The sequence below is a fragment of the Medicago truncatula genome, chromosome 7 (genome assembly GCF_003473485.1).
Source record: "Medicago truncatula cultivar Jemalong A17 chromosome 7, MtrunA17r5.0-ANR, whole genome shotgun sequence".
NCBI lineage: Eukaryota > Viridiplantae > Streptophyta > Magnoliopsida > Fabales > Fabaceae > Medicago > Medicago truncatula.
In genome coordinates, this window is record NC_053048.1 from 30,055,575 (window position 1) to 30,127,663 (window position 72,089).

At 34.2% G+C, this 72,089-nt stretch overlaps 4 protein-coding genes across 4 annotated transcripts; 3 read left to right on the forward strand and 1 right to left on the reverse strand.

Moving 5' to 3' along the window:
- Positions 1 to 17,127: 17,127 nt before the first annotated feature.
- Positions 17,128 to 17,904, reverse strand: LOC112416649 (uncharacterized). The gene has a single exon (XM_024770941.1). The coding sequence runs from the start codon at positions 17,902 to 17,904 to the stop codon at positions 17,128 to 17,130; it is 777 nt and encodes a 258-aa protein (XP_024626709.1).
- Positions 17,905 to 21,635: 3,731 nt separating this feature from the next.
- On the forward strand, positions 21,636 to 24,334 carry LOC11406308 (protein NRT1/ PTR FAMILY 2.8). The gene is made up of 3 exons (XM_003623087.2): positions 21,636 to 21,747; positions 21,848 to 22,065; positions 22,842 to 24,334. The coding sequence occupies exons 1-3, from the start codon at positions 21,636 to 21,638 to the stop codon at positions 24,282 to 24,284; spliced, it is 1,773 nt and encodes a 590-aa protein (XP_003623135.1). The 3' UTR covers positions 24,285 to 24,334.
- A 3,771-nt stretch (positions 24,335 to 28,105) lies between these two features.
- LOC11406309 (protein NRT1/ PTR FAMILY 2.8) lies at positions 28,106 to 30,418 on the forward strand. Its single transcript, XM_003623089.2, has 3 exons — positions 28,106 to 28,217; positions 28,327 to 28,544; positions 28,964 to 30,418. The coding sequence occupies exons 1-3, from the start codon at positions 28,106 to 28,108 to the stop codon at positions 30,416 to 30,418; spliced, it is 1,785 nt and encodes a 594-aa protein (XP_003623137.2).
- Positions 30,419 to 31,789: 1,371 nt separating this feature from the next.
- Positions 31,790 to 32,953, forward strand: LOC11405815 (protein MIZU-KUSSEI 1). Its single transcript, XM_003623090.3, has one exon. The coding sequence runs from the start codon at positions 31,790 to 31,792 to the stop codon at positions 32,477 to 32,479; it is 690 nt and encodes a 229-aa protein (XP_003623138.1). The 3' UTR covers positions 32,480 to 32,953.
- The last annotated feature ends 39,136 nt before the right edge of the window (positions 32,954 to 72,089 follow it).

A 72,089-nucleotide genomic window follows, 5' to 3' on the forward strand; every position in this document is an offset into this window, starting at 1 on the left:
AATTACCTATATGAGTGGAGAGTCAATAATGCTAATTACTTGATTATTCTACCTAATTCGGACATTACTAATCCGGAGGTGGTAGAAAACTTTGTTTATGTTGGCACTAACCCACAGGTACACAATGATGGTGATGATGGTGGTGATGAAGAGGAGGTAGGTGCAAACTTGCACCATGAACAAAAAGCCGGTGGAAACTATAAGAAGAACGGTGGGCATGGATGCAAACCAAAGTTCAAAGAATATTCACCGAGCAACAATGACAAGGTGTTGAAATGATCGGGCTAAGAAATGATGTCCTAAGGGGCAATCAAATAAATGAATAACACAATCCAATGTTCCGATACATGATGCAACACCTTCACCTCTAAGGTCCACCTTCTAGACTTCAATAAAATTGTGAGCTTTCCTCTTCCTCTACTCTTACTCTACTTCTCTTCTTTCTTCATCATCTTCTTCTTTTTCTTCTTCTTCTTTTAAATCATTGAGGACAATGCTTCTCCTAAGTGTGGGGGGAGCCTAATAAAGTGTCATTAGTCGTAGTGTTTCCAAACTCCCTTGAACTTTATTCTTTTGTTTTGTTTTATTGTAAAAGACATGGTTAAGTAGCTAATTTTTATTGAAAATATCATGACACAAAATTTTCATTGTCTCCTCTTATTTGGTTGATTCTTGTACATGAAAGCAAACTCTTGTGTTTTAAGTCTTCTTGATATACCCACATCTTGTTTTAAAGTGAATACAATTCTCCAATGAGAAAAACAAAAAGTTGCTTCCCTTGAGTAAATGTATGAATAGGTATTTTAAGGAAACGCGTTTTAATCTTAGTGGTGCATTAACCTTTAAAGATTCTCAAAGTGCCAGTAGTATAAGTTAGTATAAGGGAGTTGATAAAAAGCCAAAAAGCCAAATAAATTCCAAGATCTCATCATTGAATCTAGATTGGGGAAGGACGTAGGCCCTCCGACTTCCTACGTGAAGATGATTGTTATCTTGAGGAAAAACTTTAAAATGCATCATTGAATCTAGATTGGGGAAGGGGGTAGGCCCTCCGACTTCCTACGTGAAGATGATGTTTTAAGGGATACCATTGAATCTAGATTGGGGAAGGGGGTAGGCCCTCCGACCTCCTACGTGAAGATGTTGTTCCTTAAATAAAGAACTTAAAATGTGCAAATGGCAAAGAACAAAGATTCTCAAATACTCCCATCTCTCTTATATGAATTATAGAAGGAATCTTTCTTGGTTGGTTTAGTGCTAGGATTAGACCATGTTTCCTCATAATGCCTATCTTATACAGGAGCAAGAAAAGGGTTGGACTTCACACACACACTCACTTGAAACTTGATCGTTGGGTTGAATAAAAATTACAAGAAATGCTTGAGTTTGTGATTAGTGTACATTTGGGATTTAAGCCCTTGAGGAGACATGTGCTTTAATTGAATTGTCATTTGATATAATTGTTTGTGCTACCATGTTTATGCCTTTTGCTTGAGGACAAGCAAAGATTCAAGTGTGGGGGAGTTTCATGAGTCATTTATTATCTATTTTAATATGTTATTTAGTTTAGTTTTATTTAGATTTAGGTTTATTTTATATTAATATTATTTCCTTTCTTGAACTATTTTACTACAATTGCATATTGTTATATTTTAGGAACGAATATTTGATTGATTGAGTCTTGGAGCAAAAGAAAGGGATTTGGAGTTGATTCGGTACGAAAATACGAAGATTTGGAGACAAAATATATCTCCCCCAAAAGTCAGAAGCTTCGCACGGCCCGTGCTAGGATTGGCACGGCCGTGCCACCCTCCAGAAGACCTTTTGCTGCTTTTGCTTGGACTCCAAGCTATTCTATTTTGGCGCACAATCTACCGAGGAATATTCTTGGAATATACTTGCTTAGATTTTAAGTCAATTGTGTACTATAAATAGAGTAGCTAGCCATCACAAATATTCATCTTTTCTTGGAATACAATATGTGATAATTGTCTTTCTAATAAAAGTTCATTTTACTTTCTTTGTTATTTACTTTTATGTTTTCTCTCTTCTTCTCCTTGTCTACAATGAACGTCAGTGAGTAGACTTCTCTTGTCTTGGGATTGTTGGATAAGTCTAATGACATAATACTAATCAAACCAAGCTTTAAACCTTAATCTTATGTAACCCTAATTCCTTATCTAAATTCACCGCTTTAACATGGATCAACCATTATCAAACTGTGGAAACGAAAGTGGAGGGTTTGATAATTGTTTATCCATCATCTCAAATATCAATTCATAAAACGAAAGTGGAGCTTTGATATTCGAACAAGTGAATTTAGACAAGGATTGCAAAGTCAGCGAAATAGGCTTTGCAATCTTTGAGACATATAGTTTCGATCTTCAAGGGAACTAATAACAATCAAGTCAGCGAAATAGGCTTGGTTGTTAGAGGAACCAAAATCTAATAGTAATCAAGTCAGCGAAATAGACTTGGTTGCTAGAGGAACAAAAGAGAAACTGTCTTGAGAAATTAGGTCTAACATAAAGTTATAAGTTTAATAGTTTGGTTTGTGAAGGACTTGTCATTAGGATGAATCAATAATTCCAAGGCTTTTATCTTTTATTTATTATTTACTTTTAATTGAAAAACCCAAAACATTTCTACCTTATAAAACCTTCATCTAATCATCATTAAAAGTTAATTGAATTCATAACTCCCTGTCGGAACGATACTCTTATTTTACTACTTCGGTAAGACCGTGCACTTGCGGTTTTATCTCATCAAGTTCGGCGTATCATCCACAGAAAGATGGTCAGTCGGAGAGGACAATTCAGTCACTAGAGCATTTGTTGAGGATTTGTGTTCTTGAGCAAGGAGGGACTTGGGATAGTCATCTTCCGTTGATCGAGTTCACTTATAATAATAGCTATCATTCTAGTATTGGAATGGCACCGTTCGAGGCTTTGTATGGTCGGAGATGCAGAACTCCGTTGTGCCGGTTTGAGTCAGGTGAAAGAGTGGTCTTAGGACAAGAGATTGTTCAGCAAACTACTGAGAAAGTTCAGATGATCCGAGAGAAAATGAAGGCATCGCAGAGTCGACAAAAGAGTTATCATGATAAGCGTAGAAAAGATCTTGAATTTCAGGAAGGAGACCACGTGTTTTTGAGAGTCACTCCTATGACTGGTGTAGGACGTGCTTTGAAGTCAAAGAAGTTGACCCCGAAGTTCATTGGTCCATATCAGATTTTGGAAAGAGTTGGAACGGTGGCTTACCGAGTGGGTTTACCGCCGCATCTTTCGAATTTGCACAATGTTTTCCATGTGTCGCAACTTCGGAAGTATATTCCGGATCCATCTCATGTAATTCAGAGTGACGATGTGCAAGTTAGAGACAACCTTACGGTAGAAACTTTACCGGTGAGGATTGATGATCGTAAAGTGAAGACGTTGAGAGGCAAGGAGATACCTCTCGTGAGAGTCGTTTGGACGGGAGCGACTGGTGAAAGCTTGACGTGGGAGCTTGAGAGTAAGATGCTGGAGTCTTATCCAGAGTTGTTTGCTTGAGGTAAATTTTCGAGGACGAAAATCTTTTAAGTGGGGGAGAGTTGTAACGCCCACTTCCGATTAATCGTTTATTTAATCGAGTTTAGGCAATTATATTATAATTATATAGTATATGCATGATCAGAATCACTGACCCATCTACACTCTCTCTGTCCTAGAACACTTTTTTCGTCTCTCTCCCTTGGCACTCTCTGCCCAAGAACCCTAAATTCTTCCAAATTCTCTCTTGCACAACATATTTGAAATTGAAATTGATATTGATATTTGGGGTTCAAGTATTTAGGTTGCTCACTCTTTTTCAAATTCGTTTGTACGGTTCTCGCTCCACCTCAAAATTGCAGTTCTACAAGCTAGAATCATCGATCAGGTTTGTGAGTTTCATTCTCCCCATTTTGATTTATGTGTGTTCTGGTTATGTGTCTAATATTGTGCTTACTTGGTTCTCAAGATGATTGATAAGGGTAAGCGAAGGTCATATGAGCACATTTAATCTCAAAAACAATTGTAAGGGAATTCACCAAGAAGAATTCACAAGAAGAAAAGTATAATAAGGATTCTAGGGTTAAGAATCGTCTATTAGGGTTTTTAGACTGACTATTGGATGCTTGAGAGTGTTCTCAAGGGTCGTATTTGTAACACCCCGTTACCAAAAAGTAATTAAATATCTGATTCAACTCAAACGGGCATGCTACAGTATCATCAAACAGTGATCCAACAATCCAGAATAATGCACAATTAAATATAACTATGCTCAAAACAACAACATCAATCACTACCATTCATATAAGTAAAACCAGCACACAAAATTGGGTAGCTCGCCTCGCGAGCTTATCGCAAAACAGGTTGCTCGCCATGGCGAGTACAAGGCGAACTCGAGGCAAGTGAAAATATGGGGCTCTCGGGAGTATTATTTAATTTCAAAATTTCTTAAATAGCATATGAAACTATTTAATTAAACAACTTTCAAAACATCGTTAAACTTGCAGCAGAATATTATCATCAAACATCAACAATAGTTTAAACCTCCAAAATATTATCTTGGCATAAAAGCCTCAACGACATAAATTCAACAGACAACCAAAGGGCTATAACATCAAGTTCCAAAAATTGATACATAGGAAAGAAAAACAATAATAATAACAATAATTTCCATCCCACGTATCAGAGCCCTAGACACAACACTTGAGCCACCACCAACTACTCATGATCACCTGCAAGTTACCCATAGGAAGGGCAACATTTTCAAGTAGAAGCGGTGAGATTCACAACAATAAAATATAGATATTAAAATCATCAATTGAATCTAACACCCTATAAACATCAATATATATCATCTTGCAAATATAAATATATATTTTACAAAACAACAATAACATCACCATCAAATCAATTCATCATAATATATGTATAAATATATACCCATCAAACAACATCATTGTAACGCCCACTTTCGTTTAATTGTTATTTAATCGAGTTTAGGCAATTATATTATAATTATATAGTATACGCATGATTTTGATATGTTTTGATGATTTGTGGTGATTTTGATGATTTGATTGATGACGTGATAAGTTATGAGTTTTGGAGGATTTGATAAGATTAGAGGATTTATTTTATTGTTAAATAAAATAAAGATTTGAAAAATATTTAGTTGAGGGCTGGTTTATTATTTTAGATAGTTTTGGGGGAGAAAGTGAAGTAAAATAAGTTATTAAGGAGAGATATAAAAGAATAGACCTAGGTTTAGAAAAAACACTTTGTACGTGAAAACTTTTGGAAAAGGGAGAAAAAGCTTAGAGAGGAGCAAGAGACCAAGAGGGCTGCGATTTCTTCATAACCAGGTAAGGGTGGGACTAATAACTCAGTAACATTAGTGAATGTAATTCTGATGATTAGTTAGCAAGAATTAGGATCAATTGGAGAAAACGAAAACTAGGTCAAATCCCTAAAATTTGAGAATAAACGGTGGAAATTGGTTAGATTGATGTAGAAAGTATTCCTGGACCTTAGATAATGTTTAGGACAAACTTTGGAATCAGTATCAGACCTAGAACCATGTTAATCGACGAATTTTTGTGATTTTAGGAAGCCTGGCCGTAGCGACATTCATCGCTCGCCACGGTGAGCTATGATCCTCGCCTCGCGAGTGATGAGCTATGATCCTCGCCTCGCGAGTGATGAGCTTCATCGTTCGCCACGCGAGCCTTTTCCCTTCGCCTCGCGAGTGACTTTGGTATCGCTCGCCACAGCGAGCAGTCTTACTCGCCATAGCGAGTTAAGGCAGAGAGCATGTTAGATTTTGTAGTTTCGACTTTTTAGTTGGACCTTGAGTGCCTTTAAGTGCCTTAACATACCTAGAGATGATTAGGAATGATTTTAGGACAGGATTGAACCCAAAACAACATTAGTTGGGAATCTGAGTGGTACTCGCCATGGCGAGTGAGGACTCTCGCCTCGCGAGCAAGTCCAGAATGTAGCTGTTTGAGTGGTTGTGCGATCTGTGTCGCACCTTTTGATCAAGAGTGAACCCCTAATTGGTAATGAAACCTAATGATAACGTTTAATGCAGTCTGTAAAGCTATTAAGATATGTTGATATTATTTGAGCATGATTAATGTATTGTGCAATATGTAAGATATAATTGAAATGATTATGATTCTATTGAATTGCTATTGATATATTGATATCTCCCTGCTGTTATGTGACTTGACTATACTGCTGCTGTTATTTAACTGAGTATGCAATGTTATATATGAATATAATGAAAATGATGACGTTTAGCTTCAAGTTATTGAATGCACATGATTACGATGATTACGATGTTTTGTTGTTAAGAGTCCATGCATAGCATATCATTGAGCTTAGTCCTCACCACGTTTTATTAGGATCTTTGTCCTCCGCACGATTATTAGGAGCTTTGTCCTCCGCACGATTAAAGTATATTTATACTTATGATGACGATTGGTACCACATGCATATACGGAGTCTAGGAGCATTGTCACATTGTCATGTCTATTATGCTATGTTGATGATGATTAATTATGTGATTACGTGATAACGTTATATTGTTGAAGATGATTAATGATGTGATTACGTGATAAATGCTTATTAAAGATACAATGATGATTATGTTTTAAATTGATTATGATCAAGACTGATTAGGATGTTAACTTATGATTCTTAATTGCATTGATTTATGTTATTCTGTTATGAAATCTCACCCCTTCTGTTTGAATGTTACCTCGACCGTGGGTAACGTGCAGGTGATCGAGCTTAGTGTGCTGTTTCCGTCGTGAGTGGCCTTGCCTTCACTGTGTCGTCTAGGTCGCTCTGATACGTAACGGGATGGGGCTTTATGATTATGCATGCTTCATTCTATTACGTGACTTTTATGTTGTTTATGATTATGAACTAATTTCTTTTAAGATTTATGATGAGGCCTGCGTGCCAAAACGTTTTATGATTATGACATAATTTCCGCTGCGATGTTTAAGATATTTGGTTAAATCATTATTTAACTGTTTTGGATTACGTTTTATGTGATATCCCGTTGTTTACGATGCTTACTCTGATAAATGTTCTAAGAAATTTTCATATTGGGAAAACGGGGTGTTACAATCATCAATATGACAATTACACCCAACAACAAGACTCATGCATGACATGACAACATCACTAAGACCCCTCAATAATGCAGATATGCATGTGGTACCAAATAGGACCGAAGCCCTCACCGCTTTTGAATGGTTAAAGCATTCATCAGGACCGAAGCCCTCACCGCTGTGAACAACTAGTGCTCCAGGACATGAGTCCTCCCGCTGTTTATGCATATGCAATGGACCCACTCGTGTATATCTACATACAACTTGACCATGCATACATTCTCCATATGACTCCAATTTATACAACATGTATGGTTCAATAAATATAGCATACATTACATCCATCAGCAGCATCATCAAACAGTGATCCAACAATCCAGAATAATGCACAATTAAATATAACTATGCTCAAAACAACAACATCAATCACTACCATTCATATAAGTAAAATCAGCACACAAAATTGGGTAGCTCGCCTCGCGAGCACATCTGCTCGCTATGGCGAGCTCGCAAAACAGGTTGCTCGCCATGGCGAGTTCAAGGCGAACTCGAGGCGAGTGAAAATATGGGGCTCTCGGGAGTTTTGACATTTTTCTCACTCAAACTTCAATTCTAAGCTCCCTATTCATCTTTTTAACCTAAAACTTTCTTTAGTCATCATTAAAATCATTTAGGCACATTAAACTATCCCAAAAACATCTTATAACAACAATTCAAAAATCAAGTTTTCAACTGGGTTGCTCGCCACGGCGAGTTGCTCTGCTCGAACGAGGCGAGCTATGAAGTTGTTCACTCGCCATGGTGAGCGATCAACTTCTGTACGGGCAGAAAACTGGTTTTTCCCCAAAATACCATTTTTCTCCAATTCACTCCACAAATCAGTTTACATATGTGAATTAACTTGCTGTATAAACTCAGAACCTATTTCTAACCTCAGAACAACAATTTCTACCCCAAAATCATCATTTCATCACTAAACCCATAATTCTCAATTTTCACCAAAACCTGTTAAACTCAAAATCAGAAATTAATAACTACACTATTGAAGTAAACCTCACCCTTACCTTTGAATTGCAGAAATAAAAGCAGAGCAATTTGGTTCCTGGGTTCTACTTGCTCTTCTCTCCCTTTTCTCCCAACTTGACAGTTTCTACGTACAATGCTTTCTAACTTCTCTTTTCTTAACTTCCCATTACTTAACTCCCTTTATTTTCATTTATCTCCCCATAAATTCTAATAACTTCTATTAATTCCCCAAACACCAAAATAATTAATATTTCACACCTAATTAAATTAATATCAAAACCAACCATATAATAAAATATATCACACCACATAAATCACCAATATTAATTAAAATCACATTTAAGACTCTAATTAAATCAAAATAAATAAATATATCGACTAGGGCGTTACAGTATTTATAGCCTTCTATGGGTTTGGGTTTCGGTTGCTTAGTCTCCAAGTAATAGGGGTATTTATGTATTTAGGGAGGTTTCTAGAAGATTCTAGAGATTATTAAGGCGACGTTATGGGTAATGCGCGCCTTGGGCCCTTGGGCTCTTTTTAAGGGTGCTAAGGCCTTCTTGAGGGGTCTAAGAAGCCCTTTTGGAGGTCTTTTGAGTCCTTAGGAATATTATGACGGTCCACAGCCCCCAAGCACAAGTCTTGGTACAAGGCGTGGTGCTTTTAAAGCTGAAGAATTCTTTATAATAGATTTATGCAAGTTCTGACGATCCAGGAAGGCGACGTCCTTTAGGAGAGCGCGCCTAAACCCAACAATCCTTTTTGGAGAACCTTTTAGGTCCTTACGAAGGGCGTTTAAGACCCTTCCGAGGGTCTCTAAGCTTTGAAGAATATAATAACGGTCCACAGCCCCCAAGCACAAGTCTTGGTACAAGGCGTGGTGCTTTAAATCTAATGTGGTTTTATGAACATTTGCTTTGGGCGAGAAGTTTTCTAATTATGATGCCTTTTTCATCTAACAGTTCACATTTTGCGACTTTTGTTATTCTGATGGCGTGTCATTATCTCGCTCGATCTCTCACACGTGCCTACGATCTACTGTATCTGCGCTTTTTCCGAGAAATCAAAGTTTCTTTTCCCTTTAAAAAGAGACGGAAACCTCTTCCCTTTCCATTTCATTTCGTCGATTCCGTTTCCTCATAGAGAAACTCCTTTTCCGCCTTTGACTGTTCGTTGCAAACTCAGGTAATTCTCTCGTTTTTTTCTCTTTTTTCATGTATATCCATGGTAGTAGTTAGGGAATGTGATGAGAGAGGGAGAGAACTACGTCCTTCGAATCCTTTAGATAGGCAAAAACTGAGATTACAATGTTTGAAGCATGCCACTCGAAAAAATGGTTTAATCGATTGGAAGGTGTACGATTCTAGTTACTTTAGTCATATGAATTTCTCCGATATATCTAGCGAGAGTGACTGTAGAAAATCTGATGATAGTGACTGTGTTTTATTATATTCAACCTCAGGAGATAGTTTTGGAAAAGAAATCGTCGATATCTCCTCTTCGAAAATGGTTCGTGGAAAGAGTATCCAGCTTGCATGTCAGGAATTCGATGCCGAATGTTTTTCAGACGACGTGCAATGGTATGAGTCTGCGTATAATGATCAGGCGAAGGTTAACTTTTTTAAGAGTAAGCTTTCGGTTTCGTCCACTAAAAGAGAGGAAGATATTTTCCTGGCGCCTTGCCCCGCTGGCGAGAAAGTGTGTACTATGCGCCCAAAGAGAGTAAAGGAGATTTTCCATATGTACGGCGCCGTGTTGGAGGAGTTTGGGGTAAAAATCCCTTTTACCCTGTTCGAAATGGATGTTCTACGCTTACTTAATGTCGCCCCTACTCAGATTCATCCTAACAGCTGGGCGTTCATTCATGGTTTCGAGATTCTTTGCGACGCTTAGATATGATTCCCTCCGTCGGAGTCTTTTTCCATTTTTATGGAACGAAAGGAGTGGATAAAGGTTCCTGCGTACCCATTAGTGCACATCCTGGGAAACAGCTTTTTCCTCCCTTTGCTTCTAAGTTTAAAAGGGATTGGAAAAAGAGCTTTTTAAGAGTCCAAGCGTCAAAAGATTCTTCAGTGAGTGTTGCTAGTGTTGCGGGTGAGGTGAGGTTTCCCTTAGGATGGACTGTTAATCCTTTGGCTGTCTCAGGCTATAATTATCAAAAAATGACTCCTTATGAACAAGGTGTAGTTGGCTTTTTAGATCGGATGCTTCACATAGACATCCGAAAACTTTTAAACAAAGAAGGGGATTCGGAGGACCTTGAATTATATCTTTGTGAGTTTCGACGATTTATGCTTCTTTCCCTTAATTTTTGTTTTTATATTTCTCTAACTAACATATTTTATCTTTCCTGTTGTACAGTGCCAATGCTGCCTTTATCTGGGAAAGAGAGGAGGAAATACCTCGAAAGCCCTTAAAGAAAAATATGCATCCGGAGAACACATAGCAAGCGACCCTACTGGCGTGATCCTCCGCAAAGGGACGAAGAAACGGGAACTTGTTGCTAATGCTGAATCCGCCGGAGGCGATGTGGATGGCGCTCATGAGAGGATTATTGAAGGTGAGGTAACGGGAGGCGAGGTGAATGATTTGACTCACTCTCCTCCCCCGAAGAAAACAAAAATAGGGAAGAAAGCAGGCGGGAAGACTTTGATGGTGGAGGCGGATGCTACTTTTGAAGCCTCATTCTGGCATCGAGACTTTAATTACTGCCATTATATGGAAAATCACGTTCCTTTTTCAGCAGTAGATAAAGATGATGCTTTCCATGGTAAATCTGATGAATTGGTGCAAGATGCGGGAACCAGCACTCTTCGAACCCTACTGTATATTCAATCCATGGAAAAGAAACACGAAGCTCTGGAAAAGAAGTATCAAGATTCTGTAAAGGACGTAGAGAAGTTTAAATATAAAGCTACAACTTTCGAAGAGAGGGTGGAAGGACTCCTGAAGGATAAAACCGCGCTTGAAAAGGCGGTTGCTGATGCAGAAAATCAAAAAACTGACTGGCAAGTGGGGAAAAGTAACCTTGAGACTCAAAATGCCAAATTGAAAGACGACCTGAACAATCTCAAGCTGAGGTTGAAGATGGTAAGATGGCTCTGGCCGGATTCTTTGAAGACAGTTTTCAAAGAGCGAAATCACAAGTGTCCCATTTCTATCCAGACCTGGATTTGTCAGGTCTTGATTCACTGAAGTTTGTCTAGGATGGCGAGCTAGTGGAAGAGCCTTGAATATATTTGGCGGTGTTTTAATTTTTCTTGGTCGCCTATTTATCTTTGTTTTTGGCGTTTTTTGTGGGCGCTTTGTAATGCCTGTTTCTGTAGGCAAAAACTTATCTATTCTGATGAATCAACTAATGCTTTTAATTTATAATAGTTTCTTGGAAACTCTCTTGTTTTACTTTAGCAACAATTTCTTTAAAGAATCCATTATCAGTGGAATACCAATGAGTTGGTGAAGCTTAAACTTGTTCAGAATATGAATATTGCTTATAACATCGTGCAAGTTGCTTTCTACCTTTCTTCCTTTTCTCATCAACTGAGAAAGGCAGCGGGTTCAACACTGCCTAGTCTTCTTGTTTTTTTTTTTTTTTTTTTTATCGCAATCAATCAATGCTATATATAATAATTCCTTTACATTACTATTGAGGGTTAATAGGCTTTTACCCCGCTGCCATTTGGGGGATTTTTGGTATACCCCCCTGTAAAAAAAAAAAAACTTGGAGATTCCCCCCCCCCTGTAAAATGAAGATTCTTTGGTTTACACCCCTCAGTGCATATGTGGCGTGTTGAGTCAGCTTTTTTTGATTACGTGGCATGGTGACTGCATAATTTTTTAAATTTTTAATTTTTTTATTACATCTCACTTATATATCTTTTTTTTTATTTACAATTAACTTTTTTTTTCCGAAAAACAATTAAAAAAATAACTTAAAAAACTAAAAAAGAATAATATGTCATTAATTTTTTTAAAAATAAAAATTATTAAAAAAATCTTCTAAATATTCCAATTATTTTTCTCCTCTTCTTTCTCCAACGCATCTTCTTCTCTTCTTCTTCTCTCCTCCTTCATCAACACAACATCAACAACGCACAACAATCCACAACAACACAATTCTTTTTCTTCTGTCTTCTTCCTTTTCTTCTTTATTCTCTTCAATTCAAACCCTAAATCTGAATCTAATTCATACCCTAAATCTGAATCTTCCCAAATCCGAATTCGATTCAAACCCTTTTCTTCTTCCTTCTTCCTTTTTCTTCTCTCTTGCATATGTGTTGTTGGGTTGTTGATGAAGTTTTTGGGCTGTTGTTGATCCGGAAAAAAAATCCAGGAAGAAATCCGAAAAAGAAGATAGAAGAAGGAGATTGCAAAATCTGAAAAGATGTTTGTGAGGTGCTGCGTTTTTTGGGTATTGCTGCATGTTGTTGTTGTGAGTTGTGGTTGTTGTTGTTGTTGTGTTGATGTTGTGTTGCTGGAAAAAGGATGGTAAAAGAAAGAGATTGGGGAAGAAGATGAAGATGAAAAAGAAATAAAAAAGAATTCAATTAAGTTTTTAATAAAAGAATTCAAATGGAATAAGAGGAGGGGATTCACGCTACAGAAAAAGATATTGGAATTTTTTTAATTTATCATTAAGGGTATTTTAGGTATTTCACATTTTTAGCATTTTTAAAAAAATATAAAATATAAAAATAATGACGTGTCAGTGCCATTTCACCCATCACTGCACATTCAGCATGACACATCAGCTTATCAATCCAGTCAGATGGCATCATGGGTGTAAACCAAAGAATCTTCATTTTATAGGGGGGAATCTCCAAGTTTTTTTTTTGCCAGGGGGTATACCAAAAGTCTCCCAAATGGGGGGGCGGGTAAAAGCCTATTAACCCTAATATTGATGCTTGAAAATGTTCTTTTGAACCAGATGTTTAAATTTCAACAAAGGTTTTCGTCGTTTATATTCTAGTTTGAACGAATTTTGCAGACGACTTTTAAATCCTAAATGTCCTTATGACTATGAGTTTTTTATCGGGATGCCGAGTGTAGAGGCTATAAAAGGTTGACCCAGTTTGGGCGTCCTCTCGACAGTCTTCTTTTTATCGGGACGCCGAGTGCAGAGCCTATAAATGGTTGACCTAGTTTGGGCATCCTCTCGACAGTCTTCTTTTTATCGGGACGCCGAGTGCAGAGCCTATAAAAGGTTGACCCAGTTTAGGCGTCCTTTCGATAATCTTCTTTCTGTTAGGACGCCGAGTGCAGAGCCTATAAAAGGTTGACCCAGTTTGGGCGTCCTCTCGACAGTCTTCTTTTCTGCAAACTTTATAAAACAAAAAACGAAGATACAGAACAGAGTTTGTCGAAGAATTTAGGGTGCCTCATTAAAAACCCTGCCCTTGCAGGGGAAAAAGAGTGCTCCCCTAAAAACTTTTATTCATTTATAATAATAAACTTGTCCAAAGTCATAGTTATGAAAGAAAAAAGAAAAAAGAAAATCATAATACTTTTAACTGTAGTAATGACGCAAATTAACAGTATTCCAAGATCTGGGAATCGGAGTTCCGTCAAGTTCCTCCAATTTATAAGCCCCATGCTGCAGCTTTTCTTTCACTCTATAAGGACCTTCCCAACTTGGCAGTAATTTCCCTATTCTGGTTGGGGCGACAACTTGCTTTAGAACCAAGTCGCCCTCCTTCATGCTTCGAGGGATAACCTTTGAGTTATACCGCCGGACTGCTCTTTGTTTAGCCGCGAACTCCCTGATGTGTGCTGCTTCCCTAACTTCATCAATCATGTCCATAGTGCACTGGATACCTACCTCATTAGCTTCTTCTGAGAAGTTATCCCGCCGCCACGTTGGGGTGTCAATTTCGACGGGATGCATTGCATCGGCGCCATAGACCATAGTGAATGGCGTTTCTCCAGTAGTGGAGTGTGGGGTTGTATGGTATGACCATAGTACCTGTACTTAACGATTTCTTCGAAATGTTTGTTCTATCATTTACTGTTAGTATGCAAATAGTATTTTGAAGATCAACTTTAGTTTTTTAGAATTACCTCGTATAACTGTTCCGCCCAAAGTCCTTTAGCTTCCTCAAGCTTTTTCTTGATGTCGTTGACTACTACTTTATTGGCTGATTCTGCCTGCCCATTAGCTTGGGGGTGGATCACTGAAACGAATTTTGTTTCAATCCCTAATTGTTTGCAAAAGTTTACGACTTTAGAACTAGCGAACTGTGTCCCGTTGTCTGTTACTATATGCTTTGGGAGACCAAAACGACATATGATCTTCTTGCAATAAAATTTGATTACTCGCTCCGCTGTTATCTTTGAAACTACCTCTACTTCTACCTACTTTGTAAAATAATCCACGCCTACAATGAGGAACTTTAGTTGACCTGGCGCCTGAGGGAAAGGTCCAACGATGTCAACACCCCACTTATAAAAAGGCCAAGGAGAGAAAACAGATGTGAGCTCATTGGCTGGTGCGTTCCTCTTGTCGGAGAATCGTTGGCACTTGTCACACTTCTTAACAAACTCAGAACAATCTTGCACCATTTTTGGCCAATAGTAACCCGCCCGTAAAAGTTTAGCTGCCAAAGATCGCCCACCAATATGACTTCCGCAAACTCCCTCATGTACCTCTAATAGCACCAGATCCGTCTCTTCCTCGCCCAAACATCGAAGCAATGGTGCAGCTCTCCCTCTTCTATACAACTTCCCTACAATTATAGTGAACTTAGTCGCCCTCCATCTAATTAGCTGTGATTCCTCTTCGTTTTTTGGGATGAATGAACCCGTTAAATATTTTAAGATTGGAGTCATCCATCCCTTTGGGCTAATGTTTAACACTACCTTTTCTTCGGTACTGGGTGTGGAAATTACCTCCTGAATTACTGTTCGGTTATTCCCGGGCCTTTTGGTACTAGCTAATTTTTTTAGTAAATCTGCTCGTGAATTCAATTCTCTGGGGATATGCACAGCTTCGAAAAAATGAAAACTCTTGTGCTAAGATCATTCCCCCGAATTTTGACTGGTCATTAGTTGAGAATCGCTTCGAGCTCTGAGGTTTTCTACACCCATCTCTTGTGCTAAGATCATTCCAGCTATCAAAGCTTCATACTCCGCTTGATTGTTACTAGATTTGAAATCAAATCTCAGAGATTGTTCTATGAGTAAGTCGCCAGGACCCTCTAAAATAATACCAGCCCCACTTCCCTTTAGGTTAGAAGAGCCATCAACTGATAACATCCATACATAAGGGGCGACTTCCTGGACAGGAGAAGTGAATTCGACCACAAAATCCGCCAGGACTTGAGATTTAATACTATTACGTGGGGAAAACTGAATGTCGTATTCTGAGAGCTTAACTGACCATGATACCATCCTCCCTGCTAAATCCAGTTTTCCAAGGATCTGTTTTACTGGGTAGTTTGTTCTGATAACCACCTTATGACTTTGAAAGTATGGGCGCAGTTTTCTGGCGGTTGCTACGACGACCAAAGCTAACTTTTCAATTTTTTGATATCGCAACTCGGCCCCTCTGAGAACTCGGCTAATGAAATACACATGCTTCTCTCTGTCCTCTGAATCTTTGACAAGTACAGAACTCATGGCATTTTCTGAAACTGAGAGGTACAAAGATAAAACCGCCCATTGGGTAGGACGATGTAGCACAGGCGGTGTGGTCAGGAAATCTTTGATTTTTTGAAATGCCTCATCACATTCTTGAGTCCATTCGAATTGTTCCTTCTTTTTAATCGTAGCAAAGAAAACGAAAGCCTTATCTCCCGCGCAAGAGAGGAATCTTGACAGAGCCGTTAGCCTTCCCGTCAATTGTTGTACTTCTTTAACATTACATGGGTTTCTCATGTTGATAATTGCCTGGCATTTATCTGGGTTGGCTTCAATACCCCTTCTGGTTAGAAGAAAACCCAGGAATTTTCCAGCTTGGAATCCGAAAGTACATTTGGCAGGGTTAAGGCGCATACTGAATTTTCTTACCTGTTGAAAGATTTCTCTCAAGTCTTCCGAATGGCGCCCTTCTTCTGATGTTTTGACCACAAGGTCATCAATGTAAACCTCCAAGGTCTTTCCAATCTGTTTTCTGAATATGGTATCCATATATCGTTGGAAAGTTGCCCCTGCATTTCGCAGGCCAAACGACATAACCTGATAATGATAGTTCTTCTGATTGGTCATGAAAGCTGTTTTAGGGGCGTCCAAAGGATCCATTTTTATCTGATTGTATCCAGAGTACGCATCCATGAAACTGAGGATCTTGTATCCAGACACATTATCAATAAAGTGATCTATGTTAGGTAGGGGATACAGATCTTTGGGACAAGCCATATTGAGGTCCGTGTAGTCAACACACATCCTCCACTTTCCTGAAGCCTTTTTGACGTGAACAGTGTTTGCCAACCAAGTAGGATATTTAATTTCGCTGATGAAGCGTGCCTCTTGTAGCTTTTTCACATCCTCATCCACTGCCTTCCTTTTCTCTTCTCCCATCTTACGCTTCTTTTAAGCGGCCCGATGATGATATCTTTCACGACTTCGATAGGTTCTATTTGTTCTTGCTGATATTCTTCACGGGGATCAAGATCAACAACCTTAACTTCCAGTTCCTCACTCTTCTTGACCTTCAACTTGAGGCTGGCGTGGTAGCATTCGGGTGCTACTTTTTGATCGCCACGCAACGTGCCTACTCGCCCATCATCAAGCGGGTACTTCATCATTAGATGTTTGGTGGACACAAAGGCATCTAAAACGTTGATAGAAGGGCGACCAATGATCACATTATACGAGCTAGGCAAATTTATCACTAGATACCTTATTTTTACCGACTTTTGTTGGTGTCCAGATCCGAAGATGTTTTTTAGGGTAATATATCCCCGCACGTGCACCTTCTCACCAGTGAATCCGGAAAGGGTTCCTTTAAAAGGCTAAAGTTGTTCCTCATTCAAACCCATTTTACTGAAAGCGTCGTAATACAAAACATCTGCAGAACTACCTGTATCCACGAGTACTCTCTTAATTTCCCAGTTAAGCAACTGAATAGAGACGACTAAAGGATCATCGTCGTGAGGGATTACTTGCTCGAAATCTTTTGATGAAAAAGTGATATCGGGGTATTTTTCCGAGGATGATGAAAAATTGTCTCCCAAAAGCATCACCTGGCGAGCATACTTCTTTCTTAAATTTCTTGATTCCCCGCCCCCAGCAAAACCTCCTGAAATAGTGTGTAATATGTGCTTAGGTTCGGGGTTGAGCTTGTCTGGTTGTTTTTCATTGTTACTTCTCTCCTTAGCGTATCCTCGCAGTTTTCCGCTTTGAATGAGCTTTTCAATTTCCCTTTTCAGATGAACGCATTCATCCGTGTCGTGGCCCTGTATCATGTGATACTTACACCATGCGTCTCGGTTGTTCCCCAAAAACCTGCCTCGAGCCACTGGAGCAGACGGGATGATTTTCGATTCGAGAACTTCTTTGAGGATCCTTTCGGGACGAGTATTCAAAGGAGTGAAGTGCTCGGTAGCATAACGGTGTTGACTCCTCTCATATGGTTTTTTGAATGCCCCTCTGTTTCTGTTGGGTGGAACATAAGGATTCCTGCGTTCTGCTCCTGAGTTTCCTTTTTCCTTGGCATCCCTAGCTCTTTTTTCTGCATTGCATTCCTCTCCTTTCACATAACATTCAGCACGAGCAATTATTTCTTCCATTGAATCAGCGGGTTTTTGTGCGAGCGACTCATTTAATTGTCCGGCGCGTAAACCGTTTTGAAAAGCGCCAACGAAAACTTCTTGATTGGGGTTGGAAACTTTAATTGTTGAATCGTTGAAGCGAGCGAGATATTTTCTCAGTGATTCGTTCTAGCCCTGTCGAACGTTGAACAAGCTGGTTGACAAAACTTTTCGGTGGCGACTTCCAGATAACTGTTGGGTGAACTTCTTTATCATGTCCTGATAACCCACAATGGAAAAGTGAGGAAGGCTCATGTACCAGCGTAAAGCTGCATCAGCAAAAGTACCCGCCAACAACTTGCACTTAAGGGAGTCAGCAACTCCGTATACAGATATCCTGGTGTTGAAAACGGTTACATGCTCAGATGCATCACCCCTCCCGTCGAAAGTTGGTAAGTGCGGCAGTTTGAAGTTATCTGGAACCGGAGCGTTCCATATTTTAGTTGAGAACGGCTGGGGTTCTGGTTCATCCAGCTCGCCGTGATGAGAGTCCGCCTTCTCTTGTTGCTGCTGTTGCTGGATGGTTTCCACCGAAGCGAGTAGGGCTTTGTTCTGTTCCATCAACTGGGCGATCTGACTCTTCATCGTTTCTGCTTCTTCTGGTGTTGCCATAGCGGTTTTACTCTAAATCGTACGTGAGATGCGATTTAGGTTTGAGTAAGGGTTAGGATCCGAATCGTAGAGAGGACTACAACTTAGTGTTTCTTTGTATCGAGATTCCGATCCAAAGAATCGTGGTCAAGGTTAGTTTTACCTTTTCCCACAGACGGCACCAACTGTACTTGCAGAAAAGTACAATAAGGATTCTAGGGTTAAGAATCGTCTATTAGGGTTTATAGACTGACTATTGGATGCTTGAGAGTGTTCTCAAGGGTGGTATTTATAGCCTTCTATGGGCTTGGGTTTCGGTTGCTTAGTCTCCAAGTAATAGTGGTATTTATGTATTTAGGGCGGTTTCTAGAAGATTCTAGAGATTATTAAGGCGGCGCTATGGGTAATGCGCGCCTTGGGCCGTTGGGCTCTTTTCAAGGGTGCTAAGGCCTTCTTGAGGGGTCTAAGCAGCCCTTTTGGAGGTCTTTTAAGTCCTTAGGAATATTATGACGGTCCAGTTATGTAAAAGTGAAATTAAGCAAGATGAACCAACTTGAATGGTAGGATTCAAAATTTCAACGGGTTAATAATTATATTGGTCTCTAGATCTGTAGCCATAATAGTCCTTCAAGGTATCGAAATTTTAAAATAGTTATTGATTGTGGACTTCGTTAATCAAAATAGTTTTTTTATGTTAAAATAGTCTCTCAATGGTGACATTAACTCTTTTCATAAAGGACATGGTATGACAGTAACTAAGTACTTATAGTGGTTGATAGGACAATAAGTAAGTATATCGATGGATTAATATGAAAATATGAATGAAATATTTTATATGTTATAAATTATTTAGACTAACAAAATGCATAATCAGAGACTATTTTAAAATTTCAATAAAGAATTATTATAATTACTCGGTACACATTTGTGAATCGATAACCCCAAATTTCAACTCACACCCTAAAAAATGGGTTAGCCGGATTGACCCATCTCAATTATGCGAAAATTGTTCTTCTCCCAACAAAAAATGCTCACTCCCATAAAAACTTACCAAAATACCCACCACGTGAGTTAACTCACGTTTGGTAAGTTGGAGTATAACCTACATGAGTTAACTCATGCTGGGGTTATAATCTACCTGAGCTAACTCACGTTGGGTTATAACCCACGTGAGTTAACTCACATGGAATGTATCATTATAGCGAACGTAACTTAAGTCACAATGAGTTTAACACCTGCGTGACTTAGGTCACGTGGATAGGCATGACAACAAAATCCATACCCGCGGGTACCCTCCCGAACCAAACCCAATTTGACGGGTTTTTCCCGATTTGACTGGGTTTGGGTTTTCCCCGATTTGAAAATACGGGTATGCGATGGGTAATGGGATATATGTACCCACTTCGAACCCATACCCAAACTCGTCCCGAATGTAAAAAAATCAATTTACTAACCCCTTTTGTATAATTAGAAACCCAAACTCTAAATCATTTCACTCACATAGTCAGAGTCTCAGTGTTTCAGATGACACTCATTTATTACAGTTCTCTCTATTTTCATTTCATATCTCACATTCTCGGCCTCTCTTTTCTTAATCATAATAGTCATTGATTGTCATCATCTATTTGCTGGATAATGCATTACAACATATCGCTCGACGCTGCTAAATACTTTTATTTTTATAAAAAAATATCTACTGCGCGGATGAGGATGAGGCAGGGATACCCGAACCCGTCGGAGACGGGGATGAGATTCGATTTCTCATCCCCGCTGGATATGGGTAGGGTAACGAGTAAGAATATGGAAGTAGGGTATGAGGATGGAAAAGGTAAAACTTGTCTCCACCTTATTCCATTGCCATGCCTACACGTGGCGGGTATTTTTGTTAGTTTGTATGAGAGTGAGCATTTTTTGTTGGGAGAAGAGCAATTTTCCAACTATGCCGGCCTATTCTTTAGGAGTTACCTATTAGCCTTTGCCAAACAGAAGATCTTGAAGTGGCGTGTAGAAGAGCAAGGATGACCATCATCCATACTGTTTACCTGCCTCCAAAGAAAACTTTTCAACTATATATTGCAAAATAATTAAAGCAGTAATTTTCTTTTTGAGGGAACTAAAGAAGTAAATTTGAAAGTTATAAAAGCTGAGTTTTTTCAAAGTATGAAATTATATTATTTGGGATGATATTTCGAAAAATGTTATTTTCATCTTCACAATTTTTTCCCTATTGAACACAATTTTGACATTTTCTTCACATTTTTAAGCATATAATATGGCAAAAGATAATTATTATATTATTACTTAGTTACTAGCTACTTGGCTATGTTTCTCTAAGAAAAATTAATGGCTATGTCACTAATCTGTTTTCTATAGTCACTACTCACTAGTTAGGGCATGGACCACGTAGCATCCACGTTCCAGCACATAGAAGGAGCATTGTAAAACTAAAATTTACCCATTACACGTTGTTGATTGATATAGCTGATTCGTTGTTTATAACTTATTTTTACACTTGTGAAAAAATAGCAAAGGGCTTACGCAAATATAGTGAAAAATGAATGGTTCAATTCAAAATTATAACCGCACCATTATCAGCAAAAGCATCATGCATGTTTGAAAACCTCCAAAGTTAGTTATTACCTATTTAAAGATAGTCCACCTCTCCCATTGAATTTCAATGGCCTTTGTATATGTAACATTAAAGACAAACCAACCATGTTTTATAATAAAAATTTATTATTTTAATAAAAACCCTAACAAATATTTAATAAAAAAGGTTAGTTTAAGGGAAAAAAAATGTTAAAAACCGTTAAAAATATTTAATGAAAAAGTTTAGTTTAAAGGGGAAAAAAAACAAAACATGTTAAAAGTAAATCATAAATTGGCAAATTCTTTTTTGACTTTTATACATTGGTTGCATGAAAACACGTTTACCATCCAATGACAACACTTTGTTACAATTTTTACTAAAAAAGAAATAATTTGTTACAATTTTTTCCTCTATAAATTCAAACACTTCGATTCTTTCTTGTTCTTGGCCTATAATAAAGATTAAAACGATTAAAACCTTCATAGGTCAACAAGTGTGAGGTGGGTTAGAAAAAATTTAGGTGGAAGAGATGAAGAATGAGAACGAGTCTGATGAAAGGCAAGATCCTTTATCAAACTTTTCTCATTCCTCTTCCACCAAAAATAAAAAAGGAGGATGGAAATCTGTCAAATACATTCTTGGTAATAAATAAATCCTTCAATATTCTTTCCTTGATATATGATTATTACAATATTTTCAATAGAATTTATCAATCTAAATTATGTGTTTGTTTGATTATAGGAAATGAGACATTCGAGAAATTAGCTTCAATGAGTTTGATAGCAAATTTAGTTGTATACATGCATACACAATACAACATGGATACAACATTATCTGTTGAGGTTTTCAACATTTGGGCTGGTTTAGTAAATTTTATTCCATTAGTAGCTGCTTATCTTGCAGATGCTTATGTTGGAAAGTTTCATATGCTTATATTTGGCAGCATAGCTTCACTTCTGGTAAATACAAATAAATTAGAATGAATAGTTTTATTCATGTTTTCTTCTTTGCCATTTCATGATATTTTGTTAAAAATGAAATTTCTGAAAATCCAATCAATAAACATTCAAAATTTTATAAATTCTATTCTCCTGTATATAAATTTTGGGTCATGCTCACAAATGTCTTAAAGGTATTGTGTAAGGAATCCATTGTATATTGAAAATATAAGCCAAACATGTGTAAAATTAAAATTATTCAACTTTTTAAGCAAAAGTTACCATTTTAGTTCTTGGGCATTTGTTAGCATTTCCTCATAATTTTTTTAAGTCAATATACATAAATAAAAAAGAGCGCATTATTGTGATCACATTTTAAGTCAAATATAAGGATTTTAGAGGTTTCTTCAAAGATATCATAATAGAAAATTATGATTGCATTTGTTTGTATTTCGCCGCAATTTCAAGGTTTTTAAAAAAGTTGCAACCTCAAGAGCATTTTAGAACCATAGTTAAGAGTAATTAATAAATAATAGCAGCTTTTATTTGCTCTTAACCATGGTTCTAAAATGCTTTTGCGATCACAATTTTGTTTATAACTTTAATATTGCGGTAAAATACAAACAAATGCGATCACACAATTTGCCGTTATAATGTCTTTGAAGAAACGTCTAAAATTCTTATATCATGGTTGCAATTGCATTTTCAGACCGCAATTAAGAACTATGTTCTCTACTTTAATTGTTCCTACTTATTATGAATGAAAATTTAAAGACATAAGCTTCAATATGTGACAGGGTATGGGATTCATGTCTCTAAGTGCTGGTCATTCATCATTAAGACCTCCAAGTTGCCCTACTCTTTCGGATTGCATAAAACCAACAGGTGTGCAACTCAGTATCCTATATTTGGGACTTGGATTTTTTGCAATAGGTTCAGGAAGCCTAAGACCATGCAATATTGCCTTTGGAGCGGATCAATTCGATACCAAAACCGCGAAAGGAAAAGCTCAATTAGAGAGCTTTTGTAATTGGTGGTATTTTTTATTCACAGTAGCACTTTTGATAGCTCTGACCGGCGTTGTCTACATTCAAACCAATGTAAGCTGGTTTATTGGTTTCATCATTCCAACCGGGTGTTTCGTCGTCTCATTAACCATCTTCTTGTTGGGACAATGCACTTATATTAAGTTGAAGCCGAAAGGAAGCGTGTTATGCGACTTGGTGAAAGTAGTTGTTGCTTCAATTAGAAAACATCACATTGATATCAAGAAAGATTCTGAACTCTCATTTTATGATCCACAATTAGCTTCTAACGAGTCGGAAGATTCAAGAAATGTGAAACTTTCTCATACAAATAGGTTCAGATATTTCGATAAAGCCGCGGTGATTACAAACCAAAATGAAATTGACAGCAATGGAAATTCAATTGATAATTGGAGATTATGCAGTTTACAACAAGTGGAAGAATTGAAAGCAATATTATCCACTTTACCAATTTGGTTAGCAGGAATTGGATGTTTTATTTCAATGGGACAAGCAAATTCATATGGAATTTTACAAGGATTACAAATAGACAGATCAATTGGAACAAAATTCATTATTCCACCAGCTTGGATGGGATTAGTACCAATGATTTTTCTTTCATCATGGATTATACTTTATGAAAAATTCTACATCCCTTTCACTAAAACAGCAACTTCTAAAGGTAAAAGATTGACAATTGAACAAAGAATAACAATAGGAATTATTTGTTCCATTCTTGGCATGGTTGTGTCAGGACTAGTAGAAGTTCGCCGTCGCGACAACGCATTGAAACACGGAACATTTCAATCACCTACAAGAATTTGGTGGCTTATTCCACAATTTGGTTTATCTGGTTTGGTCGAAGCATTTGCCGCAATTCCTATGATGGAGTTATTGACATCATATTGGCCTGACAGTATGAAGACATTGGGCGGTGCCGTGTTTTTTCTAAGCTTAAGCATTGCAAGTTGGTCGAGCAATGTTCTTATAAAGATTATTGTGGCTTTAACAAAAGGGAATGGTGGACCACATTGGTTAGGAGGTAATGATTTGAATAAGAATAGGCTTGACCATTATTACTACACTATCGCTGCATTCGGAGTCTTGAATCTGTTGTATTTCGTGTTCTTTGCTCGTCGATTTTTGAATAGTGAGGTGCTACAAAGACAGATTCAAAGTGAAGAAAGGGATTTAGAACATGAGAATCATCAATAGTAGCTGAAATCCATAGTCCAGAGACATGTCCTAGAAGTAAAAGTATGTATGAAGAATAAATGTTTAGAAAAATGAGAATCATATGTATGGATATTATTTCCTCCTCCTGTAACTCATCTCACTCAAGGAAATAGAATAAATCTTAAAATATGAACAAATGTTTAAGCCTAGAGAGTAATTTTTATGGTAGAAGAAGAGTTACACATTTAACCAATTTCAAAAGCATTGATTTATAATTGCAAAAATGCTAACCATTTTCTTTTAAAAAATCGATTGTTTTTTAATTGGTTTAAAATCATGCTATAGAATATATTTTTGGACTATTGATCAGAGTTTGAACCCTAACTAATAAGAAGGTAGGAGAAGCTCAATTACGTTAAATTAATGATAACTAAATGCAAATCCGCGGTAGAATCTAATATAATGATACTATATGTCAAATATTGCAGATTAATATATTGTAGTTAACACTCAAAATAAAAGGAATAAAAATAACAAAAAACTAACCTTGGATCATTTTGTCGTTCAATGTTCCACTGATCGAGTAACCATATCCAAGATTGCATTATGATATCCTCCAACCATTTTTCAATGTCTGCGACTCTATCCCAAAATAAGATGTAATTCTTTACTCTCCAAATGCTTCAAGTAGTCGCCAACCATGTTAAGTATCACGCCTTTTTCACGTTCTTACGCTTTAACAGTTCACCGAAGTTGAGAAAGTGGTGAGAAGTCTGACAGTAAAAGAATAATTGCTCTGCAGATACTGTTTCGATGAAGCAAAAAACACACGAACGAGAGTGAGGATCGATGAGGATAATGCGCCTATGGAGTGTTTCTCTAGAAGGAAGTGTATCCTGTAAGAGCCTCCAACAAAACACTTGATGGGACTCCACTCTTCTATAATTGACTCAACGCATAATACAAGATTTCCCAGTAAACTCGCTTCGATTGTTTGGAATCAATACTCTCTTTTCGGATTCACTGCTCAACATTTGCACTCCCTCCAGTATTTCTTGCAAATCCGCTATCTGACTCAAAATACTCATATCAGACTGGTTGGGTTGATTTTCCCATATTGTAGTGACCAGACCTAATTCTCCGACCTGAGAACTGTCCCATATTGTTGCAATTTCATTCTCCCTTTGTCTTGGAAACAAATATAAGGCTCGAAAGTGCTCATTCAAACTCACTACTAAAAAAACAAAAATCAGTGAGGGAATACGTGAAATCCCTCTCTAATTCCGTCATTAAATTTTGCGACTATGGAATTTGTGAGGAATTTCATTTTTTCCGTCACTAATTTCCCTCGCTAATTTTGCTTTTTCTAGTAGTGACTCCTATCCCTAACCTATCCTTCCAAAAAGCAATTTGTGCACCATTTCTTAATGAGCTTTAATATATCATGCGAACAAAGTTGTCCCGAATTCATAGCGAATGATAAATCAGCCAATGAAAAAAGAGAGTTGTGCAGATATCAAGGGATGGTGGTGAAAATAAAGCTGAAGTACACAATAAAAACAAAGTGAAATATATAGTCGGGATGATTTCGCTATAAATAGCATTTTTGTTTCTTAATACATTATGGATATTAGATGCAAACCAATGCTGCTGACCAAAATCTTTGGTGTTTCCTACATTTACAATGTCTCTCCACCTAATTGAGTTCATCTTACTCGTTTAATTTCTTTCCCTATTTAGAACTTTTCTAATCTTAAACACAACTGATCCTTCACTCCTAATCCACCCTCCTTCTTTGGGAGACAAACTTTGTTTTAATCATTGCAAAATTTGTTTATGTGAAAATTTGGTCTTTTTTTTTTTTTTTTTTTTTTTTAATATACATTCTAGTCCTTATTTTTAGGAGGAATTATATCAAATATACATTTAATCCTTAAAGCATTTTCAATGGGAGATGTTTTGTCTAATAACATGTATAACTTATTTGCTAGTCCTATTGGAGAAGAGATAAGAGGGTTTGCTATTGAGATGCAATGATTCTACAATCTCTCCGTATCTCTCGTAAATGTGAGTTTCATTGCATACTTTATTAAAAAGTTTGAAAATTATGTTTTGCTAAAAAATTAATTATTGTTGAAATGTAACAATATAAAGTTAGAATTTATTTAGTATATTCGTGAGTGTATAATTATTTTGCACATGTATCTAATGATGTGTTATCACGTCTATTAATGAATATGAAAATATATGAATTGTCTTATTTATTAATTGATGTGACAACGCATCATTGAATTTATGTGTAAAATAATTATACAGTGATATAGTTAAATTCTATAAAGTTATTTTCGTAACCCAATCAATAATCTTTTAAGAGATGATTGGTGTGTAAAATAATTATATAGTGATATAGTTAAATTCTATAAAGTTATTTTCATAACCCAATCAAAAATCTTTTAAGAGATGATTGGTTGGAGCGAATAAATACATATTTATCTTAAAATTGAATAAGTGATGTGTTGATAGAAAGTTTTTTTTTGTTGATAGAATGTTAGTGTTTTATTCAGGGTATGGACAAGTAGCATAGGGTAGTTGCATTTAGATAGAAGGATCGTTGTAAAAGTTGTTGCCTAATAACTAATTTGGTATAACTGATTTTTTGGGTTATAACTAATTTGTTGAGCCCCCTTAAAAAATCTAATTTGTTAAGCGCTTATGTATAAAAAAAATATTTATAGCAAAAAATAATATAAAGTCATATAATTTGAAAGTTGTTTTTATAAGTTATTTGAAGAACGTATGAAAATAAACTAATAACGACTTATAAACATATCTAAGTTGTTTACATTTTTACTTTCAAACCATCTCATAAAACTTAGTAGATCAACTTAAATAAATTATTCTAAATAGTTCCTTGATTTCCACTCTCTCTTTTTTTTTTATTTTTTATGGAAAAGGAACTACTAAATTTTATACACTTGTGAAAAAATGGCAAAGAGCTTACGCAAATAGTTACAAATGAATGGTTAGTTTGTCATTTATGTAACAAAATTATAACCACACACCATTTTCAGCAAAAGCAACATGCATGAAAACCTCCAACGTTTTCTTTTATTAACAAACACTTCCAAAGTTATCCATCTCTCAAAGTCAATTTTAATGGACTTCGTACAAGTAATTTAAAGACAAACCAACCATGTTACTAGACGGTAAGATATTTATTATATTGATAAAAATATTTAATGAAAAAGTATAGTTTAAGGGGGAAAACAAAACATGTGAAAAGTAAATCCTAAATTGACAATTCTATTTCACTTTACATAAATGTTTCATGAAGACACATTTATCAACTATCATCGTTCCATGACAACAAGCTGTTACAAATTTTGCCTATTATTAAAGAGTAAAAAAAAGGAATAATGCAAATCAAAGTAACTAAAATCATGGGCAATGTGAGAAATAATAGGAAATAAGCATGCAAATGTGGAGAGCATAGTCAAAACAGATTTAGCTCAAACAATGCACATGTTGGTTAAACAATAAAAGATATTTGCCAAAACAAAAAATCATCAATTGTAAGAAAAGAGAAAAAACAACGTTAGGAAATGCTCCTTTTCAATAAAAGCTCTAACAAATATTTAATGAAAAAGTATGGTTGAAGGAGGAAGAAACAAAACATGTGAAAAGTAAATCATAAATTTACACTTCTTTTTCCTCTTTTCTCAATTTGTTTCAAGAAAACAAATTCTAAATTCAAATACTTTGGTTCTTTCATTTCATATATTAATGTGGACTATAAAGATTAAAACCTTTATATGGGTCAAGAAGTGTGAGGTTTGTTACAAAAATTGTAGGTGGAAGAGATGATGCATGAGAGCCATTCTCCTCAAAGGCAAGATGCTTTAACCCTTGAAGGTTTTTCTTCTTCCACCAGAAAGAAAAAAGGAGGATGGAAATCAGTCAAATACATTCTTGGTAAATAAATTAAACCCTTCAATTACATTTTCATGTATTCTTTTCTTGATATAAGATTTTTAATAGAATTGATTGATGAATTTAAATTTTTGTGTTTCTTTGATTATAGGAAACGAGACGTTCGAGAAATTGGCTTCTATGAGTTTGATATCCAACTTAGTTGTTTACATGCATACACAATATAACATGGAAACAACATTTTCAGTTGAGGTTTTCAACATTTGGTCTGGTTTCACAAATTTTCTTCCATTAGTAGCTGCTTATCTTGCAGATGCTTATATTGGAAAGTTTCGTATGCTCATATTTGGCTGCATAGCTTCATTTCTGGTAAATATAAACAAATAATGGAAAATTTTCTTTAATAGAATTGATATGATGTTTCAAAGTGAAATTTTCTAAATATCCAATTAATGAACATTTGCAGTTTTAATTTCTAAATTCTATTCTCCTATAAAATTTAAGGCAATATACATAAAAAAAATATAGCACATTTATGATATTTGCTCTCTACCATGTTTTTAAATTGATGTCGCAGTCGCAGTTAGGTTTATGTTGTGATTCTAGAGATAAGATAATATAGAAAAATGCGGTCACAATTGCAGTTATGATGCATTTGTAGAAATCTCTAAAACCTTTATATTGCAGTCACAATTACGATTGGAAACCTCAATTTAGAACTATGCTATTTTAAATATTATTCTTATTATGAATGAACAATTGAAGAGATGAGCTTGAATATGCGACAGGGCATGGGATTCATGTCATTAGGTGCCGGTGTACCATCATTAAGACCACCAACCTGCTCCACCCTTTCTGATTGCATACCGATAAAACCAACAGCCTTGCAACTTGCTATCCTATATACGGGACTTGGATTTTTCGCAATAGGCTCAGGAAGCCTAAGACCATGCAACATTGCCTTCGGAGCCGATCAATTCGATATAAAAACAGAAAAAGGAAGAGCTCAACTAGAGAGCTTTTGCAATTGGTGGTATTTTTTATTCACAGTAGCTCTTTTGGTATCTCTCACTGCAGTTGTCTACATTCAAACTAATGTAAGCTGGTTTCTTGGTTTCATCATTCCAACCGGGTGTTTCGCCGTCTCCCTGACCATCTTCGTGTTCGGCCACGGAACTTATATTCGGTTAAAGCCGAAAGGGAGCATCATATGTGACTTGTTGAAAGTAATTCTTGCTGCAATTAGGAAACATCATGTTGATATGAAGGAAGATTCCGAACTCTCATTTTATGATCCACCATTAAGTTCTAATGAGTCAGAAGATTCAAGACATGTGAAACTTTCTCACACAAATAGGTTTAGATTTTTCGATAAAGCCGCGGTGATTACAAACCAAAGCGAAATTGACAACAATGGAAAATCAATAGATAATTGGAGGTTATGCAGTTTACAACAAGTGGAAGAATTGAAATCAATATTAACAACTTTACCAATTTGGTTAGCAGGCATTATATGCTTTCTTTCAATGGGACAAGCAAATTCTTATGGAATTTTACAAGCATTACAAACAAATAAATCAATCGGTCAGCATTTTATCGTTCCTTCAGCTTGGATGGGATTAGTACCAATGATTTTTATTTCCTTATGGATTCTGCTTTATGAGAAAATCTATGTCCCTTTAACTAAGAAAAAAACCTTGAAAGGTAAAAGGTTATCAATTGAACAAAGGTTAGGAATAGGAATTATATTTTCCATTGCTTCTATGGTGGTTGCCGGACTAGTAGAAGTGCGTCGTCGCAGCAACGCATTGAAACACAAAACTTTTGAATCACATACAAGAATTTGGTGGCTTGTTCCACAATTTGGTTTATCTGGTTTGGTCGAAGCATTTGCCGCAATTCCTATGATGGAGTTGTTAACTTCATATTGGCCTGAAAGTATGAAAACATTAGGTGGTGCAGTGTTTTTTCTAAGTTTATCTATTGCAAGTTCATTGAGCAATGTTCTTATAAAGATTATTGTGGTTGTGACAAAGAGGAATGGTGGAACACCTTGGTTAGGTGGTAATGATTTGAATAAGAATAGGCTTGAGTATTATTACTATACTATTGCTGTTCTTGGAGGGTTGAATTTGTTGTATTTTTTGTTCTTTGCTCGTTTTTTTCTATGTAGTGAGGTGTTACAGAGACAGGGTCAAAGTGAAGCAGGAGATGAAGAAAATAATTATCAACAATCAATGTGATATTTAGTTTCTGTAATGATTTACTTTATCTAAATAGAATAGTTAGATTTTCTCCTTCTTTAACTTGTATATATGCTTCAATGGACTAAAACAACATATGAATAAATGTTGTTGTCCTATTATTATTACAGCCCATAGAGTAATTTTTATGAAGGGAATGATATAAGTTCCATAGTACAAGGAGCATTACACATTTAACAGATTTAAATGTGTGGACTAGCTATTACTTAATTGAAAAATGCTAGCACATATGTTTAAATCAATAGTTTTTTAACCGGATTAAAATCATGTTATAGAATATATTTGCTGCATTAGTGATTAGAGTTAGAACCCGCCTAACCGATTTGAAGGTAGTGAGAAGATCAGTAAACCTAAGTGAAGGCAATAGGGAATTTAATCGATTACCGATTTGGGTAAGAGATCATATTGATTTGTGAAACACCTTGTTGATACCAAATATAGAGTTTCACTTCATATTTCCAGAGTAGTCGTAGATCAAGTCGTTGTGAAGCAAGTTGGTCTATAGTGGACCAATGCTCGAAAATTGTCTGAAATTCTCTAAGTAGAAGCTTATGACTCTCGACATTCCCATGACGAAGATGATTGAAAGATTGATGTTGATTCAACAAAAACAAAAGATAACATAGTTGAACTTTGAGAATTTATATTTGCTTGTCCTTATTATCTCTACTAATCATAAACCAACTAATTCATGGTTTCAATCACGAGGATAAGAAATACCTTAAATTTATAATTAGGAATAATACTTAAAAGAAATTTTGAACGCTTGACGAAAAAAAATAAAAATTGAACAACTTTCAAACATTAATCATCCAATTGAAAAAGAAAAACTTCCCAAACTTATAGTAATCGATTTATTCATAACATTTTTAGAAAGAAGATATTTCATCATAGTCATAACATGCTTCCTCATCTCATATCAAATCATGAGGACAAGTGAGTTCCATAAAATAAACAAACTAAAGTACACAAATTCCCCATTGTTTTCAATCTCAACCATAGATCTATGATCCAACAACTCCCATTATCCTGTACAAATCTCAATAGTTTCACACAGTTTGAGATCTTGATCGTTCATTTCAATTCAAACGGTCTAGATCACGCAGTAACTCCTTGAAATCCAAATCCCTATCTCAAACAAGCCCTTATCTTAAAGTCATATTATTATATATAGCTTCACATGCACACAAACCGTAGTACCATGCAAGCACGTGCTCACCCTTAACCTTCCTCACTTCCACACAGTTCCAAAAACCCAAACCCAAACCCCAATATTCCACATTCTTTCTCACCTTCAAGAAACACATTCCACATTTCCATTTTCTTTCCATCATCATCATCATCATCATCATGGCCATCGACACTCTCCGTCGATTCTTTCTCCCTTGTTTCACCCCAACAACCATCACAAAACCCTACACCACCACCACAACCAACCAAACCAAGAAAAACCGCTCAAGCACCTCCCTAAACCAAGCAACCTCTCCATGCTCCTCTACCTCCTCCTCCGCCACCGCACCACCTCGTCCTTCCAAACAAATGGTCATCGGAACCATCTTCGGTAACCGTCGCGGCCATGTCTGGTTCTGCATCCAAACCGACCGTACACACGTCAAACCCATCCTCCTTCTTGAACTCCCTATCTCCACAAACTCCCTCGTCCACGAAATGCGCAACGGCCTCGTTCGCATTGCCCTAGAATCCACCACCACCACTTCGTCCCCCACCTGCCCCCTCCGCTCCATTCCTCTCTTTACCGCCTTCTGCAACGGCCGTAAAGCAGGTTTCGCAGCCCGTCGCCGAGCCGGAGACAGTGTCCGCAACATACTACAAACCATGCAGTGTGTCACCGTCGGTGCAGGTGTTATACCTTCAGGTTTTGGGTCAGATTCTGAAGAGCTTATGTATATGCGTGCAAATTTCGAACATGTTGTGGGAAATGCTGATTCTGAATCGTTTCATCTTATAAACCCTGATGAATCCACTGGTCAAGAACTCAGCGTTTTTTTGCTACGATCTCGCCTCGGAAACAATCGTTAAGCAAATTCGTAGCAATCTTGCAAAGATTTGATTTTTTTTTATTTTTAATTATGTAATTTTAATTTTCTTTGTAATGTGAATTTTTTGGTACAGATAGATATCATAAGAGTAAAGTTTTTTTTTTTTGGATGGGGATTCTTGATTTTTGAATTTGTTGGGATTTTCAATTTTTTGTTGAGAATTGTGGTGTTGTTGCCACGTAATGATATTGATATCTGTAAAGTTGATTAGTTTATCTAAGACTAATCTCATCACTAATATTGTATTGTTCTGAATTTTTGTGTATAATATTGTAACTGGATTAAAGTAACCAGAGTATGGTCCAGGAATCTTGATTTCTTTGAGTTTCATTTTTTATTTGTGGTATTTTAATCTTGATTTCATTAGGATATATTTTCACTAGATCTGTGGTCAATTTGGGCTTCTTTTTAATTCTTTTTGTTAGATTTTGGAATATTGGAAAATGTTTCTAAATTACTTGGTGTCAATCTTTTTGAAGACAAGTGAATATAGTTTTCTTTTCACCTGTTTTGGTATCATTTTGTTTTGTTTTTTGTGAATAGTCCAAATCTCTACTAGTTTACTAAGAATTTGTATTTGTATAATATAATGGAAAAGTACCAGCAAAGCATCTCAATTAAGTGCTTTAGAAGTGGGAGAACCATTCTTTTTCGTTGTACTATGTGGTCTCAATAATCATGGGGCATTAGAACTCAAAAAATCAAGATGGGGCATACTATACCAGCATTTGTGTCCATAAATCACCTTTTCAAGCTTCTAAAGATGTTTTCTTATATGTGTATGATATGGAATATAATAGGGAAAGAGACCCCTTTCACTAGTTGGATTTTCCATACATTTAATAATATAAAGAAATTTTATATACTTTAATGAAATATGCTTAATTTGTATTTAGATTCTTAATCCCAAATATGGATGGATGCAGCATGTATTAAAATAACATAGTGCTGTTCTCCATATGCTTTCGTAAACTATGTATCCTCCGGGAGCAACTACGGAGAGTAATCTCTCGAATTTTGTGGACTCAAATGGACTGCAAACTCTACATATGAGTTTTCACGTTGTTGCACATTCAATGCTGAATTTGAACCCAAGACCTTAATTAAGATAGAAAAGATCTATACCATCTCATCTAAGTTCTCTTGGGTCTATATACTTTATGCTTTGAAAAATACTTTTTTCAAAAATAAAATAAAGAGTTGCTATTGGAAGGCAAGGAGAGAAAAAACAATTATCCACTTCTATTAGAAAATGATTTAAAAGCAAAGGTTTGGAAAGCATTCTTAAAATAGAATGGAATCATTTACCATAACGAAGCTGAATAAAATTAAATGAAATGAAATTGAATAAAATCACCATTTTATTATTTAAATTTTAATGATAGATATGAAAATGCGTCTAGAACATTAGATGAAATATATTTTCCTGTAAAAATATTTTAAATAACAAAATAACCTTATACCTAGATGTTATTTGACGCAAGTTGGAATCTCTTTTACAATTTTATAAAGACCAATGTTAGTAAGTGCATCTTACGCTAGCCTTGCTTAATATATTTATCGATTAAAAAAAGAAAACTTTATATCAAGATATTCGAAGCACGAGCGTGTGAAACTCTTTTACACTTTTTTGTAGACAAATGTTAGCAATTATTTTTTTAGAGAAAAATCTTTGTAGCCTGGAATGAATTTTGAACCTCCAACATAGCCCAATTTTTAATGTCAAAATTCAAACCACTGAGATACTCTTTGGTCAATTAAAATGCAAAATTTCGTAGAAATTATAGAACAAGTTGTTTTTTGGGTTAAATATGTTTTTAGTCCTTATATTTTGCGCTTCTTTGAAGAATAATCCCTACATTTCATTAAGAGTGTGTTTGGATGAGGTAATTGAGAAATTTTAAAGAATTTAGAATTCTAGGAAATTTAAATGATTCAATTAAATTACTTTCATTTCTAAATACTTTTGTTTGGATGGAGTAATAAAAAAAAATTAATTGTCATTATTTTTGGGCAACTTTAAAAAATTTTAATTTTTTGGCCCAAATTTGAAAGTTGAAATTAGAGGTCAAAATGTAAATTTCAAAAAATTGAGGGGTCAAATTATAATTTTTGAAAAAATTGAGGGACCAATTTGCAATTTTTTGGAAATTTATTAGGGTCAATTTGAAATTTTTGGAAAATTTGAGGACCAAAATGCAAAATATGAAAAATAACAACAATGAAGAAATTTAAAATTCTTAGCTTTTAGGTGTCATTTGAAATTTTCTAAATTTAACTTGAACAAAATACTTCATAAATTTCTATCATTTTGAAAATGCTTCAAATTATTATCCAAACAATGGAATTCACCCCAAAGTATTTGAATTTCCTCAAAACAATACATTCCCTCAAAACATTCCTCCATCCAAACACACTCTAAATGTTTTTAAAATACTCACATTTTATCTCTGTTATCAAAATTAGTCTTTGTTGTTAATTCTCTAACGGAATGCTGATGTGGCAGTTAGCGGGTCCCAATTATTTTAGGGTTAAATATGTTTTTGGTTTCTACATTTTGCGTGACTCTGAAGAATATTCCTTATTATTTTAGGAATTTTAAAAGTATTTATTGAAATATAAGAACTATTTTCTAAAGTCACGCAAAATGTAGGGACCAAAAATATATTTAACCTTAAAATAATTGGGACCCATTAACTGCCACATCAGCATTCCGCTAAAATATTAACGCCAGTGACTAATTTTGATAACGGAAATAAAATTTGAGGATTTCAAAAAGATTTAATGAAATATAGAGAGTATTCTTCAAAAGGGCGCAAAATGTAAGAAATAAAAATATATTTAACCTTTTTTTTTACATGTTTTTCTAAAAAGTTATTTTTAGTCTTCCTATAATTTTAACTGAATTTTTTTTCTTCATCTTATCCACTTTTCCCTTTGAAAGGTACCTTTTATTTTATCCACTATTTATCAAAATAATGACTCACCAAGTGTTGAATTTCACATATCCTTACTAAGAAAGTTGCACTAGCTTTGCTCTATTAGTACATACGAAAATTCTAACTTGGATACAACCCAAATCAATTTTATTTAAACATACACTCATGAATGAGAAAAAAATTAAAAGAAAAAATATTTAAATAATGTGACTAAATAATTTTTCTTTTAATTTTTGATATTTGTGTGTGTGCCCAAATCAATTTGATTTGGGTTTGTGCCCATGTAAGAATTGTTCCCGTAGATATTGCTACAATTTATCCTATTGTTTAGTTTATATGCATAACCAACTCAGAAGAATTTCAAATCCTTGCATTTTGCAGTAGTATTATATGTTTTTTGAAAGATCAGTAGTATTATATGTATAATGTATTGAATATTTCATTTAGGAAATTATCTAAGTTAATTAATAAACTTGAGTAAACAGAAATTACTTGATGAAACAAATGGACATGCATGGAATTCTGTGGTTGGAAATGATGGAATTTCTGATCTTCAAAGATGGGAAGGACTTCAAAGAAAGCAAGGAAGAAGTTCTTACAGTTCTGCAGAAAACAAGTAATGGAGATTCATAAATTCTGATTATGTAACAGAAATCAAGCTGGTCATTCCTAATTTACCTGAGATAAATGATAAGATTTACTCTACCAACTGATCTCATAAGCAAACACTTTTCACTTGATATGTTTCAATATAAATATAGATAGATAGATTGATGAACAAGCATAGTGCACCTTTTATCAGGTACTCCATAAACATCTTCAAGAAACTCCAACAGTTGTGCAATCCAATACATAATAAACACTGAAGTATATAATAAATTTATGAAATTCATTAAAATTCACTGTACATTGGTCATAAGGAAAAGGTAATCAGCATCCCGAGGACTAGATACAATAAATTTATTGTTTTAAACCTCAGGATGCAGATTACCGGATCCTTAACCAATACTATCACTTTGAAGAACATTCAAACCAATGACTATAGAGGATTAAATACAGTAAATAGTGTATTGGTAGAATGTGTTGTAGTAGGTTGGATTGAGTTGAGTACAGCCATATCTTTGGGCTAAATTTATAGACGTTCATAAAGTATAGAAATGTATTCTCATAGTAACATTTGGGACCAATGAAAAAAATTCTTAATGTATAGCCAATAATAGTTATTAAGAATTTTTTTTATTTATTCATGTTATTTTGTAGCCAATAATACTAAACTTTTTGACTACTTTTTGAAAATATATAATCTTTTGTGTATGATGAAAGATGCTCACCAGCAAGGTTTTAAAGGTTGCAGTCTAACGTGGTTGCAATTGCAATCACACATAGTCCTTAAAATCTTTAACTTTGCAGTCAAAATTAATGTATTGAAAGCCTTATTTACCAGTTACAATTCTATAATTTAAACATCTTTTAAAGCTTTGTTTGTGAGTTTTGAGGGAAAGAGAGGGAGAGTTTTGGAAAAAAGGAAGGAGAAAGTAGAAGAAATATAGGATATTGGGAGGGGAGGGTTTGGGGGTTAATTTTTCTTCATAATATAAAACCTTTTTCATTTGGGGGAACTAAAGCGTTGTATTGGAGGAGGATTTTGAGTGGTATTGAAGGGTTTATATGAATTCTTCAAATTAATCTATGTTGTTATAATTTTCTTAAGAACTATGCAATAGTGTATGACTGTGTAGCAACGAAATTCGACGACTAGTTCCAAAAACCCAACCAAACAATGGTAATATGATATAATCAGGGTCGTCCCTAAGAATTCGGAGGCTCGGCTCTGAGAATGAAAAGAGGCCAGTGATAAAATCAAAACATATTTTTTTAAAAAAAGCAATGATCTATTTATATTTTTTTAAAAGATAAATATAAGGTGTCGTATATATGCGGTACATCCAAAGGTGAAAATGACTACCGTATACATGAGGAACCCCCACCTAACACCAAAAGCAAGAGGACCTAATTCTAATAGGCCTAAAAAGCTAAAACAAGGGGACAAAAAATGGCTAGGGGTATTAAATTTTTTTTGGAGGGCAGTAGTACTAGTGGGTATTAAAAAAAAAATTGAGGCCCATGATTGAGGGAGGTCCAACTCTATTGAGCTGTTTGCACCCCCTCAAAAACGGGCATGGGTATAATAAAGATAAGAGGTGGACAAAGGGGTAATTTCATTTAAATAGTAATGCTTTCACCGTTTTTCGGATGCAGCTTTACATACCATTCATCATTTACCTATTCTTAATATTAAAAATATATGAATCATAAGCATTAGTTTATCATTCTCTAAGGCTTTGTTTATGAGTGTGAGTTTGGAGAGGAAGGGAGGGGAGTTTTAGAAAAAAGTAAGGAACAAGTGGAAGAAATAAAGGACATTGGGAGGGGAGGGATTTAAGGGTTAGTTTTTCTTCATAATACAAAGCCCTCCTCATTTTGGGAACTAAAAGGTTGTATTGGAGAGAGTTTTGAAGGGTTTATATGAATTCTTTAAATTTATTCTATGTTGTTATAATATTCTTCATATTAAAAATACACACATTCTTCTAATTAGGTAACACTTTCATATTTTATATTTTTCTTTTCTCGATGTAGTCCTTTATGTTATAAAATGTCAACATTATTATCCTTTTTTTTTTTTTATTAAAACAAGATAAAAAAATTCATCAAAAAAAACTTATAAAAAATTCACCAAACTCAAATCTTCATTGAAAAATCCCATAAAGAGGATAACAATATTGATATTTTCTTCTTGTCAAAAAAAAAAATTGATATTTTCTAACATAAAGGATTAAATCGAAAAAAGAAAAAGATAAAGAACGAAACTATTACCTGATTGTAACATAAAGGATGAAATCGGGAAAATAAAACGATAAGGAGGAAACCCACTTGGGTTGGCCTAGTGCTATTGACTTGGGACCTGGGAGTGTGCTCCTCCTCAAGGTCTCAAGTTCGATTCTCTCTAATGCCAATTTAGCTTCTTAAAAAAAAAGATAAAGGACGAAAGTGTTATCTGAAATTAAGTTAACGGATAAAATGAGTAATTTTGCCAAAAATATATGAATCATAAGCATTAATATTAGTTTATCATTCTCTGAAAAAAATACTCTTTCAAAAAATGTGAAAAATTTCTCAATTTTTCTCTATATTTCTCACCTTCCAAAGCTCTACCTTCGCAAACAAAGCCTAAAAAAATTAGTTTTCTTAAAAATATGTGACAAATTTCTCCATTTTCCTCTCTATTTCTCACCCCGGAAAGCCCTCCCTTCTCCTCCACTCCCCTCCAAACTTCCAAACAAAGCCTAAAAACTCTGAACATGTGAAAATATTCCATTGTTGATATTTCTTACATATATATACGGAGTAATGCAAGAAATAGTAAATTACAAGTAATAACATCAAAATAACCCTTTCCTACAAAAGTGGATTGTTTATATAAGGATCAAATGATATGTTATTGTATCCTTTAATTAAATAGGATTCAACTCCTGTAAAGTGAACAATAACTCAATGACTCATATTCACATGCATAATAAGTAATGAAAGAATTGAAGTATCAATTTTTTATGTTTGATTCTATATATTTTAGAGGAATCAAATCCAATTAAACAATACCTGTTTTTAATTACGGGAAATCCAATTCAACAATACCTAAAAATACAAATTATATATAGAAAGTTGTTATTAAAAAAGTTTAGAAAAATTGACTTGAAAGTAAATTGCTGATTTTGTTCTGTTATAACGTCTAATGTTAAAATCTAGGAGAAGGAATAACTTGATAACCGAATCATAAGGGCCATCTTTTTGTTTTTTGTGGCTGAACTTTATGTTTGTAACATAGGAATAGATGCCTCTAATAGAAAACCACAAGTGCTGCATCTGCTTTCGTGTAACCAATGAATGGATACATTGAAGGATTTAAACATTTAGATACAAAATTATAGAATATTGATGTTAGAGAAAAATTCCAAATTACGTACCATTAGAATTCATGAAAACTGAGATATAATCATAATAAACTTGGTTTGAGCACCAGATTCTTCACTTATTCATCTTGATGGTGAATTTTGAGTCACTATATTGCTTGATAAAAAAAAATCATGATAAACTTTGTTACGTGTGTGTAAATTTGGGGAAATGCGTGGGGCATAAGTTGAACCAAAATTGATAAAGAAAACAATAAAAATAAATGATCATGTTCAATTCAGTATGAACGTCCCGCCATTGCGGGATATTGCAGTCCAACAAGATAATGCTCACAAACGACGACTGTGTGATGAGCATGTTCTCCATATTTCGCACAACATGTTTTCGAGGATTGAGATGGATACTACGTTGTTGAGATCACCTGAAGATATTCTCATTATTATGTAGTATTTTTATTTTGTTGGAATTTAAGTTTAATTCATGGAAGTTTGTTGAGAATGTTGATATTAAAGTGTCTTATACTTAAGATAAATGTTTACAAGTCTCTTTGAAAACTCAAAATAATAAAGAGAGCACATCATGCATTTTACCAAATCAACTAAATATGTTTTCACATCGAATTCTTTCGTATAAGATGAGTGTGACGAACGAAAATGTATTTCTAAGATGTTGTTTTGTGCTTGATCATACTCCTCTGTCAATAGAAACTTGTCAGTTGGCAGTGCAATATGATTAAGTTCAAAAGAATGTATTGGAATGCATTCCTTTTAGTCACGACTCATCTTATATGAGGGAATTTGATGTGATAACCTATATAGTTGATTTGCTAGAATACATGTGTTGTGTTCCCTTTATTCTTTTGAGTTTTCAAACACACTTGCAAATTTTTACACTAAGTATAAGACACTTTATTACCAATATTTTGAGCAAACTTTTAACAATTTAATTTAAACCAAACATCATGATGATACCACATATTGGGGGAGCATGTAATGTAATGTAGATAAAATTAAAACTAAATAAAATTGTATATTTTTTGAATTGATTTAATGTATTTGTGCAACTTTATTCAAATTTATTCAACTTTATCCAATACACAATTTTATTCAAATTGAGTTAAAGTACCAAAATGTACACCAAAATACTAATATCCAAAAACATAAAAAATCCAAAAAAATAATACGTTATTACAAGCCATTACAATAATCATATTTAATCTTCTCCCTTAGCATTGAAGTCAATATGATTGTCTTCGACAGTTTCTTGGGCACCTAATTTTGGTTGTGGACCAAAATAACTTGCCCTTCCACTCCTTCTCAGCTTATTTAAATTGTAGACTGACACCTTCGCATCTTTTTTTTATTCCAGATCCTTCGCATTAATTGAGCATCACCCTTCTTCTCAAACATATCTACACAATGTAAAATATCAATGGTTTAACAATCCAATTGCACTTGTTGTGTATGTCTTCAAATTGCAAAGTTGGAAAGCAGAGAAATCGTGATACAATTTGGCAAGCGTGTCACGATTTTGGTAATGTCGAGAGCTGTTTTCAGGGTGTCCAATCGTGACACGATTTTGGGAAAACGTGACACGATTTTCGACTTGCTGGGCAAGTTTTTCAGGATAAGGTTGGTCGTACATTGGGTCGTACGCATCAATCGTGACACGATTAATGGAAAACGTGACACGATTTTGACGCTGAAGACTGCTATATAAGTGTTCTTTGCAGATTTTGAAGGAGAGCTTGAAGAGAGAGAAACTTGGGAAATCAAAGGAGGTAACTTCAGGGTTGAAGGTCTTTGATTAGAGTTCTCTTGAGTTGGGAAACATTGTAAACACCTTGGTGAGTGAAAATCATTGAGTGTCTTGTTCATTGGTGAGATTGGGAAAAAATGGTAGAAATTAGGGTTGTTCTTTGTGAACTTGTTGAAGCTAATTTCTTGTAACACTTTTGTACCTCTTTGTAAGAACTCATTGATAGTGGATTGGAGAGATCAATCTCTCCTCCAGAGTAGGTCAAGTTTGGACCGAACTGGGTGAACAATCTTTGATGTGTTTGTTTCTCTCTTCTCTCCTTTTATCTTTTGCTTGTGGTATTGTGTTTTTTACTTTGATTCCTAGATTAGATCTAGGTGTTGTTATTGTTGATTATTGCTTGTGTTCACTTTGATATTGGTTACTACTTTCCTTTGCTCCACACATCATAGTTTGTATTGGTGTGAGTTTTGAGTCCGAATTCACAACAACACTCAAAACAAATTTCATTCATGCAACAATGCAAACAATTGCACTCAAATCAACATAAATTCATTTAGACATTTTATCAAACATCTAGAGTGTAACGTTCAATCAATATAAAATCTAACAATTTCTACCACAATTTGAGTCAAACCTACTCTAATCAACAACTAAACAACATTTTCTAACTTAATTCATCATTAGCAATCCTAAAAACTAACATCCAAATCAAATCCTAAAAACCTAAATATGTGAAATTTATCCAAAAAAACTAATAATTAGGATAATGAACACTTACTTGATCTTGGGTTGTAATCGGCGTTGATCGGCTTAAGATTGGTTAAAATCGTATGAGAGAGAGCAAAATTGCAAAATGATTTTTGGAAACTCCTATGACAGAATGATTGTTGTTCTGTTTTTATAACATAATACAACGCGACTTATGTAACACCCTGTATTTCCAACAATGTAAATCATACATAAAATCATAGTATTTCAACATATACGAAATGTCACACTACTTTTCATAAAATCATAAACTGAATAAATAACTATTTATCCTTCAAATTCAACAACATATCAATTATTACTTCGCAGCAGAAATTATTTCAATATTTAAACATCTTTGGCACCAAGGCCTCAACATAAAATCTCATAAAATTGTTCCAACATCATGTTCTTAAACTTCATAAATAATACGTAAGGAACAGAAAACAATAACAAATTCCCGTCCCGTTACGTATCAGAGCACCTAAGACACACGCGAGGGAAAATCCACTCACGACAGCAACTATTTTCGATCACCTGCAAGTTATTCTACAACCTTAACATCAATTCATAACACGATTGTCATGGTTTCTACACTTTTCTAATCGAACTCAACAATGGAAAACCTAATTCCCAATTCCCAAAATCAAGAACAACCCTCATGTTAAATCAATTTCAGAATTTACATACACTATAATTATTGAAAGTTAGCCTCACCCTTACCTTAGATTGATGAACAAAGCTCTACAGAATCTGATTCTCCCCACTTGGCTCTTCTCTTAGCTTTCTCTTGGTTTTTCTCCCAAAACTTTGTTTTCACGTGAAAACTATTATGACCTATGTTTCTCCTATTTATTTCCTCAACCCTCTTTATCTTATTTTCACTTATTCCACTAAACTCTTCTAAATTCCAAAACAGCCCCCACAACTTAATCTTATTTTATTTTCAAATCTTATTCTATTAAATATTAAAACAAGCCACTTTAATAAAACAACACCACCACACAAAAATCATATAAATCACATAAGTCATAAAAATGGACTCTAAACTCAATAAAATAATCAAATAATTAAATAGGGCGTCACAACTCTACCCCCCTTAAAAGAATTTCGTCCTCGAAATTCAGAGCACAAAAGAAAATGAATTCAGTTATCGCTTAAATATCTTAAACTATGTATAACCCAATAGTAACTTCAACAATACACAAAAATCACATTAAAGTTAGTCAGTCAAACTTGATCACATAATATAACATAACCATTAATTAGAAAAACACAACGATAATATTCAACTATCACACGACACAAACGACTCAACTACTTGGCCGGACGGACCGACTTGCTCTGATACCAATTGTAACACCCCATATTCCCAACAATGTAAATCATACATAAAATCATAGTATTTCAACATATACGGAATGTCACACTGCTTTTCATAAAATCATAAACTGAATAAATAACTATTTATCCTTCAAATTCAACAACTTATCAATTATTACTTCGCAGCGGAAATTATTTCAATATTTAAACATCTTTGGCACCAAGGCTTCAACATAAAATCTCATAAAATTGTTCCAACATCATGTTCTTAAACTTCATAAATAATACGTAAGGAACAGAAGGAAATAACAAATTCCCATCCCGTTACGTATCAGAGCACCTATGACACACGCGAGAGAAAGTCCACTCACGACAGCAACTAACAACAACTATTCTCGATCACCTGCAAGTTATTCTACAACCTGAACATCAATTCATAACACAATTGTCATGGTTTCTACACTTTTCTAATCGAACTCAACAATGGAAAACCTAATTTCCAATTCCCAAAATCAAGAACAACCCTCATGTTAAATCAATTTCAGAATTTAAATACACTATAATTATTGAAAGTTAGCCTCACCCTTACCTTAGATTGATGAACAAAGCTCTACATAATCTGATTCTCCACACTTGGCTCTTCTCTTAACTTTCTCTTGGTTTTTTCTCCCAAAACTCTGTTTTCACGTGAAAACTATTCTGACCTATGTTTCTCCTATTTATTTCCTCAACCCTCTTTATCTTATTTCCACTTATTCCACTAAACTCTTCTAAATTCTAAAACAGCCCCCACAACTTAATCTAATTTTATTTTCAAATCTTATTCTATTAAATATTAAAATAAGCCACTTTAATAAAACAAAAACACCACACAAAAATCATATAAATCACATATGTCATAAAAATGGACTCTAAACTCAATAAAAATAATCAAATAATTAAATAGGGCGTTACAACTTAACTCATGTTGAGTGTACCGAACGTGATTTAAGTTACATTGGTTATACACCTACGTGAGTTAAGTCACATAGGGGTATTTTGGTAAGTTCCTTTGGGAGGAAGCAGATTGTTGGGAGAAGAGCAATTTTCAGAATGTTACTTTTCTAGACTGGTTTAAAGAGATTGCCACTAAAGTAAGGACTTTAGGGCTCAGAATTTGTAGGCCTCATGTTAGATCCTTGAATCACTTTTTTGCTTTTAATATATATTAAAAGAAAATCAAATTTTCTAAACATTTTTTCACCTAGTTTGGTTAGTAGTTAAATAAAGAGTTGCAAAACTTCCTTGTATCTCACCTACCTGGATAGCCAACATTTTGTCTATATCATCACAACATGATGCAAAATCTCCCACATTTCTCCACAAATATTTTTTTAACTTTCCATGAGCCGATTTAACAATGTTGGTGGTTCTTCACCCTAGATACAAGAATTTATTTGTCCATGCCCTCACAAATTTCTCCTTAACAGTGTCCAAAATTGTGGTTTCAACATATGAAATGAAATTTGTAAATGGTTTGCATACATTTTTGAATTTCAATAATGCACTTAAATCCTCCATAGGAGATTCGACCAAATCTTTTCAAGCCCTCATGATTTTGTCAACAACATCACAATGCTTATCCTCTTTCGCTTCCTTCACTTCTTTCTCAACAACTTTTGCATCCTTTGGCTTCACTTTAACTCTACAATCCGTGGTGCATTTAACTTTTACATTCTTCTTAATATGAAAATAACAAATTATAGCGCTTGTTTCAGGGAGAATTTTCGCAACGGAATTCATCAGAGTATTGTCTCTATCAGTGACAACCACCTTTGACATGTTGAGTTTTAAGGACAAAAGACCAACCAACATCTCAAGTGCCCAAGTAAAGTTATCCGCTTGTTCAAAGAAAAGAAAGGCAAAACCAACGGAATATGTCTTTTTGGTAGAGGTGACACCAACAATATCAAATAACGACATTCGCTAGAAATTAGTTTTGTAAGTGGAGTCCATGACCAAAACGGTTGGAAAAGTGTTAAGCATATTAATTGACTCCGATTGAGAAAAAAATGTTTTCAAGAGTGGTTTCCTCATTATTTTCTCTTTTAAAATAAACGTATTTATACTTCTCCAACTTTGAAATCAAGTATTGCATCTTCGTCTTGTAACCTCTTATCCCCTTGCGTCATCTACTTTGCGTATTGTACACAGTGGCGGATCTTGCCCAAAATATTGGGGGGAGCCGCAACTATTATATCCAAATGAGAGTGTTTTTTTTTTTTTAACAATATATCCAAATGAGAGTTACAAATTTTTTTAAAAAAGTAAAGGTATATGATCAGAGGCATACCTTTGTATATTAGAAAAATTATGGAACATATACATTGCTAACTAAGAATCTGTCCAATCTAGCTTTTATGTGATGAAAATATCCCCAATGTAGCTCAAATCATTAAAGCCACGCCGCTGGATAGTGTCTTTGAACTGGTTAGTAATACTACTATCAATAGGATTACCTCCATTTTTTTTCCAGCTTGACACAAAACCAAATTGAAATCAACAAAAACTAACCACCTATTTCTAGAATTATCGCTGTACAGCTGACTAAAAAGATTACAAGTCAGATGCTTTTTATTATCTTGCAAGTAACCACACAAGCATACCCCTGTTGTCTTTCACTCCTTTGAATCATCGCCAGAGGTTTGGGCAGGCTGAAAACATTGACGAAGAGGTTCCTTTCAAGGCTGCTCATCTGGTTGAATCATTGCATTATTACTCCTACAAAATGCACAATTCACACATAAATAATAAATAACAAAATAAAACAAGAAAGGGAGAATAAGAACAATGACTCAAGCAAGTAATTGAAAAAGGCACATTGTCTAAGAACACAAAACAAAGAGAAATAAATAAACAATGCATAATAATTAGAATCAAGCTAAGAATTAGAGATAGAATTAGAGATGTTAGTCACCGAGTCACAAGATTCAGATTCCTCGTATTAACCCTCACATTAGCAAATTAAAAAGGGAAAAATTAAGCCTAAATTAGAAACAGTAAAAAATTTATCCATGGGCATCATGAAATTAAGCCATTTTGCTTTTGACAAACGAAATAATAGAATTGAATCAAACAACATAGGAAATCAAGGGTTCAAGCTTCCCCCAATTGAATCAAACAACTCAGGAAATAAAAGGTTTAAGTTTCCCCCAATTTTTTTTATTTCTAGGGTTCATGCAACATAGAATAATTCCATACCAACTTTGAATTGAACCAAATGATAATTTTAAAGAAAATAAACAAACAATAAAACAAACAAATTGAACTCCTGAAGTAAAAGAATCAAAATTAAAGGGAACAAAGAAGTGAACTGAAAAAACATAGAACAAACAAACAAACCTGAAAGTGACTGAGATCTGAGAGAGTAAGATAGCAGATGCCTAGCGCCTCCACCGCGCCAGAGACTGAGACTCAAGAGCCTCATAGCATGGCCGTCGCCGAAGTTGAAGAGCCCAGTGAAGGGGTGCTAGAGAGAGTTCGCGAGAGACGGGAGGTGAATGGAGAGGGGGTACCAGAGAAGGACAAAGCATGTAAAAAACAATTGTATCAAGGGCATTATAGTAGTTTTCTATATACAAAAAAAAATCTTTTTTTTTTTGGGGGTACCGCGGCTCCTGCGGGTCTGTGCAGAGATCCGCCGCTGATTGTACACTTGACACTTGTTTGATGGTCATAAAACTTTCTTTGTTTTTTTTTTCCTTCAAATTCGTGAGAATATTCCCAGACAACGTTAATTTCCTTGTCATGTCGATAACTATTTTCTTCTCCTCCTCTTTTATTAGAAAAATTCTACCGTACCCAACATATTTGAGTGTACCGGTACACTAAAACCTTAAATTTATAGTTAAATGAGTTGTTTTTTTGAAGAAAAATAATTTTTTGGATTAATTAAGTTTTTAGTCCCTATAAATATTCACAGTTTTATTTTTAGTCCCTAAAAAATAAAATCATACTTTTTAGTCCCTATAAAATTTTCAATCAGCATTTTTAGTCCATATAAATTTTTCCATCAGCACTTTTAGTCCCTGTAAAAAATTTCCATCAACATTTTTGGTCCTTAAAATGCTTAAGGAAAATGTAACAGGGACTAAAAAATGTGATTTTATTTTGTAGGGATTAAAAACAAAACTGTGAATATTTATACGGACTAAAAACTTAATTAACCCTATTTTTTTTTTTTTATCATTTATAATTATAATGATTAAATCTTATGCATCAAAAGCATCAACGAAATAAAATTGAATTTTTATCACTCGTAATAGAGAACTTTGATAATTTTATATGATAATATGTAAAAAAAATCACTATGATTCTTATAAACAATGAATGATATGTTTTTCTTATGAAATGATATTTTCTAAAATATCAATGCCTACAAATAACTATTTATTTCATAAAATTGATCGTTAATTTATAGATTTATGAAGCACGAGTACCGGTACCGGTACACCTCAATTTACGAGTGTACCATAGAAGTTCCCCTTTTATTATACCTACAAGAAGGTGGGCGACTAACTTTGGCGGCAACTCATGGTTGTGAATTCCACTAAGCATTGTAACCCACCAATCATTTGTATCCTTATCAAAGAAACCACACAACCTAAACGAACATTCACTTTTACTTGAGCCTGTGCCTTTAAGGTTTGGTTTTTTCGTCGTCTTTGGTGGTTTGTGTACACTACTCCTTTCAAATTGCATTGTAAATGTTGGCCTTTTTAAAGATATATCTATAGATATAGTAAATCCAGCCCTTGCCGCTTGTCGACGAACCCAACCAAATAAATCATCTCGTTCTCGCAATCTTTCCTTTGTTAAAAAAAATGAGGTGGTGTCTACTTAATAACCACGAAGCTTGGCAACATCAGTTGGTACTGGTTTAGGTTTTTCTTCAATGTAAGCTTGAAAGGGAATTTCGACTTTCAACTTCACATTAACGGTTGGTTTGTTATCGCCGGAAGCTTCAATTATGGCCGGTTTCGGCTCAACACCATCATCCGCCACATTTTCAACCATCACTATGTCTATTGAATAACAAAATAACAAGGAAAAATAATATAAATAATTTGTGCAACAAGCTAAGGAAGAAAAAAATTGACACAAAATTTGAAAATAGGGCATTACACGTGCGTGACTAAAGTCACACTGGCATTACACCTTCGTGAGTTAAATCACGTTGGCCAGCGTGAGTTAACTCACGTTCACACTGCTTCGAAAACTGACGAACCAAGCCCAAAAACCAGCAAAATCAAATGAGTTAAAATGATACATTACTTGATTTTTAATGCTTGATGAGCGTAGAAACTTGCTTTCTAACGATTTGAAATGAAAGATTTTGACCCAAAAAAACCACACTTTTTGAATTTTTGGAGGTGGAGAGGTAGTAAATGGTGTTTGAAAGTTGAGACCCACAGTATGAGTTAAGTCACGTTGGATTTACAACCTGTATTAGTGAACTCACGCTGAAAATATCGAGCATGACTTAAATCACGCATAAATATTTTCAGTGGCGGAGCGAGAAAAAAAAGTTAGGGTGGGCCACTAAAATTAACCGTTGAAAAATTGTTTAAAGCCTCGCAAAATAGACCTATAATTGAATTGTTTAAATTTTTCGGGTGGACTACTACACCACTTTGCGGAAATTTGGATCAATCAAAACTTAATTCGACACAAAATTGTATAAAATCTCGCAAAATAGATCTATAATCGTTGATTTTTTAATTTTTCCAGGTGGGCCATGGCCCACCCCAGCTCATGAAGGGCTCCGCCACTGAATACTTTTGTCCATTCAATTGGAAGTAAGTGTTTTTGATGGAAGAAGAACAATTTTCAAATGGTTATGAAAAATTGAAAGGGATAGAAAGGCCCACTTGAATTTGTATTTTGTTCGATGGTCTCCACACAGTCTCTTCATTTGACCATTCATGAAGACTCTTAATTGTCCTATTTCAATTATTGCATAACGAAACGACACGTATAGATAATTGTGTCATTAAGTGTGACGTCAAGAAAAGTTTGAAACCAATAGACTCAAAAATTCCATTACTATGAATATATTTTTTTTGAAAGATTACTATGAACATCTTAGAATTCTATGTTACCACCTCTTCGTGACTTCTTAATTGACAACAATAATAAATAATTTTATAGTAACTAAATACAAAAATTAGTATATTTGCATGAGTTAAATATATATTTAAACTTCACATTTTAATTATGTGGTCCCAAGTTAAAATGTGGGTTGATATATATAATCAAATTATCGAAGATAGTTTAAATGTTGTTCATATATATATATATAAAGACCTATATATCATATAATATATTGATTATCAATAGCGCTTAAATGAAATGTTGCTCGTCTCTTTTAATTTAACTAAAGTCCTGTTTGAATCCAGTCTTAGGCATGTAACAACTTTAAAAATTTTAAAGAGAGTTTGCCGTTTATTTGAGTCTTACAAGGCTCGAATGATTCCTCTCCGCATAGAAGAGATTTGGTTTAAAAAATATATATATTGGCTTTATCATGAAGGTGACATTATTAGGAATCGTAGAAATATTTATGAAGAGGGGAAGGAAATGTGTCAAAATAAATATTCATGCATGTTCTTTTCACTTTTGGTTTAACTAGGGAATCGGAATGAATTAAAGGCCAAGCATGAGAAACGAATCATATGATCACCAGTACCACTATCCTTTTCATATTTTTGCACTTTCGGTCACAATAGCTTACGCAAGTGGCAACAATTTACATGCTACAAATAGCAAAAATGCTTGGCTTCCTTGCAAGTGGCAACAACTCACGACTGCATATAGCATATATATACGTGTAAGAATAGAAGGCATATATTAACCAGGTCCATCATTTGTAGTTCGTGCATGTGTTGTACTTGAGGACCATAAATACGAATGTTATTCTGCATGAAGTTGATTTAAAAGGCATAGTATTCCATTTTGTTAAGGATAAGAAAGTAATGGTAACATTGATAATAAAATAAAGGAGAAAGAGAAGTGGTAGCAACACTCTCTCTTATACTCACTTACTCTTTTATTGGTTTAAATTACAGTGGATCTACACTTTGAAAATAGAACTCATACAAAGTGGTGCGACATACATTAATTTTATTCAATGATTGAATAAAACTACGCATTGCAATTGTATTCAAAGGAAACTCAACATATTACATTGTTTAAGTAGTTATAGAGAAGGTCTTCTATCTGACGTAACATGGGAAATTAGCTACTCGCCTTATCTACACATAAACAAATGAATATGTAAGAAAATACAAAAACTATGATCTTCAAATGATGATTCCCCGACTCTGGGATGCTTCTGATCGCTAGCAATCTTCCTAAATCACAATTTTGCTCATTTCTGATCATCACAGCGTGTCTTTCTAATTAGTCAGGGCCTACCTATATATAGAAAAGAGAATTTCCAGTATTTCTGGAAGAGTTTTTGCCCGACGCGCATAGTAGTTATGCCTTTGACTTTCCTTCTTGGTTGCTTGACATGCAGCTCATAGCATGCTTTACACATGAGGCAGTACCTTTCAAATTTCTCCTCACTGAAATATCCGTGGTGACTACATCCCAAGAGATCACTTGATAATCTTGTAAAAAGCATAGCATGACCACACAATTGTCTGGTTTGGGTGATTTGATATATTTTATGGCCTTGTGTGCATAAATTATCTTCCATGCCGATCCATCAGTTTATATACAAAAACGCAACTAAAACTTATGAAAATTTTCTAGAATTACTCAAAATTGACTCCTAAACAATGGAAAATTTACGATATGGATGACTGTCATCAAAGCTCAACCATAATCCCTTTGATGTGAATTCAGACTCAAAATCACACTAATAAACATAGATGTGTGGAGTGAAGAAAAGTAGTGACCAATATCAAAGTAACCACAAGCAACAACAATAACAAAACCTAGATCTAATCTAGAAATCAAAGTGAAAATCACAAAAACCACAAGCAAAAGATAAATAGAGAAGAGAAACAAACACACCAAGAAATGATTACCAGTTCAGTCCAACTTGACCTACTCTAGGAGAGAGATTGATCTCTCCAATCCACTATCAATGAGTTCTTACAAAGAGATACAAAAGAGTTACAAGAAATTAGTTTCAACAAGCTCACAAAGAACAAGACCTAATTTCTACCTATTTTTTCCTAATCTCACCAATGAACAAGACACTTCATGTTCACTCACCCAAGGTGTTTACAAATGTTTTCTAAACCAAGAGAACCTAATCAAAGACCCTTAACCTAAAGTTACCTCCTTTGATATCCCAAGTTTCTCTCTCTTGAAGCTCTTTTCTCAAAAATGAATTGAAATGTTTAAATAGTGCCTTGATACTGTCAAAATCGTGCCACGATTGACAAAATCGAGTCACAATTCCTTGCGTACGACCCAAGGTACACAAATATTATCCAAAAACTGTGTCACGATTTCCAAAATCGTGTCATGATTTGCCTTCAGTAGCAACATCATATTTTGCCTCGTAAACCAATATGCCACGATTATAAAATAGTGTCATGATTCTTCACAATTTCAAAACTCCAATTTTGAGTCACATAGCAACATTCTTCAACAAGGGAAATTCAAGCACCACCTGCAAAACTAGCAGGGCGGATGCTTGACACTTCAGGCCACCTCGTTGGCGAATAGGATTAGCTTTTTTCCCCTATAAATAACCAGTATATATGTTGTAATTATCTATTTTATCTGTCAGCCTTTATGTATTTTTTTATGCATTTGACAGCGTACGTAGCTCAAAAAACCCAAAAATAACCGTATCGAACGCTCTAACGGAGAAATTAAAAAACCTACAACTAAGTGATAGAGTTCCTCCATCAACATCAATCACTTGATGAAAAGGGGATTACAACTGAAGAAAGGATACACTATATTCTGCATTAACCACATCAAATTAGTTAATTCATATTATATATGTATTCCAAGGATTAGAGATCACTAGAATATTACTCTAAACCTCAGGATGCAGATTAGCTAATCCTTATACCCAATATTTATTCAGACTCCATCACATGTGGACATCCTTAAGGAAAATAGAAGCTATCAAATTGATTTCATTATTCTGCATAGGTGATAAGGAAAAGATAATCTGCACTCCAAGGCTTAGAAACGATTATGTAACTAATTTTTTTAGGGGTAATTACGTAACTATTGTTTTAAACCTCAGGATGCAGATTATCCCATCCTCACCCAATATATTCTCACCGAACAAGTCCCTATTTCACATTGGTATTAAGAAAAAAGTAATCTGTATCCCGAGGACTAGATACAACACAAATGTTGCTCTAAACCTCAGGATGCAGATTACCCTATCCTTAACCAATTAAGACCGACTCCAATTGCAAGTAGTATTGAGAAAATGAGGGTGGAAGAAATAGCATGAGCAAATAATCCAAGGGAAGAATGCTTGAAATCTGCATGATCATCATACGAATTTATATAATGTTCCTCATATATATTCGAATAAGATTGGTTTAGCCAAACATTCTTTTAATGATTCTTAGCTTGACTGTTTTGTTGAAAAGAATGTACATCACTTATTCTTGATATATGATATACAATGCACTTGAATCAGAGCAATCTGTAACAAAGAATCATCTTTCTTTACATCTCAATCCGTGCAGTGCTTTAGATTTGTCCCAAAATGTTTGCCATATTCTCTATGATGTATCTTGTTATCTAACTTTTATGTTTTGGCACATATATGCATGCTACTTTACCCCTAGTTATATGTATGTTGCTAGTAGTATGTAGTTTCCTAAAATTAAACAATGCCCATTCATCTTAATAATATCTACATATATATTTCCTATAATTAACAATGCCCATTTTTTTATTCCCAAGGTTTCTTCGAGCCCAAGGTTCAGACTAATTCTGTAACGTATGGAGATGCATTTAAATTATTGATCTATCCCAGTAAGTGTTCTTCCATATGCACGGACCAGGTATTGAACCCATGACCGTATAGGACCCAATTATCTGGCAACTTTGCGACAATATTGTTGATAAATTCTCTTAATCAAATCACATTAGCAAACTTGTGAGTAAATAAGTATAGAATTACATAAAGTTTCTGTCACATTCAATATGTGGGCTTATACAGAACATTGTCTTTTTTACATTCAGAATAGATACCATTAGATGCAGAGCCACAAGGCTGCACCACACAGAATAGAAAGATGTTCTATACTTGAGGACCATTGAGAGTGTAATTATGCTTGAAGTTAATTTGAAAGCTAGGTATAGAATATCTTAATTTGTTTAGGACAAATCCATAATTTGTAACAGCATATAAGAGGACCATTTTTTTCTTTTTCTTATGAAATCTCAATAACCATAAACTTTTTTTTTATGTGAATTGCATATTGTCTGCGTGCAACTGCAAAGACTAAATCAAATCAAGTAGAATCGTAATGAGTGCAAACCTCTTCCTCATGAAGTTTTTATTGACGTGAATGAAAACAAAAAAATTATATAAAAATATCATATTGCATACGTTATGATTGGAAATCACAAATTACACATGGTTTTTATAAAGTTTTATGCTGGAATTCTCAATGGAATAGATGACCTCACACTCTTGAACTGATAGAGCTTGTGGACGGATGTGGTGGGGCTGGATCCCTTGCAGTATCAAGATAAAATGAAGGGTGTGTAGAAAAATCAAACAAGGACACTCTTATACCAACTTGAATATACTCTCCTAGACAAATATCGCAGCTAGGTAACCATTGATAGAATCCAATTAATCACAATTTTAAACGTGTCATTAACCATAATTTTTCATTAAATATTGGATTATGCTTGTTACCACGAAAAGCTAATCAACGAAAACAAAGAATATCACAAAACCCACCAATGGTTTCCGCCAAACACTAATTTTATTTTATTTTTAAAAAGAAAGAGATTAATCCGGAACAATGTTATTTTGTTCTTCGTAGAAATCCCTTCGTCGGATTTAGTATTACTCTTAAATATTTGAACACAATTCGTGGTTAAGAAATATCTTGTATATTTAATGCATAAAAATTATATCGTGGTAAATAAATATCATGCATATTTTGTTTAAAAAAAATATCATGCATGTTTAATACTTAAAAATTATATACATTTGATGATATCAAATTTCTATGCATTCAGATAAGTATCCCGGGTAGTGGTGGGAACAGGCCAGACCGGCCGACAGGGGCCTATGGCCTAGCCTATTTAAAGCCTATTTCGACCCAGCTCGTTTAATAAAAAGGTTATAAAGCCTATTTACTTAAATAGGCTAGGCTAAGGCTTACAAAAAAGCCTATTATGCCCGTGAGGCCGACCTATCAAGCTTTCATATGATTTGTTTATTTAGTAGCAAGTATATTGGTGTGATTAGACCTTCATAAGTATTTTATATTTACTAGAAGTCATATTTGTGAGCTTTAAGACCTTCATACGTTTTAGCCAATTTAGTAGTAGGAGGTATATTGGTGTGATTAGACCTTCGTAAGTATGTGTTATTTACTAGAAGTCATATTTGTGGCTTTAAGCCTTCATAAGTTTTAACCTATTTAGTAGTAGGTTTATAGATGTTGCTAGACCTTAGTGTAAAATAGGCTCTCAGGATTCATAAGACTTTTACAAAGGTCAGGCCAAACCTTGAAAATAAGCCTATGACAGATAATAGGCCAAAGCCAGACTTAGGCCTTACAAAGCCTGGCCCGGCCTACCCCATTTCCACCCCTAGCCCCGGGTTTTGGAATATATGTAGCCCGGATGATTTTCAAGAGTATTGTCGGTGGTTAGATGAAAATGTGTGTTAGGGAGTCTGGGGAGCGACCCACATCACTAGGATGATCCACACTAGGATCCTGCTCCCACTCCCCCAGCAAAGCCTAACCAGGCTATGATACCAGTTTGTTGGGGAGTCTGGGGAGCATTGGTAGCGGCAATGAGCTAAACGTCTAGGACCCACTAAATGAGAGACATCACACTCTTACCCAAAACCTTAAGGCAATGGGTTTATGGGCCTCCTCTTTTATATATCCAACTTTTCCTCTATTTCTAGTTAACGTGGACATAATTGCTCACATTTGATTTCCAACATGTATCTATCAGATCTATCATGAACAATGCATTGGTCGCATATGAAGTTGTCCATCATATGAAAATGGAATGACACAAGAGTAACAAAAATGTCGCACTCAAATTGGATATAAGTAAAGCATAATTAAATAGAATTGATTGGGTGTATCTAAAGGAAGTCATGTTGAAATTGGGATTTGCGCCATAATCGGTTCGGTGAATTGTTCTGTGTGTTAAATCCGTGGATTATTCTATCATCCTCAATAATAATTTGGTTGGTCCAATTATCACGGAGTGGGATCTCCGTACCTATTTGTTCTTTGTGCAAATGGACTGTCTGCACTTATCAGACAATCTAAGAGGATGCGTGATTTATATGGCATTCGAATTTGTGTTAGTGCACTAGTGTTGTTTCATCTTTTATTCGTCGATGACTGTTGTCTATTTTTCAGGGGTACTGAATTTGAAGCGCATATTATGAAAAATATATCTTGACGACATATGAGGCAGCATCAGGGAAAGCGGTAAGTCTTCTGATGTTTGAAATTCATTATAGTATAGCGATTGACCAACCAACACACAGTTCCATTATGCAAATTCTCGACGTAGAAGCAGTCCTAGGTACTAGTAAATATTTTGGGCTGCCATCTATGATTGGAAGAAGCAAGCAAGCAACATTTGGGTATATTAAGGACCGGATCTGGCAAAGAAGAAATTGATGGAGTAGCACATGCTTGTTGAAGGCAGGTCACGAAATAACGACAAAATTTGTTTTACGGCTATACCATAAAATGTGATGAGCATACACACTTTTTCCTATTGTACACAGAAAACTGTATTTGTGATGAATAGATGTAATTGTTTCAGTGTGTTTGAAGTTTCCAATATCTGTAAAGTAAGAATATAAGGAATATTACTCTTTTGCTCTTTCAATCTCCAAAAATGATAATGAACTACCCAAGTGCTACCCGAACTACTGAAAGAGAAAGAAAGCCCCACTTGAATTTGTGCTTTGTTCGATGGTCTCCACACAGTCTATTCATTTGACCATTCAAGAAGGCTCTTAATTGTCATATAATATATTGGCTTTATCATCACAAGGTATCAAAATAAATATGCATGCATATTCTTTTCACTTTTGGTTTAATCAGACCAAGCATGAGAAACGAATCATATGATCAACAGTACCACAATCCTTTTCATGTTTTTGCACTTTCGGTCACTATAGCTTACGCAAGAGTAGAGGCTATAATACATCCGGATATCAATTTACATGCTACAAATAGCAAAATTGTTTGGCTTCCTTGCAAGTGGAACTAAATTACGACTGCATATATATTTGTGTGTGTATGAATTTGCATATATTAACCAGGTCCATCATTTGTAGTTCGTGCATGTGCTGTACTTGAGGACCATATATGTGAATGCTATTCTGCGCATGAAGTTGATTTAAAAGGCATAGTATTCCTTTTTGTTAAGGATAATCAAGGAATGGTAATAATGATTATAAAACAAAGTACTTGGCATCTGGGTCTAGTGTCTACAATTGATTACTAGTTTCAAGGCATTTGGACAAATAGCTAAGAAAATATCTTGGTATTTAACACTCTTCTCCGAATACAACCCCTAATGTGTTAGGTGAGTCCGTAACCTTTGCAGGCTTGAATAAATGTCTAACTCTTGTTAAAAAATGGTAATAGAATATGTTTAAAATTATTACAGATTGAACTATTAAAATTTCGATAAGCTCCGAAGCTATGATTAATAGTCATTTAGACCTATCAGTTTATGAACATCCGTAAATATATAAAAAACATTAAGAATAAATTATTATAATCTAATAAAAACATCCGTAAATATATAAAAATCATTAAGAACAAATTATTATAATCTAATAAAACTAAGCATTGCAATTGTTATCTAAGGAAACTTATAACAAATTGCATGGTTCAAGTAGTTATAAAGGTAATCAAAATGACATAACCTAGGAAATTAGCTACTCACACCATTTAAACATAAAAAATTGAATATGTAAAATAATACATAAGCTAGAATCACCGTATGATGATTCCCCGACTTCGAAATGCTTCCGGTCGCTGGTAACCTTCCTAATCCCTGATTTCACTTTATTCGGATTGTCAAAGCATATGTTTTTTCAAATATTTATAGGTAAAATTTCAAAAATTTCAGTAATATCCTAGTGCGCATCGTGCTTGAGACAATAGTTGGACATTTGATCTTCCTTCTTGGAAGCATGACGCATAACTCATAACACACATCAATCATGGTAGTGGATGTCCCTTCATCTTCTCTTCATCTCATGTCCCATTTCTCCTAGTTGAAACATGCATGGGGATAATCCGACAAGAAATCATTTGATAATCATTTATAAAGAATAACACGACCATAAAGTTGTCTGATTTTTGTGATTTGACATGGTTTAAGGTCTTGTGCTCATAAATTCTCTTATATGCTCATCTAGCAATTTATTTACAAAAACTCAACTAAATCGAAGGAAAACTTGCTAGAATGGCTCTAAATTGATTCCTAAACAATGCCAAAAACACTATATGACCGGGTGTCATCTATACTCCAAGATGCCCACAACAAGGGAAATTCATGCAGTAACTAGAAAATTAGTGGGGCAGAGGCTTGACATTGTAGGCCACATCATTGGATAATAAGAATAGTTTTTGCTATAAATACTCAGTTTTTACATTGTAATTAGACCCATTAAATCAATCAAACAAACTTATTTAAAATTTATATATCTTTCTATTAGTCTGCCTCTATGTTTTTTTTTTGTTTTGTATTTTTATGCATTATTTAATGTAGCCAGTAGCGGAGGCAGAAATTTTGAATAGTGGGGGCACCATTATACGAAATTTGTTGGGAGGGAGAGTTGGTGTGGTTGATTTAACGGTTCCATGAAACAAGGAGGAAGAGATGATTGTAGGTGGGTTTAGAAATAAACTCTCACAAAAACGGCATGTGAAGTGAATACCATCTCCACTTATGAACATTTATTCATGCTATCTCTCAACCGATGCAGATATTTTAATAGATCATGAGGCGGGGTTTATAAAAATTGGTTATTTTAATTTAAAAAATTTAATATATGAGAGTGTAACATGTTTTGTTTGTGTGGGGAGGAAATCAAAACAAAGTACATAAATTGTGTGCAAAATCCATAAGGGTATATTCCAATTCATATATATAATTTGTGTGGAAAATCTAATATGGTAATTACAAGTATAGTGGGGGATATGTTAAGGAAATGTTTGTGTAGGCAGGAGCCCACACAACCTTGTGTGTGGCTCCGCCACTGAATGCAGCTAAAACACCCAAAAATAACAGTACCGTACATTCTACTAGAGAAGTTAGGAAACCCATAACTGATTGAAAGAGCTCCTCGCGCCAATCACTTAAAGAGATGAAATTACAATTGAACAACGGATACATTATTTCTAAAAGTAGTGAAATTTTTACTTGCTTTACAACATTAACCGCATCAAATTAGTTAAATTATATTTTGCATCGGCAATAAGGAAATGATAATCTGCATTCCAAGGATTAGAGGTAACTAAAATATTACTCTAAACCTCATGATGGAGATTACCTATTTCTTATCCATTATTTATTCGGACTCCATCAACGAGAACATTCTATGTGCAAAATAGAAGCTATCAAATTGATTTAATTATTCTGCATTGATGTTAAGGAAAAAATAATCTACAATCCAAGGCTTAGAAACAATTACGCAACTATTTTCTTTTTAAGGAAATGAAGAAACTATTGTTCTAAACCTCAGGATGCAGATTATCCCATCCCCACCCAATATATTCTTAGTTAACAAGCCCCTATTTCGCATTAAGAAAAAGGTAATCTGTATCCCAAGGACTAGATACAACACAAATGTTGGTATAAACCATAGGATACATATTACCCTATCCTCAATCAATTGACACCTACTCCAATTTTAAGTAGACTAAGCAAATGGCAGTGGAAGAAATAGCATGAGCAAGTAATCCAAGGGAAAAGAATGCTTGAAATCTGCATGATCATCATATGAATTTATAAAATGTTCCTCAACTATATTCGATTAAGATTGGTTTAGCGAATCATTCTTTTAATTATTCTTAGCTTGACTGTCTTTTTGAAAAGAATGTACATCACTTATTCTTGACATATGATATACAATGCTATTGAATCAGAGCAATATGTAACAAGAATCATCTCTATCCGTGCAGTTCTTAAGATTTGTCCCAAGAAGTTTGCCATATTCTCTATGTTGTATCTTGTTATCTAACTTTTACGCTTTGGCACACAATGCTATTTTGACAGCTCCACACCCTTCGTTATATTATGTATGTTGATAGTAGTAATCTCCCAAAATTAACATTGCCCATTCATCTTAATAATGCATTTATTTTTGCCCAAGGTATCCTTCAGCCGAAGGTTTGAGACTAATTATTTAATGTAACGAGGTCCATTTAAGTGTTGACCTCTCCCAACAAGTGTTCTTCCATGTGCACCGACCAGGTATTGAACTCGTGCAACCGCATGTTTACAAGACACAATCATCTGGCTGATAAATTCTTTTAATCAAATTCACATTAGCAAACTTGTGAGTAAATAAAATATAGTAGAATGTAAAATTTCATTCATATTCAATAAGTGGGCTTACACAAAACTTTGTGTCCTTTTTTACATTCAGAATAGATACCTTTAGATGCAAAGCCACAATGCTGCACCACCACCCTGCAGACCACTATAATATTGAGATTTAGCTTCATGGAAACACTTCATTCCACATAAAAGAAATTATATACTTTTTTTTTTTTTCAGGAAAGATATGCTCTAACTTGAGGACCATTGAGAATGTTATTTTTAAAAGTTAATTTGAAAGCTAGGTATAGAATATCTCAATTTGTTTAGGACAACCCCATAATTGTAACCGCATATAGGAGGACCATTTTGTTCTCATTACTAATATTTAATTACTACAAAATAAAAGAAAATTGATGTTCATTAGCTAATATATCATATGTTACTTAATACTTTAATCGGAAGAAATGTGGAAAAAAAAACCTAAAATTTCAATTGTTATTTCTCATATAGTTTTAGAAAGAATACAAGTCTTCCATTTATCGAATGAGAAAAATAACATACAATTTGAATCTCAAAGGACCTAAATCATGAAAATACATAACAAATAGGCAATTTCTATGGTACACTCGAAAAATTTGAGTGTACCGCTACACCTATATCAGAGGTCCGATGACACTTGTGAGATGCTTTGGACTGTCATGCCATAAAGCTCAATAGAGTTTCATGTTGTTGTTATTTACATTATTGTTGGTGGCATAATTGTGTTGTTTTCTTCCATCGTTTCTTCTTTGTTTTAGATATGATGAATATAGAAACAAATGTTTCTTGGTTCCTCTTTCTTGTTTTGCTATTGTTATTTTTAGTTTTTCTTTTAACTTCAGAAAAAAATACTAGTTGATTTCATTTTCTGAAACCTTTTCTTGGATAAACACAAATCAACAACACCTAGCCACTCAATTTAGATTACAAGAGATATTATAATTTAAAATTAAATATTCACAAAAATATTAAATCAAAATTTTTCTTAAGAGAAAAAAGTTTGTTTCAATACTTCAATATTGGGACACAAATCGCCATAAACGATACCACTATGTTTGCATATTTATTGAAATGCTAAATTATTTCTCGCAAAAGTGGTAAATCGGGTTATCGTATCCACATAGACTTGTCTAAGACTATGCCACAAAAAAGTGGTAAATTGGGTAAATGTGGCAAATCGGGTTATCGTGGCACGATTTAGTTCAATGATTTGGAGGTTTTGGTTCACATTTTTCTGCAGTGTAAAAGTGGTCAAAACTTGCATGATTTGTGGATTAGGTTAAGTATTGTGTTGTGTACGAGCTCTAAATCATGACACAATTTTGTCTAGGTCTTAGTACTATACAAGCGTCCATTCTTCGTTTTTTTGTGTGTGGCTTGAAGAGAGAGAATCTTTGGAAAAGAAAAGGAGAGAAGTTTAGGGTTGAGTGTCTTTGAGTGAGATTCATGGGTTGGAAAACACTTGACAAACACCTTGGGTAGTAAAATCCAGTTAAAGAAAGGATAAAAAAAATTCTTTATTGTTTTCTCATAGAATCCATTGTGTTTGAGTGACTTGAAAATTTGTAGAAATTTGGTTGTAATCTCTTTGTAGAACTCTTATCATAGTGGATGGATAGATTCTCCCTCCCTCTGATGTAGGATAAATTTGTCCGATCTGAGTAAACAATTATTGTGTGTTGTTTTTCCTCTTCTTTCTTATCTTAGTTGCTTTGGTTTTATGCCTCTGACGATGCTTCACACTTAGATCTAGGTTTGTTTGTTGTTATTGTTGCTAAAGATTCTAATAACAAATTCCCTGCTTATTTAATGAGGGATCTCAAATTAAGATAATGATTCAAAGGCATCTAATGCAACAAGCTATGCAAGCAATAAGATTTATAATGTGTTTCAGTTTTAATCTAAACTTAGCGAATATTTTTCAATCAAACTCTAAATTATAAATCAATAAATGAATAGTCAACATAACAGACACTAAGAACAAAATATAGTCACTTTTTTTTTGGTGGTAAATCAAACAACAAAATATAATCACCAACATCAATGAACATATATATACTACTACAAAAGATATTACATCAGAGTTTGGTATATTACATTTGAGCTTAGCAAATTTATCGAGGCCTAGAGAAATGGATAGATGATATTATCTTATACAAGTCACAGAATTCGCTACCCTAACAATGGAACCGTGAATTGGTTCGTACGTACCGGCTCACAATACTTTTGTGAACCGGTTCGTCCAAACTCGGATCAATTTGAATTACACTTTTATTGTAGTTCCATTGGGATGCTTGATATTATTAAAATTAAATGCAACTACTAGAAATTCCCGTTTCTCCTGCGGATTTTTCTATGGAAAATTAACCACAAGAACTACTGAGGATTTTGCTGCAGTTTTCATTTTGTAAACCGCAGGAAAGTCCGTAGGTAAATACCCCTTTAGCTGAGGCTTTTCTTGCCGTAAAATTTTAGATTTATTTTCTACTTTTCCTGCAGATTCACATGCGGTACCCCTCACCCACACTTCAATATTCCTTAGGTAATGTCGCAGGTACATCCGCGGAGTTTCCTTTTGGATCTTGATATGGATTTCCTGTGGAAATTCTTGCACGCAGTTGACGTCACATCAGAGTCAAAACATCCAAAAAAATTATGTTGTCGTCTGGATTGCCAAATAGCAAGTGATTTTTGGGGTTTCCAAAATTTTAGGGGTCGTGGTCGATCAATATAAATTTATTATCTTTTAGTCGATTAAAATAAATTATATTACATCAAAGTCTCGAAACATCCAAAAAATTTATGTTTGTGGTCTGGATCACCAAAATTTTGGCAAGGTAATGTTATATGGTCTGGACCACATTAGTTTATTTTTTAAAAAAGTTTATTCTTCAATTCCATGGCATGGAAATAGTCCTTGCTCTCCCTTTAACTAAAAAGGTCCTAAACAGATACCAAATAAAAAAAAAAATCCTAATAATTAACGTTTCAATTGAGGATTTATACATGAGTTTGTAAAAAAGGTTTATTCTCAAAATTTTCATCTATAGTCTATTTATTTAATTACAAAGACACAAAGTTGTCATGCCTAGATACTATATTCTTCAGCAAATTAGTATGAAGATCCTAGGAAGAAAAAATAAAAAGATAGCACGCAAATAACAACTTTGCATACCACATAAGTGTTCACAAAGCTTGAAAGTTAAGAGACAACATATTAAAAAGAGAATCTTTTGTCCAAAAATACCAAAACATATGTTCTTTTCACTTCACTTTATTGTTGAAAATCATAATAAAACATTTTTAGAATCTGATGTCAGCTTTAATTATTAAGATAAAATAAATAGATAAATAAAACAATATATAAAAGGCTTAAGAATCTATATTCCTTCACTACTAGAAAAAGAAAAATCAGCGAGAGAAATTAGTGACGGAAAAAATGAAATTCCTCACAAATTCCTTGGTCGCAAAATTTAGTGACGGAATTAGATAGGGATTTCACGTTTTCCCTCACTAAATTTCCCTCACTAATTTTTAATTTTTTAGTAGTGCTTCTTTAGGGAAGAAAAAGTTAAGAAATAACGTCTCACTTCTTTCATAAGCAAGCATATATCATGGCAACGCAGAAATTTTCAGTGGTTATATTATGTCACAAAATAGTAGACAAATCTGATTTTTGAATAGGTAATGATAGAAAAGGCCATGCAAATGTACGAGCTCAACTGTTAGTTACCAAATCTCCTTTAAGAATAAGCTTCATATGAGAAGCTAACTATTGGAAGCTTTACTGCACAAGACATTGATATCGAATCCAAACCTTAATTAGGTTTTCCCTATTTAACTTGTGTGTTATACAAGTTTGAGCTAAAGAAAGTGGCAAACAATCAAAATGAGCATGAGTAGGAAAGTGGCCATATTTTTAAAATCTAGTGCTACCTTAATTAGGGTTTGTCGAATGCTTGTCCATGGCTTGTGAAGTACCACTCTTATCCTGCATTAAGTGATCAAATGATTTTGCATTGGCAATAAGGAAAGGATAATCTGCATTCTAAGGTTAAAGACAGCTAAAATATTGTTATAAACCTCAGGATGCAGATTATCTAATCCTTACCCAATAATTATACTGATTCCATCAAGAAGACATATTGCTCTAATGGAAAATGGAAACTGTCATGTTAATTTTTGTTGGGTAGTCTTGGGAGCGGCAGGAGTGGTAATTGGCTATAAATCGAGGATCTCTAAAGAGACTCTGACACCATATCATCACCCAAAACCATCAAGAATTAAGTATATGTGTCACCTCTCTTATATATCCAACGTTTTCTCCATTTCTACTCGATGTGGGACTTAATCACTCACACATGAAACCCAACAATCTCCGCCTCAAGTTTGAGTGACCCATATCACTAGCCTGATTCACGCTAGGATCCCGCTCCCACTACCCCACTGAGCCTAACTAGATCTCTTATACCATTTGTTAAGGAGATTGGGAGCGCCGGGAGCGGCATTGAGCTAAACTTCTAGTATCTCTAAGAGACTTTGGCAACATATCTTCTCCAAATACCTTAAAGTATTAAGTATATGTGTCGCTACACTTATATATCAAATGTTTCCTTCATTTCTAATTGATGTAAGAATTAATGACTAACACACGAAGGCCAACAATTTCATAATTTTGTGCCCATTGGTGTTAAGGAAGAGATAATCTGCACTCCAAGGCTTAGATACAATTACGCAGCTGTTATTCTAAACCTCAGGATGCAGATTATCCTATCCAAACTCAATATATCCACATTAAATAAGTGTGTTTAGTATTGGTATTAAGGAAAATGTAATTTGAATCCCAAGGACTAGATACAATGCAAGTATTGTTGTAATCCTCAACCAATTTACAAGGATGATTCTAAGTGATAGGAAAGTGCAAATGGAACTTCAAGAGAGGGCATGGGAAAATAATCTAAGGGAAGAATGCTTGAGTTGGGTTTGATTGAGAGTCGTCTGCATCATCATAGGAGTTTATATTGTGCTTCATATATATTCGATTTAGATTGGGGTTGCAATCATTTTTTCAAGATTCTTAACTTGACCGCTTTCCAGAAAAGTATATAGATCACTTGTTCTTGATAAAACGTGGCATATTCAATATGCAGGCTTATACTAAAATTTGTCTTTTTTTCAATTAGAATAGATACCAGGAGATGCAGAGCCACAAGGCACGCCACCCTGCAAGTAGATTACCTGGCTTCATGGGAACACTTTAGTTCATAAATAAAAGATATCAACAAAATCTAAGACTTTGGGAAGATGTTCTATACGTGAGACCATTGAGAGTGTTCTTTCTTGAAGTTTATTTGAATGGTAGAGAATATCTTTATTGGTTGAGGACAAGCCCATAATTTTATGAGCATATATTACGACCATTTTGTTATCATTACTAATTTATAACAAAAAATTAATAAGTTTGTTGGGTATTTGATGTATTGGATTCATTATTGCTAAAATAAATATTCTTATTAGATGTTGGAAATGTTGTTCCAACATCCTGACGAGGTTCAGTGTGCCTTGGATTTGTGGCTTGGTTTTCACGTACATTATCTTATTAAGGAAACCACGTCTTATCTCTTGTTCACCAAGGAACGTATTTTAGTCCAGAATATTCTTGGTGATTTGTTTCTAAAGTATAAATTATATTTTAGGATTCCTTGGTGTTTTTTGAGGCGGTTCCTAAAGATGTTCGTACTTCTTAGGAATTGTTATATTTGTTACGTGGATCAGCTGAAGGATCTTCAATTGTTTTTTAGCCCAACAAGCTTATCAAGCCCGTACTGCTTTAGTATATATACAAGACTAGAAGACCTAATTATTCATTCAAACCATCATTCTAAAGAATATAGTTTTTAGGGTTTTTAGTCTTTGTTAATTGTGTGTCTACTCTTGTATCGTTTTGAAGCAAGTCTAGGACAGTGTTTGTTATTTATGAGCCTTTCTTGTATCATCTTGGTGCAAGCTTAGGATTGTTTATTGAGTTGTAATTTGTTGCTACACCAAAGCTTTGAAGCAAGGTAGTAGTGTGTGTTTGAAGGTAAGTTCACCATATTGAGTTGTAATCGTATAATCACAGGGGATGTGGTTAATTGGTAGAAAGTGAGATGAGATCCCAGATCTAGGAGTTCTTAGGTTGAATTCAAGACGGGTAGGTCCTAGGTTTATAGTTGTAAACGAGGAGTTTGCTGAAAACTTAAAATAAGGACTACACTAGTAGATTTCCTTCTTGGCTTGGTAACCCCCATAGTAGGTGTGTTAGTCACCGAACTGGGTTAACAATTCTCCTATGCCTTTTATTTTTCTTGTCTTTTACTTTTACGTATTTTGTGTTAGTAATTACGATGTTTAAACATTAAGTTCAACATTCGCTTTTGTTTGTCTAATGTTGGAACATCGAATAGAACATCTTAAACTAACGTGCTAGAATTTCAAAGTTTATGATCATTATTTTTGTGGAAAAAAGTTTTCTCCACGTAGATGCATAAGGATTGAATATATAATTTGAAGTAGTCATGTCTTCATTTCAACTTTTTGTTGCATTTATCAGAGATCTGATGACACTTGTGAGATGCTCGGGACTATCATGCCAAAAAGACTTGAATTGTATTATGTCATTAAAAAAGTGGTAAATCAGGTAAAAGTGGCAAACTGGGTTATCATAGCATGATTTAGTTCAGCAATTTGGAGATTTTGGTTCGCATTTTTACGCGGTGTAAATATGGTCAAATCAAGTCATGATTTTTGGATTAGGTCCAATATTATACTGCGTACGAGTTTTAAATTGTGACTGTCTAACTACTATATAAGCCTTCATTCTTTATTTTATTGTTTGGTGCGTGTCTTGAAGAGAGAGAATCTTTGAAAACCCAAAAGAGGGAAATTTAGGGTTGAGTGTTTTAAGTGAGATTATAGGTTGGAAAACACTTTACAAGCACCTTGGGTAGTAAAATCTAGTTTTAGAAAGGATAAAAAAATTTCTTTATTGTTTTCTCTTATGATCCATTGTGGGTTTGAGTGACTTGAAAATGGATAGAAATTAAGGTTTGTTCTTGAGTTCTAATTTATTGTTATCTTTTTGTAGCACTCTTATGATAGTGGATTGGATAAATGCTCCCTCCCCCAGGTGTTGGATATATTTTTTCGAATTGGCTAAATAAATATTGGTGTGTTGTTTTTCCTATTCTTTTTTATCTTGTGTTCTATGGTTATTTTAATGTTGTTGTTGTTTGAAATTACTTTGATTTTGATTACTCCTTTTGCTCTACTTTTGATCTATTTTTATTGATTTGATTTTAAGAATCGAATTTACAAAAACTTCCCTAAATATAAAATTCCATTCTTATTTAATTATGGGTTAATTGTTTAAATTGACCCTGGAAAATTCGCTATGTTTGAAAAATGACCTTGTAAAATTAAAAATACATATTCTAACCCTGTAATTTGAGAATCTTTTTAGTTTTAACCCTATAATATACACGTGCTCCAAACAAGGGATATAAATATTGAATTTTTTAATGATTTGTTTCAGGAATTTTTTGGATGTTAAAACATGACTTTACACAAATAAATAGATTTTTCTGATTAGGGACGAATTTATTATGATTTTTTATTCCCCATAATTAAGAATTTCTTTAACAATTCATAATTAATTAGTATCTCGTTTAACAACTCCAAAATTTCATGGTGAAAGTTCTTATAATGTTTTAACGATGCCTACAAAATTAGAGAGCGCAACTTGACCTATGAGTATACGTTTACTCGGGAAAATTGCAATTTCGCACGTTTTGGTTGAAAATTAAATAAAATGGAAACATCTTTAAAATGTTACAAAACTTTGCTGATCCTTTTTATGTATTTCTATAGATGTCTCTGCAAATAATCAACTCAAAAATTGATTTTTAGATTGGGCTTTTCGTTGTTTTGTTTTTTTAGTTTTTGGTACTTTAAAAATTTATAATTAATTAGTCCCTAGTTGAAAAATTATAATTTTTTTTGTGTAAAGTCATATTTTAACGTCCTAAATATGCCTGGAAAAAAAAATCATTAAAAAATTTAACCTCAAAGTAGTTTTTTTGGACTTCAACTATATTATATGGCAAAAAATAATAACAATCTCAATTTACGGAGTAAAAAATAGTAATAATATCAATTTACAATTGATTGGACAATATAGCTTGTCGCATTAGATGCTTTAATTTGAATCATGATCTTAATTTAAGAATCTCAAATTATAAGGTTAGAATATAATCTACAACTTTTTCCATTCATATCAATTTGAGTTACACTTTTATTGTAGTTGAATCGTGATGCTTGATATTACGTTAATTGTTTAAATTGACCCAGTGAAATACGCGATGTCTTAAAAATGATATTGGAAAATAAAAAATACATATTCTAATCTCGTAATTTGAGATTATTTTTATTTTTGATCCTACAATATATGCGTGGTTCGAAAAAGTGATCTAGAGATTTAATTTTTTTCAGGAATCATTAGGATGTTATAACATGGTTTTACACAAAAAAAAATTAGATTTTTCTGACCAAAACGGATTTATTAGGAATTTTTATTCCCCATAACTATGAATTTCTTTAAAAAGTCATAATTAATTCATATCTCATTTAAAAACTACCAAATTTCACGGTGAATGTTATTATGATGTTCTAACCATGCCTAAAAAATTAGATAACAAAATTTGACCCGTGATTATACTCTTACTCGGAACAAAATTGCAATTTAGCAAGTTTTAGTTGAAAAATTAAAATAAATAGAAATGTCTTTGAATTGCTACAAAACTTTGCAGATCCTTTATATCTATTTCTATAGATGTCTACTGCAAACAATCAGCTCAAAATTTGATTTATAGGTTGGCTTTTCATTTTTTTTTTTTTTTTTGAGTTTTTGGTGCTTTAAAATTTCATAATTAATTCGTCCTTAGTTGAAAAATTCAACTTTTTTAAGTAAAGCTATATTTTTATGTCCTAAACATGCCTTAAAAATATCATGAAAAAAATCCAACCTCTAAGTAGTTTTTTTTTAGAATTCAACTATATTACATGGTCAAAATAATAAGAATATCAAATTATAGGGTCAGCATTGTTTTATATTTTTCAGGATCATTTTTCAGACTTACCATATATTACAGGGTCAATTTCGATAATTAATCCATTATTACAATTAAATGCCACTACTTGTTTCTCCTGCGGATATTTCTGTGGAAAATAATCCACAAGAACGTCTAAGGATTTTGCTGCAGTTTTCATTATGTAACCGTAGGAAAGTTCGTAGGTAACTATCACTTTAGCCGAGGCTTTTCTTGATAAAGAATTTGAGTTTTTTTTTATAAATTTCCTGCAGATTTACAATGATTCCTTAAGTAATGTTGCAGGTACTTCCATGAAGTTTCATGTAGATCTTCATATGGATTTCCCTGCGGAATTTCCTGCAGGCAGTTGATAAAACATCCAAAATTTTGATGTGGTGGTTTGGATCACCAAATTTTTGGCAGGTTTTTTTTTTGAAAACCCTTATAAGAGACAAGCTTACTAAGGGGATGAAAGGTAATGTCATATGGATACGACACATTAGTCCTTGCTCTCCCTTTAAGTAAAAAGGTCCTAAACAAATACCAAATAAATAAATAAAAAGATCCTAAGAATAAACATTTCAAGTGAGGATTTATACATGATTTTGTAAAAAAGCTGGTTTATTTTCAAAATTTGCATTTATAATCTATCTATTTTATCACAAAGACACAAAGTTGTTATGCCTAGATACTATATGCTACAGAAAATTAGTATGAAGATCCTAGAAAGAAAAAAGAAAAAAGAAAAAAGATAGCATGCAAACAACAGATTTGCCTACCGCATAAGTGTTTACAAAGCTTGAAAGTGAAGAGACAAAATAAAAGGATAGCATATAAAGAGAAACTTTTGTCCAAAAACACCAAAACATATGTTCTTTTCACTTCACTTTATTCTAGAAATCTTGATAAAAACATAAATAGAATCTGATGTCAGCTTTAATTATAAAACAAAATAAAAAGATAAGTACAAAAATATATAAAAGGCTTAAGAATCTATGGTCCTTCTTTAGGGAATAAAAAGCTAATATATACTTGATATATAGTCGAAAAATTAATTTAAGAATTAACTCTCACATCATTCATTAGAATGAAAGCATATATAATGGCAACAGAAGGAAAAGGTCATTCAAATGTACAAGCTCAAAGGTTACAAAATTTCCTTTTAGAATAAGCTTCATATGAGAAGCTTTACTTCACAAGACATTGGTTTCGAATCCAAACCATATTTAGGTTTTCCCTATTTGACTTGTGTGTTATAGAAGTTTGAGCTAAAGAACAAAAGTGACGGACAATCAAAATGAGCATGAGGTACAAAGTGGCTTTATTCCTATAAACTAGTGTTACCTGCTAGCTTTGTCGAATGCTTTGTCCATGGTTTGTGAAGTGACATTGTTATAGTACAATAAATCGACCAAACGATTTTGCATTGGCAATAAGGAAAGGATAATTTGCATTCCAAGGATTAAAAACAACTACAATATTGCTATAAACCTCAGGATGCAGATTATCTAATCCTTACCCAATAATTATACCGACTCCATCAAGAAGACTTATTGCTCTAAAGGAAAATGGAAACCGTCATGTTGATATGTGTTGTGTAGTCTTGGGAGCGGCGGGAGCGGTAATAGGCTATACATCGAGGATCTCTAAGAGACTTTGACACCATATCTTCACCCAATTCCTTAAGATATTAAGTATATGTGTCGCATCACTTTATATCAAACATTTTCTTCATTTCAAATTGATGTGAGACTTAATCACTCACATTTGAAACCCAACAATTTCATAGTTCTACGCCTATTGGGGTTAAGGAAGAGATAATCTGCACTCCAAGGCTTAGATACAATTACGCAGCTGTTATTCTAAACCTCAGGATGCAGATTACCCCATCCAAACCCAATATATCCTCATTCAAGAAGTTTAATTAGTATTGGTATACTAAGGAAAATGTAATTTGAATCCGAAGGACTAGATACAATGCAAGCATTGTTCTAATCCTCACACAATTTACAAGGTAGAGTCTAAGGGAAGAGAGAGCAAATGGGAGTACAAGAGAGAGCATGAGAAAATACTATATGAGAAGAATGCTAGAGTTAGGTTTGATTGAGAGTCATCTGCATCATCATAGGAATTTATATTGTGCTTCATATATATTCGATTAAGATTGGTGTTGCAATCATTTTCTTTAGATTCTTAACTTGACCACTTTCTTGAAAAGTATATATATAGATTACCTGTTCTTGACAAAATGTCACATTCAATATACTTCAATTTGTCTTTTTATAGATCAGAATAGATACTAGCAGATGTAGAGCCACAAGGCAGCACCACCCAGCATTTAGATTACTTAGCTTCATGGAAACACTTCAATTCGTAAAGTATAGATATAAACAAATCTAATACTTTTGGCAGATGTTCTATACATGAGCAGTGGCGTAACCAGGTCCTTGGATCAAGGGGTTCAAACTTTTGAATTTTAATTAATATATATATATATATATATTAAAAAATTGACAAGCACTCAAAAAATTATATACATACATGACAATTGTTCTCGATGCAATTTAGTGTTCACAATCTTCATGTATTAGCGAGGGTCATAAGTTATAAAATCTTGAGATATTTTGATTAAAGAATTATTAAGAATTTGAAGGAAGATCAAAAAGATAAAGAATAATTTCAAGAGTGCCCGAATATAGGGAACTTCTACGGTACACTCGCTAAGTGAGGTGTACCAGTACTTCTGTTTATTAATTTCTCTAAATTAAGGATTATTTTTTTGCATTAAATAGCTATTTGTCAATGTTCATGACTAATGACCTAAATTTTTACATTTTATCGTAAAAAATAATCAATATTCGCTATTAAGAGTAATAAAAATTTCGAAAAAATTTAATTTTATTTCGTTGATGTTTTT

Coding starts and splice junctions, on each gene's coding strand:
- LOC11406309 (XM_003623089.2), top strand. CDS start 28,106: ATGATGCATGAGAGCCATTCTCCTCAAAGGCAAGATGCTTTAACCCTT. Junction 28,218..28,326: donor ATCAGTCAAATACATTCTTG/GTAAATAAATTA, acceptor CTTTGATTATAG/GAAACGAGACGTTCGAGAAA. Junction 28,545..28,963: donor GCTGCATAGCTTCATTTCTG/GTAAATATAAAC, acceptor AATATGCGACAG/GGCATGGGATTCATGTCATT.
- LOC112416649 (XM_024770941.1), bottom strand. CDS start 17,904: ATGGAAGAAATAATTGCTCGTGCTGAATGTTATGTGAAAGGAGAGGAA.
- LOC11405815 (XM_003623090.3), top strand. CDS start 31,790: ATGGCCATCGACACTCTCCGTCGATTCTTTCTCCCTTGTTTCACCCCA.
- LOC11406308 (XM_003623087.2), top strand. CDS start 21,636: ATGAAGAATGAGAACGAGTCTGATGAAAGGCAAGATCCTTTATCAAAC. Junction 21,748..21,847: donor ATCTGTCAAATACATTCTTG/GTAATAAATAAA, acceptor GTTTGATTATAG/GAAATGAGACATTCGAGAAA. Junction 22,066..22,841: donor GCAGCATAGCTTCACTTCTG/GTAAATACAAAT, acceptor AATATGTGACAG/GGTATGGGATTCATGTCTCT.